Below are 72,089 nucleotides of genomic sequence, written 5' to 3'. Positions count from 1 at the left end.
CTAGGAATGATAAAGGTAAAAGAGACATGAAAAACTAGCACTGAAGGGACAATTATGTAAAATAAGGGCCCAAAACAAGTGCTCACTCCCCACTGATATTGAGATTACGAAATGTGAACAGATTAACATTACTTTGACAGAAATCTGTCTTGAGTATACGAATTAAATTTCCAAAATTAGTAAAAGTCTATTCAAACTGTGATTCAATGGTCTTTTTTTCATTTGCTCTTTCATTTAGCTAGGCAAGAATCTTCTAATACCCAGTCACACAAAAAAAGGCACTTAATTTGTCCCTAAATTTTGAAAATCCTTCCTACTCTTCAAAGAAAGCTTAAGTCGTAGGTATTTGTATCAATGAATTGTGAATCTTGTTTATTGAAACTGAAGTTGGGAATTGTAGCTCATAAAAACTAAATAGAATTCTAAATATTAGGTAAGTAATTACAGATTAAATTGTAGAGTGAAAAATTATCTTTCACATCTTGGAAGATTGGTATTGTAGCTGATGTACCTTTGACCTTTGACCCATACCTTTTCCCCTGCCCAAAGTCACTACCTGTTTTTCCCTATCATATTACCCACTGGTCTTTCCTTTTCAGAGCATTTTCTGATTCCCTAAGACAAGGTGAAGTTACCCTTCTTTGGCTTGTATCCCATTGGTGTTTGGTTCTACTGTAACATGTATTGCATTGTATTATAAATGCTTTTAACATTCACTTGTCAATCTCAATAAAGTGGATTTTTTTCCCCTTAAAACAAGTGGGTCTTTGCATACAGCACAGATTCCAAAAGTGTGGGTAAGACAAAACCGTGTTTTAATGCTCAGTTAACAACTGTGTTCCAGGCACAAGGAAGAAAATGTAGTTAAGCAGGACTTTACACTTTTTCACACCTCTGATACATTCTAAGTGAGAATGGTGGGGTGGAGGTGACCTAGCAATCTGAGGACCTCAAGAAACTAATCTGGTCTGTTCAATCAGGAAACCGATGGCTATCAGCCAGACTCATCAGATACCAATCTTGTTACATTAGATACCCTGGAAACAGATGTCCATTTTGATTCTTCTGGGCTACCTAGATGTAGTCCTGACATTTGAGGACAGTTTGCCAGACATGTGCTGACATGGCCACGCACAAGTCATATACACACATACATGTACATGCATATATATAAAAAGCTGCTTGACATACTTACATTTCCAAAATAGCACTGATGACTATACTCAGACCAATCTATAATAATCTTAATATTTTAGCTAGATTTATCTTTCAGTCAAGTGAGCTTCAGTGACTGGATGTTTGATTGAAGAGTCCCGGGTTTCAGTGAAAAATATCCCGGGCATCTCTTCCCAGAAAATATCTCCATCCCTTACTAAAGTATAAGATCTCTAGAGGTAACACTTACTTTGTGAATTGTTAATTCTTCAGTTTCTAGTACCTCATAGGTGCTCATCTAGTTTATTTGAATAATTAGTGGCAGAACAATAGGTATGGTATGTCTCATGCTTGTAGTCAGTTGCAAGATAGTGGTATTTGATGCCAGTTAACTAGAGATTTAATAAGGTGGCTTCCTGATTTAGTCTTTCGTATTAATATTTTTTCTTTGCACATAGAGTTAATTGGAAGCTTTAAGTAAGTACTGAGATTCATGCTCCTTAATCAGAATATATGACTTTATTCAAACAGATAAGCATTAGTAAACTTTTAGCAGCTATGCAATGATAAAATTGAAAATATGACTTTAGTATTTAGTTTTACTTAGACACCACTTAATTTAACCATGTTCAGTTTTATTAATAAACTGGGTTTCCATATCTAGGCCATTGCTTCATTTCACCCTTTTCCCCTGCTTAACTTTGACTTAGAGCTGCTGTCAAAATTTTAAGTGAGAACTCTAAGGCTAGAACTGTATCTAAATTCAGAATTCTTTTTTAAAATTAATGCCCTGGGGGCACTTGAGTGACTCAGTTAAGCTGAGTCATCAAAGGTGACTTTTGATCTCGGCTCAGGTCATGATCTCACAGTTCCTGAGATGAGCCCCACATTGGGCTCAGCACTGATAGCATAGAGCCTGCATGGGATTCTCTCTCTTTGTCTCTCTGCCCCTCCCCTCCTAAAAATAAATGAATACACATTTAAAACATTTTTTGGACTTTCGGCAAGATGGCGGCTTAGGAGGACGCTGGGCTCACCGCACGTCCTGCTGATCACTTAGATTCCATCTACACCTGCCTAAATAACCCAGAAAACCGCCAGAGGATTAGCAGAACGGAGTCGCCGGAGCCAAACGCAGACGAGAGGCCCACGGAAGAGGGTAGGAAGGGCGGCGAGGCGGTGCGCGCTCCACGGACTGGCGGGAGGGAGCCGGGGCGGAGGGGCGGCTCGCCGGCCAAGCAGAGCCCCCGAGTCTGGCTGGCAAAAGCGGAGGGGCCTGACGGACTGTGTTCCCACAACAAGCGCGACTTAGCGTCTGGGAGGTCATAAGTTAACAGCTCTGCTCGGAAAGCGGGAAGGCTGGAGGACAAAGGGAGGGAGAGCTGCTGAGCCCCCTGACGACAGAGCTCAGTTTGGTGCGGAACAAAGGCCCTCGCCAGCGCCATCTCCCCCGCCCATCCCCCAGCCGAAATCCCAAAGGGAACCGGTTCCTGCCAGGGAACTTGCTCGCTCCGCGCAAACACCCAACTCTGCGCTTCTGCGGAGCCAAACCTCCGGCAGCTGATCTGACTCCCTCCCGCTGCCACAGGGCCCCTCCTGAAGTGGATCACCTAAGGAGAAGCGAGCTAAGCCTGCCCCTCCTGCCCCCGTGCACCTTGCCTACCCACCCCAGCTAATACGCCAGATCCCCAGCATCACAAGCCTGGCAGGGTGCAAGTAGCCCAGACGAACCACACCACCCCACAGTGAATCCCGCCCCTAGGAGAGGGGAAAAGAAGGCACACACCAGTCTGACTGTGGCCCCAGCGGTGGGCTGGGGGCAGACATCAGGTCTGACTGCGGCCCCGCCCACCAACTCCAGTTATACACCACAGCACAGGGGAAGTGCCCTGCAGGTGCTCACCACGCCAGGGACTATCCAAAATGACCAAACGGAAGAATTCCCCTCAGAAGAATCTCCAGGAAATAACAACAGCTAATGAGCTGATCAAAAAGGATTTAAATAATATAACAGAAAGTGAATTTAGAATAATAGTCATAAAATTAATCGCTGGGCTTGAAAACAGTATACAGGACAGCAGAGAATCTCTTGCTACAGAGATCAAGGGACTCAGGAACAGTCACGAGGAGCTGAAAAACGCTTTAAACGAAATGCATAACAAAATGGAAACCACCACAGCTCGGCTTGAAGAGGCAGAGGAGAGAATAGGTGAACTAGAAGATAAAGTTATGGAAAAAGAGGAAGCTGAGAAAAAGAGAGATAAAAAAATCCAGGAGTATGAGGGGAAAATTAGAGAACTAAGTGATACACTAAAAAGAAATAATATACGCATAATTGGTATCCCAGAGGAGGAAGAGAGAGGGAAAGGTGCTGAAGGGATACTTGAAGAAATAATAGCTGAGAACTTCCCTGAACTGGGGAAGGAAAAAGGCATTGAAATCCAAGAGGCACAGAGAACTCCCTTCAGACGTAACTTGAATCGATCTTCTGCACGACATATCATAGTGAAACTGGCAAAATACAAGGATAAAGAGAAAATTCTGAAAGCAGCAAGGGGTAAACGTGCCCTCACATATAAAGGGAGACCTATAAGACTCGTGACTGATCTCTCTTTTGAAACTTGGCAGGCCAGAAAGAATTGGCACGAGATTTTCAGGGTGCTAGACAGAAAAAATATGCAGCCAAGAATCCTTTATCCAGCAAGTCTGTCATTTAGAATAGAAGGAGAGATTAAGGTCTTCCCAAACAAACAAAAACTGAAGGAATTTGTCACCACTAAACCAGCCCTACAAGAGATCCTAAGGGGGACCCTGTGAGACAAAGTCCCAGAGACATCACTACAAGCATAAAACATACAGACAACACAATGACTCTAAACCCGTATCTTTCTATAATAACACTGAATGTAAATGGATTAAATGCGCCAACCAAAAGACATAGGGTATCAGAATGGATAAAAAAACAATACCCATCTATTTGCTGTCTACAAGAGACTCATTTTAGACCTGAGGACACCTTTAGATTGAGAGTGAGGGGATGGAGAACTATTTATCATGCTACTGGAAGCCAAAAGAAAGCTGGAGTAGCCATACTTATATCAGACAAACTAGACTTTAAATTAAAGGCTGTAACAAGAGATGAAGAAGGACATTATATAATAGTTACAGGGTCTATTCATCAGGAAGAGCTAACAATTATAAATGTCTATGCGCCGAATACCGGAGCCCCCAAATATATAAAACAATTACTCATAAACATAAGCAACCTTATTGATAAGAATGTGGTAATTGCAGGGGACTTTAACACCCCACTTACAGAAATGGATAGATCATCTAGACACACGGTCAATAAAGAAACAAGGGCCCTGAATAAGACATTGGATCAGATGGACTTGACAGATATATTTAGAACTCTGCATCCCAAAGCAACAGAATATACTTTCTTCTCGAGTGCACATGGAACATTCTCCAAGATAGATCATATACTGGGTCACAAAACAGCCCTTCATAAGTTTACAAGAATTGAAATTATACCATGCTTACTTTCAGACCACAATGCTATGAAGCTTGAAATCAACCACAGAAAAAAGTCTGGAAAACCTCCAAAAGCATGGAGGTTAAAGAACACCCTACTAACGAATGAGTGGGTCAACCAGGCAATTAGAGAAGAAATTAAAAAATATATGGAAACAAACGAAAATGAAAATACAACAATCCAAACGCTTTGGGACGCAGCGAAGGCAGTCCTGAGAGGAAAATACATTGCCATCCAGGCCTATCTCAAGAAACAAGAAAAATCCCAAATACAAACTCTAACAGCACACCTAAAGGAACTAGAAGCAGAACAGCAAAGGCAGCCTAAACACAGCAGAAGAAGAGAAATAATAAAGATCAGAGCAGAAATAAACAATATAGAATCTAAAAAAACTGTAGAGCAGATCAACGAAACCAAGAGTTTGTTTTTTGAAAAAATAAACAAAATTGACAAACCTCTAGCCAGGCTTCTCAAAAAGAAAAGGGAGATGACCCAAATAGATAGAATCATGAATGAAAATGGAATTATGACAACCAATCCCTCAGAGATACAAACAACTATCAGGGAATACTATGAAAAATTATATGCCAACAAATTGGACAACCTGGAAGAAATGGACAAATTCCTGAACACCCACACTCTTCCAAAACTCAATCAGGAGGAAATAGAAAGCTTGAACAGGCCCATAACCAGCGAAGAAATTGAATCGGTTATCAAAAATCTCCCAACAAATAAGAGTCCAGGACCAGATGGCTTCCCAGGGGAGTTCTACCAGACATTTAAAGCAGAGATAATACCTATCCTTCTCAAGCTATTCCAATAAATAGAAAGGGAAGGAAAACTTCCAGACTCATTCTATGAAGCCAGTATTACTTTGATTCCTAAACCAGACAGAGACCCAGTAAAAAAAGAGAACTACAGGCCAATATCCCTGATAAATATGGATGCAAAAATTCTCAATAAGATACTAGCAAATCGAATTCAACGGCATATAAAAAGAATTATTCACCATGATCAAGTGGGATTCATTCCTGGGATGCAGGGCTGGTTCAACATTCGCAAATCAATCAACGTGATACATCACATTAACAAAAAAAAAGAGAAGAACCATATGATCCTGTCAATTGATGCAGAAAAGGCCTTCGACAAAATCCAGCACCCTTTCTTAATAAAAACCCTTGAGAAAGTCGGGATAGAAGGAACATACTTAAAGATCATAAAAGCCATTTATGAAAAGCCCACAGCTAACATCATCCTCAACGGGGAAAAACTGAGAGCTTTTTCCCTGAGATCAGGAACACGACAAGGATGCCCACTCTCACCGCTGCTGTTTAACATAGTGCTGGAAGTTCTAGCATCAGCAATCAGACAACAAAAGGAAATCAAAGGCATCAACATTGGCAAAGATGAAGTCAAGCTTTCGCTTTTTGCAGATGACATGATATTATACATGGAAAATCTGATAGACTCCACCAAAAGTCTGCTAGAACTGATACATGAATTCAGCAAAGTTGCAGGATACAAAATCAATGTACAGAAATCAGTTGCATTCTTTTTAAAAATTTTTTTTTCAACGTTTATTTATTTTTGGGACAGAGAGAGACAGAGCATGAACAGGTGAGGGGCAGAGAGAGAGGGAGACAGAATCGGAAACAGGCTCCAGGCTCCGAGCCATCAGCCCAGAGCCTGATGCGGGGCTCGAACTCACACACCGCGAGATCGTGACCTGGCTGAAGTCGGACGCTTAACCGACTGCGCCACCCAGGCGCCCCGAAATCAGTTGCATTCTTATACACTAACAATGAAGCAACAGAAAGACAAATAAAGAAACTGATCCCATTCACAATTGCACCAAGAAGCATAAAATACCTAGGAATAAATCTAACCAAAGATGTAAAGATCTGTATGCTGAAAACTATAGAAAGCTTATGAAGGAAATTGAAGAAGATTTAAAGAAATGGAAAGACATTCCCTGCTCATGGATTGGAAAAATAAATATTGTCAAAATGTCAATACTACCCAAAGCTATCTACACATTCAATGCAATCCCAATCAAAATTGCACCAGCATTCTTCTCGAAACTAGAACAAGCAATCCTAAAATTCATATGGAACCACAAAAGGCCCCGAATAGTCAAAGGAATTTTGAAGAAGAAGACCAAAGCAGGAGGCATCACAATCCCAGACTTTAGCCTCTACTACAAAGCTGTCATCATCAAGACAGCATGGTATTGGCACAAAAACAGACACATAGACCAATGGAATAGAATAGAAACCCCAGAACTAGACCCACAAAAGTATGGCCAACTCATCTTTGACAAAGCAGGAAAGAACATCCAATGGAAAAAAGACAGCCTCTTTAACAAATGGTGCTGGGAGAACTGGACAGCAACATGCAGAAGGTTGAAACTAGACCACTTTCTCACACCATTCACAAAAATAAACTCAAAATGGATAAAGGACCTAAATGTGAGACAAGAAACCATCAAAACCTTAGAGGAGAAAGCAGGAAAAGACCTCTCTGACCTCAGCCGTAGCAATCTCTTACTCGACACATCCCCAAAGGTAAGGGAATTAAAAGCAAAAGTGAATTACTGGGACCTTATGAAGATAAAAAGCTTCTGCACAGCAAAGGAAACAACCAACAAAACTAAAAGGCAACCAACGGAATGGGAAAAGATATTCGCAAATGACACATCGGACAAAGGGCTAGTATCTAAAATCTATAAAGAGCTCACCAAACTCCACACCCGAAAAACAAATAACCCAGTGAAGAAATGGGCAGAAAACATGAATAGACACTTCTCTAAAGAAGACATCCAGATGGCCAACAGGCACATGAAAAGATGTTCAGCGTTGCTCCTTATCAGGCAAATACAAATCAAAACCACACTCAGGTATCACCTCACGCCAGTCAGAGTGGCCAAAATGAACAAATCAGGCGACTATAGATGCTGGAGAGGATGTGGAGAAACGGGAACCCTCTTGCACTGTTGGTGGGAATGCAAATTGGTGCAGCCGCTCTGGAAAGCAGTGCGGAGTTTCCTCAGAAAATTAAAAATAGACCTACCCTATGACCCAGCAATAGCACTGCTAGGAATTTATCCAAGGGATACAGGAGTACTGATGCATAGGGCCACTTGTACCCCAATGTTCATAGCAGCACTCTCAACAATAGCCAAAGTATGGAAAGAGCCTAAATGTCCATCAACTGATGAATGGATAAAGAAATTGTGGTTTATATACACAATGGAATATTACGTGGCAATGAGAAAAAATGAAATATGGCCTTTTGTAGCAACGTGGATGGAACTGGAGAGTGTGATGCTAAGTGAAATAAGCCATACAGAGAAAGACAGATACCATATGGTTTCACTCTTATGTGGATCCTGAGAAACTTACCAGGAACCCATGGGGGAGGGGAAGGAAAAAAAAAAGAGGTTAGAATGGGAGAGAGCCAAAGCATAAGAGACTGTTAAAAACTGAGAACAAACTGAGGGTTGATGGGGGGTGGGAGGGAGGAGAGGGTGGGTGATGGGTATTGAGGAGGGCACCTTTTGGGATGAGCACTGGGTGTTGTATGGAAACCAATTTGTCAATAAATTTCATAAAAAATTAAAAAAAAGAAAAGAAAAGAAAATAAAATAAATAAATAAATAAATAAAACATTTTTTTAATAAAATTAATTTCCTGAGCTACAGTAGGTTACAAATAGTTCATCAAAATGAATGGGAAATTGAACAAGGAATTAAAAGAAAATAAATATTGAGGAGACAGCTCCCCTGAGTGGGAAATGAAGAGGCAGATGTGTTATGGTCCTTCATGAACTCTGCCAGTTTTATGGCCATAAATTTTCTCTCATTTTAAAATAAAAATGTTATTTATTTAAATAGTAGCTCTTAAGCAGCCTCTTCAAATAGAGTATTTTAGAGTCAGTCAAAATAAACTTGCATTTTAAGAGACTTACTCAGAGTAGCCATATCCCAGCTACCCAGAATGTAAGAAGAGGCAATCCAAAGGGAGGAAACATCCTATGCCAAGAAATGTGTCAAAAATAGAAAATATAAAAGTAAATTGGACATGGATCCTAATTCATTGAGAAGGTGATGTTTAAAGTGAATATTTGGAAAAATATCTTTGCCAATGCAAAACTCCTAAGGTGATACTTCTGGCATGTCTGAGAACACAGAAAAGGTTACTGTGCTGAATAAAAGGAGTAAGAGAGAGAGTTGAAGGAGAGGAGGGCCAACATGTAACATGGGGCAAGATCCTGAGGGAAGTTGTTGGTAATTGTGAAACTTGGGCTTTTACTAAGTGAAATGGAGTACAAGAAATTAAAACATTATACATAATATATGCATACACATATCATATAGACATAACTACCTCCTCATCTGTCACAACTATAGCACTACCACTCTGATTTGAGAAACATTTGTCTCGTACTAGCATTAATACAAAGCCCTCCTAATTAAATGCCTGCTTTCCTAAAAGCAACCAGGGTCATTTTTTTCTGGCAAAAGATACCTTAAGTGAATCAGTGGACCCAGTGTTCCTCCTCTCCTTTATCATGAGTTATGTTCTAAGCTATTTAGAGAGTTTATGATCTAACAAATATCAGAGACAAAACAAAGGTTTCCTATTAGTGGGTCATCAGTAGGACAGCCAATATCCAAATAGCTTGAATTCCAGATTACTGAACCTCTCTTTAAATAATGCATGTATTGTGACATTGTAGGACTTTCTAGGGCACATTGCTGAGTCCTATTTTCCAGAAGTGTAGTTGTTCATTGCCTTTACACATAGGATTTCCAGTCTTTTGATCTGTTTTTAATATATCATAACTTCTACTTGAAGCTTTATTATTTATGATCAGACTCTTCAGATGGGAGCCAGGATTGGTACAAGGATGTGCCTGAAGGGAGCCCAGTGTCTATTTATTAATAAGTAGTTGTGGAGTTTCTTAGCAAGATTTTAAACCTCAATTTATATAATTAATAGTCTTCTGTTTACCACATATCCTTTTCCAAAATTCTGCATATGAAATTTCCCTTTTCTTACCTAGTTTAGCTAGTCTGTTTCAAATTTTATACAATATAGTGGAAAGATTATAAACAAGAGATAGAAAGCTAAGAAGATGCTTCAAAGAAACAAAATTTAAATTTCAACAGGTATAACTTAATTTTGATCCATCAGATATTTAGTGACAAGTGATCTGTTCCATTTCTTTTAGGAGATGCTGTGGCAAAAAAAACAAAAACAAAAACAAGAACAAAAAAAAACAAAAACAAACAAAAAAATGAGACACACACACACACACACACACACACACACACACACACAAAACCAATCGAAAAAACCATAATTGTGTTAGCCCAAGTTGTTTTCTGTTTGGAGACTATTTTACACATTTGAAACATTCAGGGTGTCTGATGCTTTTTTTACCAATAAGAGGACCCTCTCATGGAGTTAAACTCTTCCTCCCCTCCCCTACCATATACATGTAAGTAATGTATGTATAAATATATACTTATATATGTATATTTTCCACACAAGCAAATACATATATGTTTATAACATGGGTTGAACACCCCAAGGCAACAGGGTTGATTTAAAGTTAAAACCGTAAATTCACTTAAAAAAATAAGTATTTTCTGAATTTAAATTGAAAAACATAATTCCTATTACAAATATCTTTCACAAGCTTTTTGTTTGTGGCAGATTACATTGATGCTTTCTCCAATCAATAGTCCTCCCTCCTCCAAGTATTCTTAATGCCAGAAACTTCCTTTTTTGATAGAGGCTGAAAATGGAAGATTCTCATTTTTATCAGTTTTCCTTGCAGCTAGGTTGGCCATGTGGCATAGCTACATGACTGAAGAGATGCAAAGAAAATAATCTCTTGAGACCTGGAGATGATTTACCTCATTCTATAGAGAGATATGGGAAAAGTTCTTTTGCCTTGTTGCTTGCTTTCTTCTTTGGATATATCGGTGTTTAGATGTGATTCTTGGAGCTGTAACAACCTTTTTGTGACCATGAGGTGACAAGCCTGAGAGTGAAAGTCAACAAACTGAGGACAGTGAAATGGAAGAGACTGAGTTCTTGATGAGAGTGATTTGTGGCTGAAACAAACCTAGGTTAATCTAGTCATAAGCTTATTGCTAGGTGAGAGAAACAAGCTCCTGTTTAAAATGAGTTATTAATTGAGCATTCTGTAACTTGAAGCTAGAAACTTTCTAACTAGTAACATAAGTTGAAGGTTACATTCCCAGGGTATTAAATAAAAAATATGTTACTTAAATAAATGAACATCTTTGCGAAACTCTTATGCCTTTTTGGGGAACATTGAAGAGAGAAACTGTCATTTATCATGATGAGAAGGTGAGGTTGTGCAGATTTAAAGTTAACTTTTAACTATTATTTTTGGTTCATCTGAATTGTGATATTTGTTCCCTATACCCTAATGGTATTTGAAATGTAAACATTCTCCAATATTTTTTCTTATATTTGTGAAAAGGTAAAAGTTTGTACAACACTTAATGTGTGCAGAATACTTAAATCAATCAAAATAGTTCTTTCAAATCTTCCTATAAAATATAACTCTGACTCAATTTCTTCTTTAATTTTATCCAAGATTGAATCATAATTTTGAGACTTTTACTTTTATTACAAAATTTCAGTTGCCCAATGGGTAATGGAAAACCACTGAAAGTTCTTTTTTTTTAATTTTTATTGATTTAAAAAAATGTTTTTAATGTTTATTTATTTTTGAGAGAGACAGAGACAGAATGCGAGTGGTTTAGTGGCAGAGAGAGAGGGAGACATAGAATCTGAAGCCAGCTCCCGGCTCTGGGCTGTCAGCACAGATCCTGATGCGGGGCTTGAACTCACAAGCTGTGAGATCATGACCTGAGCCGAAGTCGGACGCTCAACCGACTGAGCCACTCAGGTGCCCCAAAACCACTGAAAGTTCTTAAACTAAGGAGGGACAGAGTTTTGCTTTCAGTTTATTCTAGCAGCAGTGTGCATAGCTATATAAGAGGAATTACATGGGAAAAGGCCAGAATAATAAGAGTTGCTACAGGTCAACAGTACAGTTCAGTTAAAATCTAAGAGTTTGTGTGGTGGCTGAGGGACAAGGGTGGAGGTCATTGTGAGTGTATACACTATTGCTTAGCATGTGATAAATGTGGAATGTTTCCTGAAGGTTCACAGCCAAAGAACCACATGATTTTCAGAAATACTTATTGAATTTCTTCCATGTATTCTGTACTGATCTTAACCCTAGGAGCAAACAAGAGAACTTATGGTTTATAGGAGAACATGAGAGTTAAGTAAAAAAAAAAAGTCTGATGAATATTATGATGTGTTCATGAGAACATAAATAATGACAACTGACATTTTTTGATTATTATTATATTCCAAGCACTGTTATAACCATATTAATAAAGAGAGAGAGAGAGCTTTTGACTATTATTATATTCCAGGCATTGTTATAATCATATTAATAAAGACAGAGAGAAGGAGAGGCAAACCAAGAAACAGACTCATAACTATAGAGAACAAATTGATGGTCACCAGAGGGAAGGTGCGTGGGAGGATTTTTTTTTATTTAAGTAATCTCTACACCCCACATGGGGCTCATAATCATGACCCCAAGATCAAGAGTAGCTTGCTCCTCCACTCCTTCGACAGAGTCAACCAGGAGCCCCTTTTTGGGAGGGGATGGGTTAAATAGGTGATAGGGATTAAGGCATGCACTTGTCCTGAAGAGCACCAAGTGTTGTATGGAAATGTTAAATCACTATATTGTGCACCTGGAACTAATATTGCACTGGATGTTAACTGGAATTTAAATAAAAACTTTAAAAACATAAAATAAAAATTTCATTATTACCGTAACACAGTGAAAGAGATGCTGTTTTTATCATTCTTATTTTACAATGAACAGAAATTAAGTAACTTGCCCCAGGTATTATTGTTAGTAAGAGTGGAAGTAGGAAGATAGCATTCATACACATACCCTCTAACTCCATAGCTCCTACTCTTTTCTATGTTGCAAAGAAATTGATAACCCCAGTTACTTAAATATTGCATAGAATGGTGGTAAGCAGGATAGTCAAGTAGAAATTTTCAGTGGGCGATTACAGTATAAACTTCAGAAGGAATATGTGTTACCACAAATCATTTTAGAGATATTGCAGAAGAGAAGACAACTGAGTTATTGCAATATGAAAAATTTGAGATCAAGAAATAAGGAAGCCTAGAGGCAGAACCCTTGCAGAAAAAGTTTCCATTTAGGATATGGGGACAAAGGTGAAATGAAAACAACACAGTAGATTTCCCTTCAGAGATGAAGGTATGGGGGAGATGTACAATCCCTGGAGTGAAGTGCAAATGAGTGAAATATTGAGTCCCTAAGGAACTAAAGACATATCATGGCCCAGGGTGCACAATCTCCTTATTCCTTTACACATAAAATCTATTCTCTGAGGAAAAGACTGAGCAAGGTTCTACCCTGTTTATAACCAAGCGCATTATATCCTTAAACTCATTTTAACTCTATGTCCAATCAAGCAGCAAATGTGAGGATAATAATAAAGGCTTTATTTTTCTCTGCTTCTTAAGAGGACTCAAAGTCATAGTCAGAAATTAGGATCAGAAAGATTTTAAGGGTATATATGAATTTAAGTCTGGGCTGAATCCTCTTAGAACCAGAGCCTCAGAGCCTGAAATTGCCTTTCTAACGACCACGGGGGTAAATATAAAGGATAAGGGAACACTGAAGTTTTCTGGCCTAAGGAGTGTGAGTATCAGAATCCCATTTGTAATAACACATTCTTGCTTTGAGATGGAAGTTCAGAGACCTGAGATATATCACTGTCTTTCCCACTTTGTGCAGTATTGATATTCAGGTGAAGCTGGCAGGAGAATGTGTTCGAGGGAGATAAGACAATGTTCAGAGATCAGGGGATGTAGGGGATACAGTATCTCAGTAAGCTCCCTCTCTATAGATGGGACTCTCATTCTTCTGGATTTATGGCTTTTTCTCTGTGACATGGGGTAGTAACTCAGCCTCTCCTAGATGCTCGTCCCTTATTTAGATTAGAAACTCTTCTTAATTCTCACTCCATCAAGTACAGTCTGCATTTGAGGCCAATCTGCATTTGAGTTCCTAATGATTCTGTTTCTAATCTTACTGGTGAGGAGAGGGTCAAGTGAATGAAGAAATGGTGAGATCAGAGAAGGGCGATTCTGTCCTACTCTCAACTTCTCCTTTCACCCTTGGTTTTTCCAGCAGTTATGTTTCTAGGGGTCAAGTTCACTGTACTTGTCTCTCTAAGCTAAGTTTGTGATGCCCTTTGCTATATTTGGCTTATACAGGCTTTCATAAAGGGAGACTCAGTATCCCTCAGTATCATGATAGTGGCAAAGATAGATTGTATGGGTCCAGGTTGGGCTAGTCTCAGACTTTCCCATTGTACACACTCTCTTTAGTACAAGATCTTGCATGAAGAGCTCAGTTGTTTCCTAATGTAACCCTATTTTTCTGTGCTCACAGATCCCCTTAGGGAAAGAAGAATGGCTCCTGGAAACAGTTCTTTTGTGGCTGCATTCATTCTGGTGGGGCTAACAGACCTACCAGATCTCCAGCTCCACCTGTTCTGTCTGTTTCTAGTCATGTATGTGGTCACTGTGTTGGGAAATTTGGGCTTGATAACTCTAATTGGGCTGAATTCACACCTACATACTCCAATGTACTTTTTTCTCTTCAATTTGTCCTTCATAGATTTCTGTTATTCTTCTGTGTTTACACCCAAAATGCTGACTAACTTTGTATCAAAGAAAAATATTATCTCCTACAGGGGGTGCATGACCCAGCTTTACTTTTTCTGTTTTTTTGCTATTTCTGAATGCTATGTGTTGACATCAATGGCCTATGATCGCTATGTGGCCATCTGTAACCCACTTTTGTATAATGTTGTTCTGTCCCCTAAAGTGTGTTCCAGCCTTATGCTTGGTTCATATTTGATGGCATTTTCGGGTGCTGTGGCTCACACAGGAAGCATGCTGAGACTCACCTTCTGTGATGCAAACACCATCAACCATTATTTGTGTGACATCCTCCCCCTTCTCCAGCTCTCCTGCACAAGCACCTACGTGAATGAGCTGGTGGTTTTCATCGTGGTGGGCATCAACATCATTGTGCCCAGTGTCACCATCTTTGTGTCTTATGGTTGCATCCTCTCTAGCATCCTCCGCATCAGTTCCACTGAGGGCAGATCCAAAGCGTTCAGCACCTGCAGTTCCCATATAATTGCTGTTTCCTTGTTCTTTGGATCAGGTGCATTTATGTATCTTAAACCATCTTCTGCTGGGTCTATGGATGAGGGAAAAATATCATCTATCTTTTACACCAATACAGTTCCCATGATGAACCCTTTACTTTACAGCTTGAGAAACAAAGATGTTAAACTTGCTTTGAGAAAAACTCTAAGTAGAAGGTTTTGATCAGACAGTGTCTGTAGTTAGTCATGCAACAGGGAGTTTCTGTTTGTAATTACAATAATTTTATTGGCAACCTTCTTATCCTGTCTCTTTCTTATCACTTTGAAGGAGAGTTGAGTCTTCTCTCAATAATTTATTTTTACTTTTTGTGGGTTTCTCTTCACCATTTGCACACTTTCTTCCCGCCCCCCCCCCTTTTCCACCTAGCAGTACTATTAAGGAAGAAATATATTATCTGTTTTTTTCTTTATCATTTTGAACTTTTATTTTTCTTTCTGGAAACAGAAGGCTGGTCTACAAATGATCAAATCAAGGAAACATCAGGATGATATACTGTCATTAAGGATGTCTTATCTGTCACTTGAGATTGGCAGCATGAAATGGACAATGTATCTCTACTCCCATCTTCCCAGCATTAACTAAACAAGAATGTGTCTCCTTTAAACCTTAGATGGAAGGTTCTATATAGACTGTCAAATATAAATGACTTTGCATCTGTAATACTGTGTCTTGCTTCCTTCCACAAAGGGTTTTCTTACGTTGCATGCTCAACCCTGCACATAACAGATTCTCAAAATATTTGTATTGCATGGATTGGAAAGTAAAGCTTGGAGTGGCTAATGTGTTACAGTTCCCTCTTCTGAATGAAAAACTCTAGACTAAATTCTTAGCCTTCTGATTTCAAGTCTATTACTCTCTGTAGTATACTTTGCTTCTACTTTATTGTATTACTTTTTGTTTCCATAATCATGGAAAATAAGAAAGCATTTCTAATTTGAAAATTGATTGTTATTTGTTCCAGGACGATACATGAATTTCTCTCAAGGAAGATATTGCTTTGTTTCATTTGTTTAGAAAAACAGTTTGATGAGATTTTTTTTTTCATTGGGAAAGGGGAGGCTTTGCAGGCAGGTACAGTTGGGAAATGATTGGCTGACATGGAATGTTACTTCTGCAAAATTAAGTAAAATGAATTTGGTGATGGGGATTGGGGAGTGCACCTTTCGTGAGCACCGGGTATTGTATGGAAGTGATTAATCACAATATCGTGTACCTGAAATGAATATTATATTGTATGTTAACTAACTGGAATTTAAATAAAAACTTAAAAAAATGAAATGAATTTGGGATGTTAGCAAGAAATTGTAATTCACAGAGCAATGTATGGGAAAGAAAGGAGCCCAGAACATTAATTAGGCCAGGGCTCAACAAGAAACATAGCCAATAAATCAGAGCTCTCTGTGTGGAGAGTGGTCATCAGGACTTAAAAACCACATTTCAATTTCAATTTTAATCCTGCTTGATACAGTGCTGTAAAAATAAAGTCCATAAACCTTCCATAAAATTTATAATGCACAATGAGCATACATCAGTAGTGCTTGGGGAATGAAGGTGAAAAGGTATGGAACATTTGGGGAACCAAGGGAAGAGGGGGCATTTCAAAAGATAACGCAGTGAGTAGTAATTAAAACTCAAATTGGGGTAAAAGAATCCAGAAAGCAAAATGATACATGATACAATTCCATTCTTCTGATTCTCCTCTCCTTTCTGGAAGGCCCTAGCAACATTATGGAGAATACAGGATTTCTTTGGATAAGATAAAAGCTCAAGGTATTTGATATAAAAAAAAAGTTAACTTCCCCCACCCCTGGATTTGAGGAATGGGAACAACTAAATAACTCCCGGTTTTTGTTGGCTTCTATATACTACTTCTTATGAATTTAAGGTATAAAATTCTCAAGTTGTAGTTAGGAGAGCAGTGATAATTTGAAAGAAATATTTGGTCAATAGATCAAATTATGACAGTGTCTTTTCTGTAGTATGATGTTGAATTACTTTTCTTTTAAGAAAACAGGCAAAGAAGTTTTACTCTAAAACTCTGTGATCTTAACCAAGTGACAATATCAACGTTTTTAAAAAGATAACTTTAATAATATTTTCAATTTTACTTGTTTTCCAGTCTCCACTTAAGATTTAGACATTGTAAAAGTTGGCAAGACTGGCATGTTGTCTTGTTTGTTTGGTTTTAGATGTTTAGTGTTGCTAAACTTTAATATATGTTTTACGTGACCACTCATATCACATCTCCTGACTGCAATATTAATATGCTTAATTTTTACTTAAGTTCTATTTATATAAAATGGTTGATCCAGGTCGGTATTTTCTTTTCTTTTCTTTTTTTCATTTATTTGCTGTCCCTTTTGATAAAATTGTTCTCCTTGTTGAGATTGAAGTGTATCTACATAAGTAAATATCTGTGCTCTTTGGGGATTTCTGTAGACATTGCAGAGGTGTGTTCACTCTGTTACATATGTTATCATATTTGATAAATTGAAGTGGCCCCAATTACATGTTAAACCTGGTCCTAATCTTTCATTTGAGAAGTCTCAATATACAAATGAAATTTGTTTCATTTTAGAGAAAATAAACGTTCCTTCAAAATAGTTTCCAATTTTTTCAGATTATTTTTGAAAGATAACAAAAATTTAAATGAAGCTTGTAAAAGCTACGTTTGGCAAAGTTTCAAAGGTAGCAACTTAGCTGTAACTTTTAGCTAGCAACTCAAGCTCCATGTGTCTATTTGGACTTCTCTCAAAGGAAGGGAATCAAGTTAGGGTGTTTTTACATGTAAAACATGAAGTGTCATTAATAGTTTTAGCTCTTTTGGGGTTATCTGAAAGGCACTAATGAGAGGGCATATATATATATGTGTGTGTGTGTGTGTGTGTGTGTGTGTGTGTGTGTGTATACATATATATACCTGTGTTGAAATTATACAGCTAAGAATTAAACAGGTAAGCTATGGGATTCGCCTGTGCCTGTGAACTAGGACAGAGTTGCTTCTAAGTCAGTGTGCACACTTTGAATTTCTATGCTTAACGGAACATGGTCCTTCTAGTTAAAGAAAGTTCTCTGATTACATCTTAATTTTGTTTAGCGGACACTTTCTCTAAGCAAGCTGCTATTTCTGCTCAGGATCAAATTTGGAATGATCAGGGTGTACTGCAGTTGAGGGCTGATAAAACCCAGAAGTGAAAGGGGTTTTGAGTCTATATTCCTTTAATATCTGAACCCCAAATTTATAGATTTCCATCAGCCTTCTCTCTACACTGCCTTTCTACAAACACACACACACACACACAGTCTTCAAGTCTTGTATTTTATGAGATCACTGTGTAACAACTAAGGCATGGGATGCAACTCACTTTTTTTTTTAAGTTTTTTATTTGGGGTGCTTGGTAGCTCAGTTGGTTAAGCATCTGACTCTTAATTTCAGTTCAGGTCATGGATTGAGCCCCACATTGGGCTCTGCACTGAGTCTCTCTCTCTCTGTCTCTCTCTCTCTCTCTGTCTCTCTCTCTCCTTAAGATTTCTTTCTCTCTTGGGGTACTTGGGTGGCTCAGCCGGTTAAGCTTCTGACTTCGGCTCAGGTCATGATCTTCTAGTTCATGATTTCGAGCCCCACATTGGGCTCTGTGCTGACAGCTCAGAGCCTGGAGCCTACCTTAGATTCTGTGTCTCCCTCTCTCTCTGCCCCTCCCCTGCTCATGCTCTCTCTCTCACAAATAGAAAGAAACATTAAAAAAAAGATTTTCCCTCTCTGTTCTTCCTCCCCACTCATGCTCTTTTTCTCTCTTCCTCTAAAATAAAAAAAATAAAAATGAATAAATTTTTTATTTAAATTCCAGTTAGATACATACAACGTTATATTCGTTTCAGATATACACTACAGTGGTTCAACACTTCCTTGCAATAACTGATGCTCATCACAAGTGCACTTCCTAATCCCTATCACTTACTTAACACATCACTCCACCCAGCTCTCTGGTAGCCATCAGTTAATATGTTGTTGGATATGGTTTGCTAGTGTTTTATTGAGAAATTTTGCATCTATTTTCATCAGAGATATTGGCCTGTTGTTCTCTTTTTTAGTGGTGACTTTATCTGGTTTTGGTATCAGGGTAATGCTGGCCTCATAGAATGAATTTGAAAGTTTTCCTTCCTTTTCCATATTTTGGGATAGTTTAAGAAAGATAGTATTAACTCCTCTTTAAATGTTTGGTTGAATCTGTCCATGAAGCCACCTGGCCCAGGACTTTTGTTTGTCAGAAGTTTTTTGATTACTGATTCAATGTCTTTGATGGTTATGGGTCTGTTCAAGTTTTCAATTTCTACCTGTTTCAGTTTTGGTAGTTTTTATGTTTCTAGGAGTTTATTCATTTCTTCTAGGCTGTCAAATTTGTTGGCATATAATTTTTCATAATATTCTCTTATCATCCTTTGTATTTATTGGTTATTTCTCCTCTTTCATCTGTGATTTTATTTATTTGAGTCCTTTTGTTTTTCTCAATAAGTCTGGCTAGAGGTTTATCAATTTTATTGATTTGTTTTTTTTAAGAACCAACTTCCAGTTTCATTGAGTTATTGTTTTTCTTAGTTTTCATATTATTTATTTTGCTCTAATATTTATTATTTACTTGCTTCTGCTAGTTTTAGATCTTGTTTGTTATTCTTTTTCTAGCTCCTTTAGGTGTCATGTTAGGTTGTTTATTTGAGGTTTTCCGTGCTTCTTGAGGTAGGCTTGTACTGCTTTAAACTTCCCTCTTAAAACAAGTTTTGTTGCATCCAAAGGTTTTGGATCATTGTGTTTTCATTTGTTTCCATCTATTTTTAATTTCTTCTTTTATTTCCTGGTTGAGCCATTCATTGTTTAGTAGGATGTTCTTTATTTTTAATGCTTATTTACTTATTTTGAGAGAGAGCAAGAGCGTGCATGTACAAACGGGGTGTGGGGTGGGGCAGAAAGGGAGGGAAAGAATCCCAAGCAGGCCCCATGCTCAATGCAGAGCCCAATGAGGGACTCAATCTCATGAACTGTGAGATCATGACCTGAGCCAAAATCAAGAGTTGGACACTTAACCAACTGATCTATTGAGGACCCCCAGTAGGATGTTCTTTAAACTTCATGTATTTGTGGTCTTTCCAGATTTTTTTCTTGTGGTGGACTTCTAGTTTCATAGCATTGTGGTCAGAAAAGACACATAGTATGACTTTGATCTTGAATTTGTTGAAGATTGTTTTGTGGGCTAATATGTAATCTATTCTGGAGAATCTTTTGTGTGCACTTGAAAAGAAAGTGTATTCTGCTGTTTTAGGATGGAATGTTCTGAATATATCTGTTAAGTCCATTTGGTCCAGTGTGACATTCAAAGTGATTGTTTTCTTGTCGATTTTCAGTTTAGATGTTCTGTCCATTGATGTAAGTGGAGAAGAAAAGATCGTTTTAGACATTGCTTGCAGAGATGTGAATTATTACAGGTTTTGGGAAAAACCATCTGATATAATTAAAAGACAACATTCTGGGAATTTATCCCATTGAAATAAAAGTACTGGTATATAAAGATGAATGCACGATGATGATTATCTTACCATTGCTGTTGATGGTAAAAGAATAGAAAAATTATGGATTTCTATGAATGTGGTATGGTTGGATAAGTTATGACTTGCCCAAACACAGAACTTTGGAGCGATTTTGATGAAGTATTATTAAATGACAAAGGCAAGAGGTAAAAAAAAAACTATGTAGTTTGGAATCAGTTGTAAAGCCCCTATAAACCTATTTGAATACATCAGCAATTAGGAAAATAAGGGAAGATGTTCCAGTAAGTTACAAACATGAATAACTGGGTGTGATGGCTGAAGGAGTCTAAGACAAGAAAGAGAGTGCTAAGAAAAAGGAACAGGAAGTGATGTGTCTAAAAGCTACAAAGAATGCATTATATGATCATGAATGCCATAATGTTAATCCTACATATGTGTGGGAGGATATATATATATATATATATATATATATATACATATACATATATATATGTGTGTGTGTATGTGTGTGTGAAATTTTTATAGGTATTAAAATATTATTAGCTATGGGTTAGCAGGTGTACCTAATAGCCAAAGAAGCACTAAGAGAAAGAAGAGAGAAAAGGTCTCTACCTCATTTGTCCCAGAAGAATGTGCAATTTTGAGTAGAATATTGAGCTTCCAAAGACACCAGGGTATAAGCATCTTCATCTTTGTACAAACAGTTTCATAAATCTGTCTTTCCCAAAGGGTTTGAGCTATGGAGAGCCTCCTGGGAAAGCCTCTAAACCAAATCCCTGAGACCTCGAAGCTAGAATAAGATCACATATGTGATGTTTCCAGTTTATTATGTTGAAACAGAGAATGCTGTTTATATTACTTTTTTTGTAGTTTAATGATCACCTCTGGGCAAAATAATTATTAAAAATAGTGATCTTTATCTGAATAACTCTCAGAGTGAGTCAAAGACTGAGATTTATAAATGCTCTGAGCCCCTCCACACAAAAGGAGGAGGAAGTGTTTGGCTCAGCTCTATTACCCCCCAGAGCAGCAGAACTTTCCTATTAGAGATCAGTGTTGGAAAGGAAACCACAGGAAGTTCTGATGTCACTAGGCAAAGAACAGTGAGCATTGAATCCTTTATCTTTTTATGTCTTTCAAAATCCAGAACCATAGAAAGTAATACGCTTTTCTGCTTTTACCAGCTCTGGCCCTGGGTGCAGATGATTATAGGGTCTGCATAGGAAGAAAGTAAAGATTAGAAGTAGTGCTGAGATTATGGGGTTTGCAGTGCCTCCAATCCTTCTGCCTCTTAGAGAATTTCTTATGACGGAAACCCAGGTTCCATTCCTGACTTAATTACTTTCTTGCTGTGTGTGCTTGTGAAACCAAAGAGTCTCTGTGAGTCTGTTTTCCCAACTCTACTATGGGCATGTGCTCCTGATTTCTACCCAACACAGTGTCCAGTCTGGATCCGTGGCCAGCACAGGTAGCTGAAGTGTGGTGATTAAAGATTAACAAGGCCAAACTGGAATAAGTAAAGGGATAAAAAGTGTTAGTGACAAACTGAAGCAGAGAAAGGATGAGAAATTTCTGCACTTCTTCTCCTCTTGAAATATTTCTCCCAGTGTTACCTGAAACTATGTTGATGCCTCCCATACACTTGTCTTTCTTGCGTGAGCGAAGCCATATGCAACTCCCTCTAGAATAGTTAAATCTCAGCAGAATCTGTTGGCCCAGGGTAGACTGGGCATGGGATTGCATAGGAAATGTGGGTTCTGCCTCGAATACGATTCTACTTTCCTATCTTTCAGATCCTACCAGAAGAGAATGGATATGGGAAACAGTTCCTTAGTCACTGAGTTTTTCCTTGTGGGTTTAACCAAATATTCAGAGATCCAGCTGCCTCTGTTCTTTCTTTTCCTAGGAATCTACATTGTCACTGTGGCAGGAAACCTGGGCTTGGTCACTCTAATTGGACTGAATTCTCACCTTCACACCCCCATGTACTATTTCCTCTTTAATTTATCCTTTATTGACCTGTGTTACTCTTCTGTCATTACCCCAAAACTGCTGGTAAACTTTGTGTCAAAGCTGAACACCATCTCCTATGCAGGATGCATGACTCAGCTCTTTTTCTACTGTTTCTTTGTCAGTGCAGAGTGTTATGTGTTGACAGTAATGGCTTATGATCGCTATGTGGCCATTTGCAAGCCCTTGTTATACACGGTCACCATGTCCCCTCAGGTCTGTTCTCTGCTGGCTGTGATTGTATATGTGGGGGCGTTTATTGGTGCCTGGGCCCACACAGGATGCATGCTCAGGTTGACCTTCTGTGATGCCAACACCATCAACCACTACATGTGTGACATCCTCCCCCTTCTGGAGCTCTCTTGCACAAACACTCACATCAATGAACTGGTAGTTCTCATTGTTGTGGGCTTTGATGTGGGTGTGCCCAGCCTCACTATCATTATCTCTTACTCTTTGATCCTCACCAGCATCCTTCGCATGCATTCCACTGAAGGAAGGTCCAAAGCTTTTAGCACTTGTAGCTCACATATAATTGTTGTTTCTGTTTTCTTTGGGTCGGGGGCATTCATGTATCTTCATCCTTCTTCTGTTTTGTCCATGGACCAGGGGAAAGTGTCCACTGTGTTCTATACTATTGTGGTGCCTATGCTCAATCCTCTGATCTATAGCTTCAGGAACAAGGAGGTTAAGGTTGCCCTGAAAGAAAGCTTGAATAGAAAAACATTTTCCTGAGCTGAAGCAGTATTAAGTATTATAAGAGAATACAGCTTTATTTTAAAATTGTTTTTGTTCCTCTATAGAGTTTTTTTCCATTAGAAAGAAATGCGGTATAGTAGAAAGAGTGTTGGACTTGGAATTAGAATGCCCAAGTCAAAAATTCTGCAAAATAGGGGTATCTTATTACTTTATAGGGTTATTGGGATGAATAAGCTAATGCAAATGAACGTTTGTGGTGTAGTGTGAAGGGCTTAATACCATGTTCTCTCCTTTCCTTCTCCTTTCTGTTCTTCCTCCCTCTTCTTTTTCCTTCCCAGTGTTTTCCTCCTGTACTTTAGAGGGAACATTCACAGACTTTCTTCTCTTCCTGTGATCTCTGTCACCATGAATACTCAATTGCTCAAACCTCAAGCTAGTGTCCTCCTTGATTCCTCTCTCTTTGCTTTTCCTCCATCCCCAATTTATGAGGTGCTGACAATTCTTGTTCTCCTCATGGCACTATCATTTCTCATCTGGACACCAGCCTCCTGACTAGCCCCTTCCTCTCTTGTCTTTTAGCCTCGAAATTCATTCTCCCGATGACAACCAGCATGCTCTTTCCATACTTCCAAAAGATCTCATTTACCTTAGTTTACTCTTTTCACTGCAATTGTCTTCAGTATAAAACAAAGCTCCACATTATGTCAAACAAGGATCACCTCTCCAGCCTGATTTTCTGCCACTGTAACTCCCTCCTCCCTGCCTTTTTTCTGTTAGTCTACTGAAGTCACTCTTAACTCTCCCAAGTTTAATAAATTCTCATTCATTTACACACTTTCCCACAAGCCATTCTGTCACCCTGGAACACCCTCATGCACCCTCTGTGTTGCTCAGCCTGCCCATCCTTCAGGTATGAAGTTATCCAGAACCTCTAGGAAGTCTTTTCTGGACAGAAAGGCGGGGTTAGATGACTTTCAGATATACATTGGTACCATTCTGTGCCTACCCTTTTGAGGTACAGGTCCCGTTGTACTACATGTTTTTTTCCCCCCTTTACAATCTGATTCTATTTATTTAGTTATAAGAAAACTTTAAGAAACTCATTTGCAGGAAATTTTTCAGTTAACTACAAGGGAGTATGGTATGTAAGAAAGACATATATTTATCCAAGTTGAATTCATTAAAACGGTAAGAAAATCATTTGAGAAGGTATAGAGTATTTAGGGGATTTCTCTTGTTTTCCTTTGCTTACCTTTCCATGAAAATACACTTTTGCTCATGCTTCCTCCATGGTTGGTTGGTTGGTTGGTTATTTATTTATTTAGCACACTTTTATTACTTGTTTCCAATCCTCTTTGTTTTCTGTTCATGCTTCAGATATCAGCTGAAGGGAAACAGCCATCTCACCCTTCTTACAAAGTTTAAATTCTCTGTTTTGTATTTCCTAGAGTAGACTCGTCAGGCCTGCCACAATTTTCATATGCTTTTGTAATTGCCTGATTATATGTCATCCCTGTGAAGAAAGGCACCGTGTGTATTTATTCTCTGTTGCACCTCCAGTGCTCAGCAGAGTATCTAGCATACTTAGCAAAGGCTCAGCAAGTAATGGCGGAATAAATGAATGCTTGCTATATGCCTTTACATTTTGAGTGTTTGGGGAGAAGAGTCACTCAAAGAATGGTTAATACGTCTCTCTCCTAGAATGAGTTTTGTAATAATTTGCTTTCACATTGCCTTTCTTTTCCATCTTCTCTTAAAGCACAGTGATGGAAAACAGAGATTTATTTAGTTTTATATAGATGGTTGTGTGTATTCATGAATTGGGGGAAGGAACACATGAGTTGGGCAGATTTCTAAGAGCAAAGTAGAGTTAGCTAACAGTTTCTGGTGTCAGACTACCTGGGTTTTAATTTCAGCTCTGTTATTTGCTCATTGTGTTACTTTTACTAATAAAAGGAACTTTTTCAGAGTTTCCTCAACTCTAAAATGAGAAAAATAACAGTATTTACTTAAAAGAATTTTTGTGAAGATTGTTATCTATGTGCTTGGGATTCAAGCTATAGTAAATGGGATATAGTTCAGGATTTGCCACCATATGGTAATGCCATTTCACTTCAGAAACTCAGATTAGTAACCTGCAAAATAAGAGGCTTGGCTGGATTATGCTAAATGCTCCGGCTATTTAAAAAATCTTGTGATAATTATGTCTCAGTTATTGACTCATATACCAACAAGGTTGAACTGGATTAATGATTCACAACTTGGGTGGGTGTCAGAATCATTAAGGAAACATTTAAAATTATGATCTCCTGGTTCCATAAGACCTACCTACTCAATCAGAATATATCTGTGATCAGGGTTCAGGAATATGAACTTTTAAAATTCTTTTCAAGTGATTATGATATTGTGTAGATACATGGTGATTTGGAACTTTCCACTAGTAACATTTTGTGATTCTAAAACTGTCTCTGGACAGGGGAATATGTGGCACTTATCAACTTTACTGGACAGGAGATTTTGTGGTGTCAGGAAAGTTAATTAAATATTTCAAGAAGAAAAAAAGGTTCAGAAGTGTTCATTATTGTTCAGAGGTTGGGAGAAGTAAGAATCAGGTCATGTCCTTTGTGTTGAGAATTTACAAACTTGGCAAGAGAAGTTTATAGAAATGGTAGAAGCAGAAACCCAATTGCATTTGGTTAAAGAATAGAGGGAAAAAAGGAAGTAGAATATGCTTATCTTACTCACTTAAAACGTATTAGAATAATAGATCAGTGGGAAAACAGAAAACTCAGAAATAATCTCATGTACATATGAGTATTTAGAATATGATGAAAATAGTATTTCAAATCAGTAAGGAAATGTAGAGTTTTAATAAATAGTGGTAGAACAATGTATTTCCTATTTAGAAAAAAATAGACTTAGGTATATACATTAGTCCACATACCAAAATAAATTCTATGCGTCCTAAAAAATTGAAAGTAAAAAATTTTAACTATAAAAGATCTAAAGAAAATATATGTGAATAATCATGTAATCTTAGGGTAAAAGCAGAAGAAACCATAAAAAAAACTTTTTTAACCCAATAGTGAAAAGTCCTGTAAATATAACAATAACATGTAAAAGATATTAACTTTCACCTCCTGCTGTATGGTCAACTAGTTAGATATTCTGGAGGACCCCATTCCTACAAAGTGACTAGATCATGCATAAAATATAATACAACTTTTATATATGGTAGATATCGTATAAAACCATTATTAACCCCCTTTTGTAAGTGAGGAAAGGGTGGAACAGAGAGCTTAACTAACAGTGCATGATTAAGCATCTAGTAAGGAGTGCACTCAACTTTGAACCCAAGATGTCTGGCTCCAGACCCTGCTATTTACCACTTTCCTATACTGGAGATTTTATAAAACATGAAAGGAGAAAAAGTAAGCAATATATTTCATGGCTTAAATACCTAAAAAGTATAACCCTTAAGAATACTAGGACATTAAACATAAAATTCTCTGTAGCAGTGATCTCTAGGGAAGGCAGAGGGGTAAGAGAGGGTAAAAGAGCACAGACATTCACTGATATTTGGTTACATTTTAGTTATTTATATGGATTATAGTTTCAAGGTTTTTATTTCATTACTACACTTTATAATTTACATTTGTCTTATGTATTGGAACTTTAATGTCTAATACTGAAAAATAATAAAAAGCAGGTTTAAAATTAGGAGAATATTGCAAAATATGAGCCAATGATAAATATTCTTACAAATCAATAAGAAAGAGGTAAATGTTCTCAGAATATAAATAAATGGGCAATTTATAAGAAAAGGCAATTAAGATAAAAGTACAAATGGTTAATAAATACATGAAAAAATTCAGCCTTAGTAGACACAAAAAATATAAATTTAAAACAACACTGAGATGTCATTTTATTTTATCAGGTTGACAAAAGGTTTGAAAAATAGATCCAGTGCTGGCTGGGATTATAGACAAAAGGCACCTCGGACACTTGTGATAGTAATGAAATTTATGACTTATTTGGATGACAGTATTAAAAAGACCTACTCATCTTCACTCCTTTGACCCAGCAATTGAGCATTAGGAATTTATTCCAAGGAGATCATCAGAGATGCGGACGAAGATTTACTTACTAAATGTGGGGGAACTTGACAGAATGTTATCTTGAAATGATTTTAAGTATGCAAACCAGACTGGCATTCTAGCACTCATTTGTAAAGAATTCATTTGTAATAGATTTCCAATGATTAAAATAATAAAACACAACTGTGTACTCATGACATTCACTGTTGACATCAATTTATGATTTTTGTTTATTAATAGACATTTAAATATCTACTCACATAGATTTTATATTTTAACGAGACTTCTTTTCTTACTCTAGAACTTTCTTCAATTTTTCATTGGTCTGGCAATACACTAACCATTCCAAATTACTAGAAATATATTATAAAAGGAGGAAAGTGGAGGAAGGCATTTTTTTATTTAATATATATATGATAGCTAAAAGTTATTTCTACGTCTGTTCTTATTTATTTATTTATTTAAATTAAACTTAGTTAACATATATATAGTATTGGTTTCAGAAGTAGAATTTAGTGATTTATCATTTACATATAACACCCAGTACTCATCCCAACAACTGCCCTCCTTAATGCCCATCACCCATTTGGCCCATTCCCCCACCCATCCCCCCTCCAGCAGCTCTAAGTTTGTTTTCTGTATTTGAGAGTCTTTAATGGTTTGCCTCCCTCTCTGTTTTTATCTTATGTTTCCTTTGCTTCCCCTATGTTCATCTGTTTTGTTTCTTAAATTCCACATATGAGTGAAATCATGATATTTGTCTTTCTCTGACATATTTCATTAACATAATAACTTCTAGTTCCTCCCACATTGTGGCGAACGGCAAGATTTATTTCTTTTTGGATCACCTAGTAATATTCCATTATATATTTGTATATTTAATATATATACATATATATTATACACATATATTTAATACACACACATATATGTATATATACATATGTGTGTATATATATGTATATATATATACATATATATACATATATGTATATATATATCACATCTTCTTTATCCATTCAGCAGTCGATGAACATGTGGACATTTGGGCTTTTTCCATAACTTGACTATTGTTGATAGCACTGCTATAAACATTGGGGTGCATGTGTCCCTTTAAATCAGCATTTTTTAATGCTTTGGATAAATTCCTAGTAGTGCAATTGCTGAGTCATAGGTAGTTCTATTTTTAAATTTTTTGAGGAACCTCCATACTGTTTTCCAGAGTGGTTGCACCAGTCTGCATTCCCACCAACAGACCAAAAACAAAAACAAAAAAATTTTAATTAAAAAAAACCCATTGCCATTGTGTATATAAACCACAATTTCTTTATCCATTCATCAGTTGATGGACATTTTGGCTCTTTCCATAATTTGGCTATTGTTGAGAGTGCTGCTATAAACATTGGGGTACAAGTGCCCCTATGTATCAGTACTCCTGTATCCCTTGGGTAAATTCCTAGCAGTGCTATTGCTGGGTGAAATAAGCCATACAGAGAAAGACAGATACCATATGGTTTCACTCTTATGTGGATCTTGAGAAACTTAACAGAAACCCATGGGGGAGGGGAAGGAGAAAAAAAAAAAAAGAGGTTAGAGTGAGAGAGAGCCAAAGTATAAGAGACTGTTAAAAACTGAGAACAGGGGCGCCTGGGTGGCGCAGTCGGTTAAGCGTCCGACTTCAGCCAGGTCACGATCTTGCGGTCCGCAAGTTCGAGTTCGAGCCCCGCGTCGGGCTCTGGGCTGATGGCTCAGAGCCTGGAGACTGTTTCCGATTCTGTGTCTCCCTCTCTCTCTGCCCCTCCCCCGTTCATGCTCTGTCTCTCTCTGTCCCAAAAATAAATAAACGTTGAAAAAAAAAAAAAAGCCCTTAAAAAAAAACTGAGAACAAACTGAGGGTTGATGGGGGTGGGTGATGGGTATTGAGGAGGGCACCTTTTGGGATGAGCACTGGGTGTTGTATGGAAACCAATTTGACAATAAATTTCATATATTGAAGAAAAAAAATAAAAATCAATTGTAGAGAACAAGCTTCAACTAAATAAATAAATAAACAAATAAAATAAAAAAAACCCATTGCCAAAAAGACTAATATTTGGCAAAACACTTTGTAAATTCTATGGTGTTGTAGAGAACAAAGTATATTTTATTATTGATTTTTGCTAACAGAGACCAATCCCTTGGTTGATGAGATCTTTTTGAGATCATACAGAGCTCTAATTTATTTGTTTTGGTTTGGTTTGTTTTCACCTAATTATTTAATGGGCACAGAGCCAAATCTTGAGAGATTTGTAAACCTTTGGGAATTAGTTATATATTTCTAAGCCCCACCTCAACATTTGCGAATAATATCAGGGTCCAGTTTTTGAATGTCTTAAGGTAAGTGGATATCACCTTCTTGGTAGAGGAGAAAAAGGCTCTACATGTTTGGATTGGCTCTATTCAAATGCACTACTCATTTCTTCTTCAAGATCATAGATTAATAATATCAGTTACATGGCACGAAATATGTACCGTTTTTGTTTTTTTACATAACCCCCATTAACTGAAAAAAACATTTCTATGAGATAGGTTTTACAGATGAGGACATTGAGTCATAGGTGATATAATTTGCCCAAAGTTACACAACTCCCAGTGGCAAAGCCAAGATATGATCCTAGGTGGACTGGCTCCAGAGTGATATTAAAGCTGTAATCACTATGCTATTGGATTCACTTTTTTTTTTTTGAGGGTTATTCATTAACTTTTTAAATGACTGCCAAAAAAAATTTACATTGCAAGACAGATTAACCTCTTTGAAAAGGTTGCCTGGAGAAGGTAATCCTGAATTTTACATATACTCATTTATTTATGTTCTGCCCATAGGTGCACTGGATGACCTAATTCCTTTGATTTGATTTCCCATTATCTGCATTTTGGTTTCAGTATTTCCTATCAGAACCTCCAATGTGCCAGTTTCCACAGAGCCCAATATTTGAACACCCCTTTTCCTGAAATCTATTATGTTGTCTTAACTGTAAGATCTTTGTTATGAAGGTGGAGTTTGCTAGTTCAGTGGTGTCCAATCAAAGGCATAATTGGCAAATGCATTACTCAATTGTCTAACCTAAGTTGCTGGGTTGGTAGCCATTATTAACGTTTAAGAAATTGGTGAGAATATTTAGATGTGGAAAGATCTACAAGTTTGGTTGCATTGACAGCATTTAATGACCCCAAACTCGTGCTGCTCCCAGGGCTAATCTGGGCAGTTTACTTCCATAGCTGTTCCTAGGAGAGCAAAAAAAGAATTAGTATAATTGCCAGTATAGCTTCTTCTTAAATCTAAATCATAATGTTCTGTTATTCGTAGCCACTAATATGCACCCAGCTCTTGAGGGTTCTTCCAAAGTCACTGTAGGAACCCTAGGAATCTCCTGAACCCTTTGCTTCTTGAATCACAACTTTTAAAGTTTTCTGCTTTTCTAGTTGAAAAAGAGTACTCTTCTTGAGGAGACCCAAGAATACACACTGCATTTCTCATTGAATACACTCATTCACTCTGCCCCTCATCATGCTTCCTGGATAAGGGTGCCTGCTGCTTTGGGAATCTTGGGACTGATTCACACAAAGTAAACTCAGAAAGTGTTTTATAAATAATTTTAAGAAACAATTGAAAAATAGTAACTGATAATTAGATAGTGACTTAAGGTTTTTTTGAGCTCAGTGCAGATCCTTTTATCTTCATAATTAATTTTTTTTTGTAGAAGAGAGAAGAAAGATTCAGAGAGGGTAAATGACTTGCTCTAGTAACACAGACTCTACACCAAGTGCTTTAAAACCCTTTCTTCTGCCTCCAACTAAGATGCCTTTCTATTTATGTCACCATAGGATCATAGGGTATAAGATTTGAAATTAACAAAGATTATGTTCTGATGAAAGTCATACAGATATTTTGTAACAGTTGCTTTGGATAAAGTAATAACTCCAGGAATGTCTCCTTTCCAGTGTTTGATTCCGATGAAAAATTAAACTTTATTCTCTATCCAGAAGACTGAACTTTACGAATTCTATTGTCTTGATGAAAACATCCACTTTATCAGAGCCCAAAAGGATAGCTACATTCATTCCCAATAATATTTGAGGTTCTGATATCTAGCCAATTTAATTATTGTCTCTTGAATGAAGTTACATTGTAGAAAGGAAACTTAACAGTGGGATTTCTCCGATAATATAACACTGTATTCTAGATCCTACAAAAAGTTATTTCGGTAAATGTTATTAAATGTTACCTTTCTAGTATGAGAAAACAACAAATTCACATCTGCCCTAGATAGTTCTGTGTAAAAAGTAGGAGTATGGGGGCGCCTGGGTGGCTCAGTCCATTGTTTTCTGCTCAGGTCATGATTTTGTGGTTTCGTAGGTTTAGGCCCCAGGTTGGGCTCTGCGTTGAAAGCATGGAGGCTGCTCTCCCTTTGTCTCTCTCTCCCTCTCTCTCTCTCTCTCTCTGCCCCTCCCCTGCTTGCTCTCTCTCTCTCTCTGCCCCTCCCCTGCTTGCTCTCTCTCTCAAAATAAATAAACTTTTAAAATAATAAATAAATAAATAAGTAGGAGTGTGCAGGAGGGACTGTCTTAGATTTAACATCTCTGTTAAATAAAAGAAACAAAGTTTTATTTGATTTATTTATTTTAATTAGGCACACACTTGTATTTATAGTTATTTATGTTATATTATATTTACTTAATATATATTTATATTTCAATTCTGGATATTTTATGAGTAGCTTGATGAAGGATTTGTTGAGTAATATTCTTATATCTTTGGACCACCAGCTACTTTCCTTAGATATCCATTTATGCTTCCCAAAGATGGCAGCTGGCACCTGTCTACACATGGTTGTCTTATAAAACTTCAAAAACAGTAGCATTGGAGGCTGCTAGCCCCAGGGGAGAAAAATTGGGAGGGAAACAAAGTAGTGTCTTCCTTTCTCTTTCATTTTGGTGCAATAACCTCTCATTTTCATTGAAATCTCACATACATAAATACCTTATTATTCTTGCCAAACTCTAAAGTGCTTCATTTATTGAAATACTTTGATAGAAAATGTAAATATTGCATTTCATGCTCCCTTGCCTTTTTTAGTTGGTGATATTGAAAATAAATAAATGTTCTCTTGGTGATTTAGGGCAATTGTTTTTATGCACAGGGGCTATTTTGTGTTTTTATATGTTCATGTTTTCTGGAGTCTGCATAGATAACTATGAAGTTTGAGGAATGTTTTTTACTTTTATTTTTAAAAATAGTTTTCTGGAGGCTTCTGTTCCTGCTGTTAAACTGTTCTTCTTGCTATCCTCAGCTTTCTTTAACAGCTTTCTCACATTTCCCTTGTCCTTTTAAATTTGATGCCTTCTTTCTGATCTTGTCCAGGTTTGTTAAAATTATTTTTTTTATTAAAAAATTTTTTTAACATTTATTTATTCTTGAAAGAGAGAGAGAGAGTGAGTGGGGGAGAGAGAGGGAGGGAAACAGAATCCCTCCAGGGGTTCTGAGCCAGGCTCTGAGCCGTCAGCACAGAGCCCGATACAGGGCTTGAACCCACAAATCATGAAATCATGACCTGAGCCGAAGTTGGATGCTTAACCAACTGAGCCACCCAGGTACCCCTTGTTAAAATTATTTCTTAAGAAAAAGAATGATGTGGCACTAAGAGAGGACCAATGTGGACTTGTAAGTGAATGAACTTTAATAAATGGATATCATGACATTTATATTGATGTCTTCAATGTGCTTTTACTTACATTCAGTTCTTCAGCAACATTGAAGATTTTAAGTCACTAGAAAAGTATTTCCAGGTAAGTGAAATATTACTGCACATCAGTGAATTTCCTCCATCTGTTGAGCTACATCAAATCTATCATAGTAGGCTTTGTTTACCCTGACAGATCAGTCTCCAGATCAGCCGGGAATACCTCTACAGTCACAGAGAGATACATCTGTCCTGGCTCTGAATCTCTAAACAACCCTCCCTGGTGGTAATAATTTCAGTATTATTTTGGATTATAGAAGGAATTTTAGTCAATTTATGTGTGAGCCTATTAAAACACTGTGGTATCCATTAAGTGAATCTCAACCCAAAATACCCCACCTCTCCCCTGGCTCATTTTCTTAGAGTGTTGGCTTCTGTATGAATAATGAAAATGTCAGTCTTATTCCCATGGATTGTTGGATAAGTTCAGGGCATTTATCTGGTGATGGTTGAATCTCAGCGTCATCGCTAATTGGGCTGCTTAGGGATGTATTCTGGCAACTCTGCCTCTGTTTGTTTGAGGTTATTATCTAATTTTCTGAATTCAGAAACATGGCTCTCTTCTCATGTGTTCTTGGAGATAATAACACCCTATACAATTAAGCCTTTAAGTCAACATATATTGGGGTGCCTGGGTGGCCCAGTCAGTTGAGTGTCTGACTTTGGCTCAGGTCACGATCTCGTGGGTCATGGGTTCAAGTCCCGCGTTGGGCTCTGTGCTGACAGCTTGGGGCTCCGAGCCTGGAGCCTGCTTTGGATTCTGTGTCTCCCTCTTTCTCTGCCCTTCCCCTGACTACTCTCTGTCTCTCTGTCTCTGTCTCTGTCTCTCTCTCTCTCAAAAATAAACATTAAAAAATAAATAAATAAACACATACTGAGCACCCTTAATATGTTGTGGAAGGCATAGAGAGAAAAATTGAGTGCAGCAGAGTTTCATAATTTTTTGTTTGTGATCATGGAAAATGATCACATGTTGTCTATTTTCCAGGTAAAATAAAAAGCAAGCTATGTATCACTCTGGAGTTTTTCCTCCATTGATATTTTTTCTCATTTTGGAAAAAGGAATTTAAAATCATATCAAGGTCTAGATACTGCATGTGTTCTCTCTTGAATATCATGAATTAAAGGAACACTTTGTACCATGCAACATAAGTCGGTGAAAAATTATCCTCAGATAATAAAAATGTATCAAGTGAAAGCAGGAAATCTTTTTCCCTGAATCTTTTGGTTGGATTTAAGGGGAAACTAAGTCAGGAGAGGAGAAATCTTCCAGTTCTGAGGTATAACTGTAAGAGAAAGGCCAGTGAGAGTTTGGCCTCTAATTATGGACAACAGGGAAGAGTCAAGAGGGAAACACTGCTTTGTTGATTGCTCAGGTACTACAGGTGAAAGCCAGTCTTCTTTGCTATTTCCTGAACAGGAAAAGTTTAAAATATAGTCTAATAGCCTTTGGCCGCACATTTCTGTCAACCTTATCTACATTAAAAAGAATTTCCTGGCCTACTGAAGTTTTCTATTCACAGGATGGAGTGGGAGAATGATTAGAGCCATTTCTATAATTTTGTTTTTTGTATTCACAGTCTCTTTATAAAAGCCTTTTCCATTTCTAAGTTCTCAGTTTCAGAGAATATTCATTATGTTGACTCATATAGATGGGCTGGAAAATTGAAACAGACTGCTTTAAATCATCAGAGCTAGACTCAAAGCCATGTTGCAACCAAATCTGAAGGTTCTATCGGTATATTCCCAAAGAAAGTATGAACCATATTCTATTAATGATATTAATGAAAAATGAATTAGGTTTTGAAAGTTTGTGTTTTCTTTGCAAGTGAGGTCATTTAGGGGCGTAAGCCTGGGAGCAAAATGAAAGAGTTCTGACTTAAAGGGGTGCATTTGAGTATTTGGTGGAAACAAGTCTCTGGGTTACACTTGTGGTCTTTGTTCTTGACCTCTTAAATCCATGGAAAGGATCAAGTCATGAAACAGGTGAGGGAGGGAACCAATCAACACATAGCATGTCATTCTGCCTTGGGAATCATAAAAAACAAAAAACAACAACTCTAATTCACCTGTTTTCTCTTATTTCTGTCTGCAGATAATATCTTGTAAGAAATGGCTACTTCAAATCATTCCTCCATGACTGACTTTATCCTTGAAGGGTTAACAAAACACCCAGAGCTTCAGTTGCCACTCTTTTTACTATTCCTTGGAATATACGTGGTCACAGTGGTGGGGAACCTGGGCATGATCCTCTTAATTGCTATCAGTTCTCAACTTCACTCTCCAATGTATTATTTTCTCAGTCATCTGTCATTCATTGATCTCTGCTACTCCTCAGTCATTACCCCAAAAATGCTGGTGAACTTCATATCTGAGAAGAACATTATCTCCTTTTTGGCATGCATGACTCAGCTTTATTTCTTCCTTGTTTTTGTAATTGCAGAAGGCTACCTTCTGACTGCCATGGCATATGACCGTTATGTAGCCATCTGTAGCCCACTGCTTTACAATATTATCATGTCCCATAGGGTCTGCTCCATAATGATGGCTGTGGTATATTCACTGGGTTTGTTTGGGGCTACAGTCCATACTACCCACATGTCAGTATTGTCCTTCTGTGGGTCTCATGTTGTTAGGCATTATTTTTGTGATATTCTCCACTTGTTGACTCTCTCTTGCTCCAGTACCCATATCAATGAGATACTGCTGTTTATTATTGGAGGAGTTAATACCTTAGTACCTACAGTGGCTGTACTCATCTCTTATGCTTTCATCCTTTCGAGCATCCTCCATATTCACTCTGCTGAGGGACGGTCCAAAGCCTTTGGCACCTGTAGCTCTCATCTCATGGCTGTGGGTATCTTTTTTGGATCTATCACATTCATGTATTTCAAACCCCCTTCTAGCAATACTATGGAACAGAAGAAGGTGTCCTCAGTGTTTTACACCACGGTGATCCCCATGCTGAATCCCATGATCTACAGCCTGAGGAACAAAGATGTGAAGGATGCACTGAGAAAGGTGGTTGGGGGAAGGTGGTAATGCTGACTAAAGGCATTCTCTGAGGGAGCAAGAAAAAAATGAACCAGATGAAAAGTCATGGGCTCTGTGTAATTTCTTTCTCTCTGCCAGAGATAAAATTCGCCATTACTTACAAAATATGCGTTTCATACTTGAGAACGATTGAGGCATTTTGGAGATTTTTCAGACAATAAGATTTTCTGATAGTCAATATAATCTTTGGAAATTTTACATGTATTTGAGGAACAGGAGATGGAAGAAGAGGAAGAACAAATAAACATAAAAAAGAATATCTTGAAGATAGTAATTAATAATATGCTAGATTAAATATTAATTTTGAAAGTGCTTGATAACTAGAGAGTGAGTTAAGGGTTGTGTTTGAAGAAGGGTGATGTTAATTGATTGAGAACTACTGGAGGACAGGAAGAAAGGTGTCTTTAAACTTTCTGAGAGAGTTGTTTTCAATCCATAAGGCTTTACAATGAGATGCTGAGAACATCAAGACAGAGCTGTGGGGCGGTAGTACTTAGAGTGAAGAACAATTTGTAGGTGGATTGTGGCCTATGTGGAGGGTGTCAGAGAGAGAGACAGAGGGAGAGAGAGAGAAGAGTAAGTTCAGCGTGAAGGTTAGGGGAAGAGATGACATTAGCTTAGTCTCATCAACAACTTACAAACATTCAGTACATATCAATAATAGCTACCCTGAAGTCCTACCTTGCCTCCCTTGGAGGCCATCCCTTAGGCTATGACTATAGCATGGCTCCAATTTAGAGAGTTGAATTAATTTTTAATTTTGTATTAGAATAATAATTTTAATGACAACGATCTTTCTTTCTGACTAAATTCTATAGTTCTTTCCTACCTTCTGTATCTCATATAGAGGTTTTGATCTTGTGATTTTGGGTGTATCTACCATTTCTCTTTGGTTCAGGGACTTTGCTTCAGGGACCTCCTCAGAGAACAGAAACAGTCTCCCTGGTGATTTCTTGCATTGGAACAGCATTCCAGACAACAATGCATAACCTCCAGCTCACTCTATTCTTTTTTTTTTCTTATTTATTTTTTTAAAATTTTTTTCTTAACGTTTATTTATTTTTGAGACAGAGAGAGACAGAGCATGAACAGGGGAGGGGCAGAGAGAGAGGGAGACACAGAATCGGAAACAGGCTCCAGGCTCTGAGCCATCAGCCCAGAGCCCGATGCAGGGCTCGAACTCACGGACCGTGAGATCGTGACCTGGCTGAAGTTGGACGCTTAACCGACTGCGCCACCCAGGTGCCCCCAGCTCACTCTACTCTTAAGTGTAGAGCTCCTTTTTGGAAGTTATATGCTTGAGGTGGCTGGGAATCAAGCTATTAATATTTTGCAGCTTTGGTTTTGTCCCTGACTTAAATGTGAATCTCAAAGAAGTTTTAACCAGACTTTCAGATGCTGTGAAGTTGTGAGAACAGTTAATGTAATGGACAACAAAACCATGATTCTTAAAGACCTCTAGAAGCTGGAGTGATGGATATATTCAATGAGCTTAAAAAGCAAATGCATAATGTAAGATTCATTACTTCTGCAGAAATGAAGACAGTGGGAGAGAATTAAGGATTTTGGGGGACAATAGAGTCAATATAAGTACACAGTATAGCTGCCTAAAAAGTTAATGTTATCTTGTTTGCATTAGATGCACTTCAGTATTTAAAATGGGAAAAGTTCCAGTCCTCATGAGCACCATAGTGATCAGACAACTTGCATTTGAACGCAGTTTATTCAGTGGCTACCAGTTTTCAAGGGCCACTGGCTTCTTGTATATTCTGATGAATATGGCCATGATTAAAGACTTGAAATAATACATTCATTGATTTAGTCTCTCTTGCTCATTCATTTAATAAATATTTCTGAAAGCCCAGTACATGCCTGAGAATGTCCTCTCTTACCGGGCGATAAAAGAATGAACAAAAAACACAAATTCCTTTCCTTCCTTAGATTAAGGTTTTCATTTCAAAGAAAGACAGTAAACAAGGAGACAAATGTATAATATCATGGAATACTTTCTAAAAATATAAAGTACAATAAGAGGATAGAGGTGTAAAATAGATATGGGGGTGGTTAGCCTACAAATAGAAGGACTGAGGTTTTTAGCTGTGGAACTTATTCTTGCCACAGGGCATAACTAGGTTAAATGGGAGTAAGTTACAGAGAGGCACACTTTTTGTCAGATTGAGGGGCTTTTTCTCACATTTCACATTTGCATACCACCACCATTGGTATGCGGGACGAGATGATATACTGCCTTTAGTCTGTTTGCTAAGTTCTTGGTCTGCATACAGCTTTTAGCTAGGGATGTGAAATGTGTGAGAAAATCCTCACAAGGGGCTATTGACAGATCTTTGTGTTGGGCCCTGTATTCATTTCCTGTGGCTACTGCAAAAAAAAAACAAAATCACAACAGAAGTCTATTGTCTCACAGTTCTGGAGATCTTACATCAAATTAGTGTTGTCAGATCAAATCAAAGTGGATGGCAGAGCCTAGTTCCTTCTGAAAGCTCTAGGGGACAATCTGTTCTTTGCCTCCTCTGCCTTCTGGTGAAATGCCTTGGATTGTGGCTGCAGCACTTCGATCTCTACTTCTGTGGTCACATTGCCTCCTCTTCTAGTGCTTTCTCTTATAAGCATACATTTGATTGCATTTAGAGCCTGCCTGGATAATCCAGAATACTCCCCCTCTCTGAAGATCTTTAACTGAGTCACATCTGCAAAGTCTTTTTTGACATAAAAGGTAGTATTCACAAGCTTCAGGAATTAGGAGGTAAATATCCTTTGGGAGCCATTTTTCAGCCTCCTGCAGACCCCTGGGAAACAAGGACCTATGAGATTAGTTAAAAATTACATGTTTTAGGGTTCTGCATCAGGCTCCATGCTGAGCTGGGAGCCTGCTTGGGATTCTCTCTCTCTACCCTCTCTTCCTGCCCCTCCCTCTCTCCACCCCTGCTCTCTCTCAAAATAAAAAACATAAATTTTAAGTACGTAAAAAATTAAAAATGTTTAAACATAAAAAAATAAAATTGTATGTGCTATCTGGGATTCTTAGAGGACTGGTTGAAGCAAGAGTGTGGAAAAAAAAATGACTCAAACTCTACTAGTCATAAAACCACAAAATTTGAACTGTAAGTCTTTTGAGGTACATGTCTGAATGCCTAGAAAAAGGTTATTCATTGAGCACCATTACTGGAGCCAGTCATGATGATCTCACTTCATCTCACTCATGGAACCATTTGATTCCTTTGATTGTTTAAGAGTAGAGTCTCTTCTGGGGTGCCTGGGTGGCTCAGTACATTAAATATCTGATGCTTGATTTTGGCTCAGGTCATGATCTCATTGTCATGAGACTGAGCCCTGCATCAAGCTCCGGGCTCCAGGCTAGGCATGGAGTCTGCTAAAGGCTCTCTCTCTCTGTCTCTGTCTCTGTCTGTCTGTCTGTCTCTCTCTCTCTCAAAAAAAAAAAAAAAAAGTAGAGCCTCTTCCATTTTATTTGCCCTTCTTGATTTTAGTCTGATAGTTTCTAAGACAGCAGGAATAGGTCCTATCTTCCATACTTGGCCAGCAATCCACCTCCACCACTGCTTCCGTACAGAATAATTTTGTCCAGGAAGATATCTGCATGGGTGAGAAGAGAGAAATTATATGGCTAAACAAAATATGGTACATACATACAATGGAAAATTATTCAGCCTTAAAAAAAATTCTGACAATGGCTACAACCTGGATGAATCTCGAAGACATTATGCTAAGTGAAATAAGCCAAACACAAAAAAAGAAATATTGCATGATTCCACTCATATGCAGTACCTAGAGTAATCAAATCCAAGGAGTCAAAAAGTAGAAAATTGGTTGCCAGGGGTGAGGGAGAGAGAGGATGGGGAATTATTGTTTAAGGAGTGCAGAGTCTCAGTTGAGGGAGATTAAAATGTTCTGGAGATAGATGGGGATGATGACTTCATTACAATGTGAATGTACTTAGTGCCATAAAACTAGACACTTAAAATGATTAAAATAGTAAATTTTATGTCATATATATGTTTGCTACAATAAAAAAAGAAAAACAAAGGACAGGGTTTAGATTTAAGAAAGATTTTACATTTCATCATTTTTCTCCTTTTTTTTTAAACTGACTGATGAAATAGTATTGAAGAACCAGCACCTGACTGCAGACTTTTGGGAATCATTGATCTAATTTCTTTGTGTTTCTGAATCTCCACTGGTAACATGAAAATATAAAATAAGAAACTTCTTTCAGGAAATGTACTACTCTTGGGAAATATAGCAATGGGAAGGGGAAAGAGGATGATGTTATTTTTGCAAAGCCTTATTAAATACTGAAAACACCAGTAATCTCTAGGCTCAATAGGTCTTTGGGGACCTATGGATGCAGGGGAGTTAAGTATTTCTAATGATATGCTTATGCTTGATAAACCTCAAATAAAATTGCATGTCAGGTTACTCTCTTGCTTTTAAGACTAGGGAAACTAAGTATGATTTGCTGCAAGATCCAGAGAGTTAGTACTCCAGATGGATTTTAATGCTTTGCTTTTAGCCAACTAAATAATTCGATCTTTGACATATAAACGTGCACATTAGGCAACAGAAGAGGCTTTGCTCTTTCTTGGCTATAGCAAGACTCTGTATATAAGCAAAGTAAACAATTCCTGAGAACTTCAGTCTCTGTTCGGTACCAGGTAAGTGTTCAGTTTCATTTATGGCAGTTGTACTCCCATCTAATAGAAGCCTGGTTGGCGACTGGCAACAACACTAACCATGTGCAATTCTTTGGCTTTACCAGGGGCACTTGCCCCACTATCCTTTCCACTTGGTTATGTCCTCCATTCTCCTTTTCCATTAATGCTGCCTTATCACTTCTTCATAAATTGGGTCAGAGCCTCCTGCAGCTGTGCTCATCCAGCTCTTGTGCAGAGAATGTCACTGGACTTTCCATATGACTCCAAAGCTTTTGCTTCCTGAAGTGCATCCTGTTTATGCATTTATTAATTTTCCTCATCTTCTTGTACACCAGCCTACACAACAAGTCTCTAAGAGTTATAGATACAAGGGCAGACACAATTGCAGGTAGAGTATTAATTACTGGACAGAATATTAAACATAAATCCCTACCTCTCATCTACTTGAAGGAATATTCTCAGGCCACTAGGAGATAGAGTAAGAGTCCTTTCATCTTGTTTAGTTAATGCATTGTTTCCTTCTGGCTTCAGAAGCACTTGCCAAAAGGATTTACCCCTTTGAGATAAAGAAACTTCTGTGCCCCAGCTCCTCCCAAATGGCTCAACACTTCCACCCCCTTTCGAAATTTCCAAATATAGAGACAAAAGTTTGAAACCCTAACCACCCCAAATGCTTAAAATATTTTCATCATTCATACCAAGGTGAAGAATCTAGAATGAATAAGAAACATACATGTTTTTCTGCATACAAAGGGTATATTTCTGTTTCTTCATATTGTATTCCTTTCTATAGTGAATTTATTTCTTTTTAACATTATATTTTAATTAGTGTTTTTAGATCATGAATCTTTAAATATTGTTATCACAATGTTTCTTTGAAGCAGATATTATCATTCTTGCTTCATAGGTTATAACACTGAGGTTTATGTTAAATGACTTGCCCCATGTTGCAAAGTGGTCTGCAGGGAAGTTTGCTTAGAAATAAGCCTCCTTTGATATCAAAGCTTTTTCATTGGTTTTCTGAGTTGGCTCTAAGTTCACTCTTGTTAAGCTCCTTTAACATTTTTGTTATCAAATAAATATAAGAAGTACTGAGTTCACAGAGTTGGATGGATTTCTTTCTTGTTGTACAATTCAGAGCTTTTAATGAACAAGTGTTTACAGCAGACTTACAAGAGAGGCATATGGAAATACCTGGGAGGGGAAACACATCTGTTGGGTTTTTTGTTTGTTTATTTGTGTGGTTTTTTTTTCCTTCACAGAACATTATGAGCATTGTCTGGGAAATGCATAGCTGTAGGCTATGAACACACAGTGCTTCAGTGTGCCCATTTAAAGGTGCTGTGGAAATGTTATTTAAGCAATTTTGAGTATATTCAATATTCTATTGGATAATAGGTTCTTTAAATGCCAAAAATATATACTTTTCCTTTCTGTATTCCTCCAAGCCACAGTCAGCATTAGGTAAAATTCTGAGATCAACTATTAAGCCTGGATCTCTATTAAGCCTGTTTTAAACCACTTCAGGGGGTGCAGTGTCCCCATGTTGTTCACAAACCATGAACCCCCATCCCTGTCATGGCACATCATCAAGGTTTGTCCTTTCCTTGAAACATTTTGAAATCTGAACCATTCTACAACATCTCATAATTCCAAATTTCCTTGCAGTCTATCTCTTAGGGTTTTATAATGAGTTAGAAGACAAAAGATGTTAATAATAGATTTAATAATAGATGTTAATAATAGATTTAAGTAAAAGAAGAAGAGCTTAGTGGAAAAGAACATGGACTCTGGCACTAGATTCTCTAAATTTAAATCCTGATTTTACTCCTAAATTTTATGTGCCACAGTATCATCATCTGTAAAATAGGAATTAAAATAGTACCTACTATTTCAAGGGTTTTTGAAGACTTCAGTAAGATAATATATGTAAAGCACTTAGAAGGAATATTAAATCAATAAGGAAGAGGAAGCATCATCATTTCTAGTCTCCTTTTCTATAGGTAGACCACCTCCTCTAGGTATTATAAATTCCTTAAAAAATTCAAACATGTATCCTCAGTGGGTTTCAGCAGGAAGTCTATTTCATTCCCCTTGAAGAAGTGACAGCAAAGCATTTCAGGAGAGTCATCTCCTATCTGTATTTGCTGTTCAGTGATGACTAATGAACATCAGCCTGGGCTCATTTCAAGAGTTCCTCTTTGAAATTTCCCACCAATAATCCTTTGACCCCAAGCCTGGTCTCTTTCCCTACTCTTCCTATTGAATTATTCACATTCTTTGGTTCTCAGTTGATTTTGGATTGTTCTCACTTCATCCAAGGCTCTCTCTTTCTTTGACCCCCCCCCCTCCCAAAAAGGAATTTGTGGCTCTCACACTGGGGAGGGAAATCAATAGGATAATATTTTGAACAAACTTTTTTTTTATGCAGAACAATTGCACTTAGTGCCTTCCACTTTCCAGGGACAATATTAGCATGGTAATATTTCTTACCTAAGTTCATGGATTTGTTTTTCAAACCATACAAAAAATGATATAATATGTGATGTTGGTGGTTTCTCTAAGAGGACTAAAATATGTATGATTTCATGCATATAATCAAGCTCTGACCATCCCATACCTCATGTTCTTATCCACATCTGCACATTCTGAAGCCACCATTGGAGCTTAATTTTAATCTTCAAGGGTTCTCTAAATTTCACTTATAGAAACATTTTTTAATCAAGACTGAAAATCTAGAATCTATAAATTAAAAACACCAAATATATGTGGTCATTTAAAGATTTTAAAATGTATATAGCAATGATACCCACAAATAAAATTAATTCATAAACAATACATTTGAAAAGAATATCACAATTCAGAGGACAGGTTAATTTCTCTAATAGACAAATTATGAAGAAAGTGATAATACGAAAGGAAATTTATAGAATAAATTCAAATGGCCAGTATCCTATGATACATTCATTAGAAGACAGAAAAGGACAAGTTAATGCAATAATGACTTACCATGGAACACTCAACACACTGGCAAAAACAGATAATACATATTGCTAGTGGGTATGCAGTAAAAAGGGCATTCATGTATTGCTATCAAAAATGTGTATTATTATAGTTTTCTGGAAATCGATGTTGTACCATTTATACGAAGTAAAAATGTATAAAACTTCTTGACCCATAAATATCTCTCCTGGGAAATTATTCTATGGAAATAAAATACTAATATGTGTATGTGTGTGTACACAAATTTTCATGTGTACACTTTTAAATGACAATGTATTTGATGGTAGCAATTTTTTAATCCAGAAAAAACGTTAACACATCAATAAGAAGATATAATATATAGCGGTATATCTACATCACTGAATATTACACCACTATTTATAATCATCAGTTGCCTTGGAAGAATATTCTAAAAGTTTTTTTCTGAATGAGAAGGGAAGACTCAAAGATGAATTGTGTGTAATAATATTATCCTGCATTCTAAACAAATGACAAAACGTGTGTGCGTGCGTGTGTGTAAAATTATACAAGCACATAGCAAGTTAACTGGGGAGACGTTCATTAAAGTCTCTGTGAACGGAAGAGGGAAACAAAGGAAAAGGAAAAGTGTGTACTAGTATAAAAATAGCACAGGGTGCTTTAGGGAGACGGGACCAACGATAATGAGAGCTACGATTCAGTCTGTGTTCCTGTTAACTTTCCTTTTGCAAGTCTGGTTTTGTTTAGACCGGAAGTAAAAATCCGCATTAATGGACTTCTGATTTTCCATTTCCACAGACATCTCTGGAGAAGAATGGTTGCAGGAAATCATTCCACGGCAACTAAGTTTGTGTTAGTGGGTTTAACACAGCGGCCAGAGCTCCAGCTGCCTCTCTTCCTCCTGTTCCTGGGAATCTATATAGTGACAGTGGTGGCGAACTTGGGCTTGATTCTCCTGATTACAGTAAGCCCTTGGCTTCACACCCCCATGTACTACTTCCTCAGCAGCTTGTCCTTCATCGATCTCTGCTATTCCTCTGTCATTACGCCCAAAATGCTGGTGAACTTCTTAGGGAAGAAGAATATGATCCTTTATTCTGAATGCATGGCACAGCTGTTTTTCTTTGTAGTTTTTGTAGTGGCTGAGGGTTACCTCCTGACTGTGATGGCATATGATCGCTACGTTGCTATCTGTAGCCCCCTGCTTTACAGTGTGATCATGTCCTCTCCGGTTTGCTCACTGCTGGTGCTGGTTGCCTTCATCCTGGGCTTTCTCTCTGCCATGGCCCATACAAGTGCCATGATGAAACTGTCTTTCTGCAGATCCCACATCATCAGCCATTACTTCTGTGATGTCCTTCCTCTCCTCAATCTCTCCTGCTCCAATACATACCTCAATGAGCAGCTGCTTTTTATCATTGCGGGACTTAACACCTTGGTGCCCACGCTAGCTGTCTTCATTTCCTACGCCTTCATCTTCCATAGCATCCTTCACATCCAATCCTCAGGGGGCCGGTCCAAAGCTTTTGGAACTTGCAGCTCTCATCTCATGGCTGTGGGGATCTTCTTTGGGTCAATCACATTCATGTATTTCAAGCCCCCTTCCAGTAACTCCCTGGAACAGGAGAAGGTGTCCTCGGTGTTTTACACCACAGTGATCCCCATGCTGAACCCTTTAATATACAGTCTGAGAAACAAGGATGTAAAGAAAGCATTAAGGAAGGTTTTGGTGAGGAAATGAGTCTTGCTTTTGGAGATTTATAGATGGGAGAAATGAAGGTTCTAGTGACGCATGTTATTTTTGTTCATTTTGCCCTGCTATTCTGTTATAATATGCATCCTATCTGGATTGTTAAAATAATTCCCCATCTGTAATTGATTCCATTTTCTCAATGAAATAAAAAGGCATTTAGTAAAATGGGTATTAGTATTCTTATTTTTGGACAAGAAAACTGAAGTTTAGATAGTTTTATTTTTTCTCACTTACTGTGGTAGAAGAGGAATAGAATTCATATTTTCTCCAGTGTTATTCTTTTATTCCTAACATCCTGTGTTTGCTTATTGAATACCTGCTGTGTAGAAGGTGGTAACTTGTCCCCTGATAAGAATGCTAAGAGGTATGTAACTCCATCCCAGATATCCATTATTCTTTTTTTGTTTGTTTCAAGTTTGTATTTAAATTCTAGTTAGTTAACTTATAGGGCAATATTGGTTTCAGGAGTAGAATTTAGGGATCTCCATTAATTCTTTGTTTAAAATTTTTTTAATGTTTATTTATTTCTGAGAGACAGAGAGAGAGAGAGAGAGAGAGAGAGAGAGAGCATGACTGGGGGAGGGGCAGAGAGAGAGAGGGAGACACAGAATCCAAAGCAGGCTCCAGGCTCTGAGCTGTCAGCACAAAGCCCGACACGGGGCTCGAACTCACAGACTGTGAGATCATGACCTGAGCTGAAGTCAGAAGCTTAACTGAGTGAGCCACCCAGGTGCCCCATGGATCTCCATTAATTCTTGAGGGAATGAGGCAAATACACAAGAAAAAGAAAGACAAAAGAAGAAAGAAAGAAAGAAAGAAAGAAAGAAAGAAAGAAAGAAAGAAGAAAGAAAAGGAGGGAAGAAAGAAAGAAAAAAGAAAGAAAAAAAGAAAGAAGAAAAGAAAGAAAGAAAGAAAGAAAGAAGAAAGAAAAAGAAGGAAGGAAGAAAGAAAGAAAGAAAGAAAGAAAGAAAGAAAGAAAGAAAAAGAAGAAAGAAAAAGAGGGAAGAAAGAAAGAAAGAAAGAAAGAAAGAAAGGAGAAAAAAAGTTTCAGAGCGAGAATGGCAAAATGCTTTTGCTCTTTTTTTTTATTCAGCATACTCAAAATCTCTTCATTTCTGTTCCATTTCTTTGTTGACTCTCTTTCTCCCTTTTCTCTCCCCCCCCCCCCCACTGTCTTTCTGTCTCTCTCTCATGACACAATGGTTCTGTACTAAGAGACCTCTGAGCAGACATTTTCAGGACTGTGTGGGGTTTACACTACTCATTACAATAATTTTGTGAAACCTGTCTCACAGGGAGGGTATAACCCCCACATTTGTTTCAGTTGAGATTGCTCTCAGTGAATTCCTGAACTGAGGCTGTGGTCGATGTTTCCAAGCTTGTGCTCTTAATGTATGAATAAGTACCACACACTCTAGACAATGTTTCCCCGGGTTTCCCCACATCTTGAGTCTCATGTACCATTTCTTCTGTGTTTGTTTGTTTGTTTGTTTGTTGTTGTGGAGGGAGGTTGAAATGAGATATGCCTCTGATGTTTTGCATCCCTCAGCTGTTTACCTCTACTTCCAAAGAATGTTCTGTGGAATTTCTAGAGTTTTAACCTTCATCTCACATTGCTTCTTTTCACCATTATATATTAAACCAGCAGTTGAAATGAGGTGGCCTTCTCCAATTACTTTTTTCTTTTTTTGCCTTTGCCAGTATGGTTTTTATGTTTTATTTTTTTAATATGAAACTTATTGTCAAATTGGTTTCCATACAACACCCAGTGCTCATCCCAACAGGTGCCCTCCTCAATGCCCATCACCCACTTCTCTAGATTTTGTCTTGGGAAATTATTCTACTCAAGAAATATGAAATCAGTAGGTCTGGATCTGCCAAAATCCCATTGTTCTAACAAAGTTTATCTATCTTTAGCTCCATCCTTTTTGATAATCCCACCAAGAACACATCTTCCCACTGGTTTGTTTCACGAGGTCTTAGGCTTTCGTCATGGCCTTGACCACCTGCCCCTTAATGTGGCTTTTCTTCTCTATGTCTTGCTCCATATATTTCTTTCATATGTTTTCTCATGGTCCACGTAATATCTGTATCTTCTCAGGCCTTCCATTCCCTGAAGATCTTTCGTGTGCTATTTACTGTTTTTCAGTGGCTTCAATATTGCAATGAGTAATTTCCTGGATCAAAGCTCCTGGCTTTCAAATTATTTTCCACCACATATTTATAGTGTCTTCCATTCCCTTCCCCACCCCACCCCCCATTCCCTCCCTGTCTCTTATTCTAGTTTAATTAACTTATTATACTTTATTTTTCTTCCTTTTTTAATACTACTCCTGTTATGTAGGAGCAGCCTTTAGAAATCACTGATTTCCTGAGCAGACTTGATTCCTAGAAATAGAATGTTTCAGGGGCACCTGGGTGGTTCAATTAGCTAAGCATCCAACTTTAGCTCAGGTCATGATCTTGCAGTTGCGAGTTTGAGCCCCACATCAGGCTCTCTGCTATCAGTGCAGAACCTGCTTTGGATCTTCTGTCTCCCTCTCTCTGCCTCTCCTCTGCCTTGCACATGCGCTCTCTCTCTCTCAAAAATAAATAAACATTAAAAAATTTTTTTGAATGTTTCAAGTGCAGATCTTTAGACTACCTTCTTAGTCTTTAGGTTTGCAATAATTTCATTGAGCTGTTTTTCTTTCTCAATAGAAGATGGCATATTCTTTTTACAGTAAGTGCCCCCCCCCATTTTTATTGGTTCATTAATGAAATCTACCACCCATTTAAAGGGAAGCTCCTGATTAGACGATGGGAAACTAAAGCCCTGGTCAGAGCTTATGTATTTAAGAAACTTAGGGACAAGTTGAGCCCACTCAGTGGAATCTAACTCTTGAACCTATGCATTAGCCACAAGAATTCGAGGTCAGGCTCTCCACAGTTCCATGTCTGAGTCACAAAGGCAGATTAAAGCAACATAAAAGAGTGAAAAAATTGAAAGCAGCCTAACAACCCTGTCATATAAGTCTTGGAACTTAGTATTTCTTGAGGTCATGGTTGAAAAATAGAATGGAAACAATAACAATTGTCTCACCCCCCGCTGTTGTCTAACAAAAGTTTGTATGGAAAGGTTCTCTTTTCCCTATAGTGAAATCATTATGTGTTTGAAAAAGTCCCTTCTTTTACGTACTGTATGCCCAAATTTAAACTGCAGCAATATTTTCTCATGCAATTATGAGACTAGCTCAGTTTACCAACCTATGTTTTCTGAGAATCATAGGACACATGGCTTTATGGAGGCTCACTTAGCTCAGTTTTCGAGGGACGTTACCTCTACTGAGACATTTGCCTTTGCTTAAGGCTCAGAACTAGCAGTGTGGCCTCTGGAGAAGTGAATGTACACCCGCATAAAATTATTCATTCACCTTTGAACAAATCTGCTGTGTATTGCATCTATGAAGGTTAGAATTCTACCTTGTGCAACCTTAGACTCAGCCATTTTCTGGGGTCTTATTAGTTAAAAGTTATGCATAAACTATAAACTATAAAAATATTGCAAAATAAGTGTGAATTCATGCCACTGAGTCAAAATTCCCCTCTTTATCAAAACCCCAAAATTCCTAGGTACACTTTTTCTCCTAAATCTACTTCTCCTCTTAACTTCCTCATAGCTCTGGTTCAATATACAAGGTACAGTAGTTTGAGAAAGTAAAATACAGACCCCTTGTTCTGCACTAATAGAAAAGGTGAATAAACAATCTATTCAGTGAAGACCAAAATATATTTATTAAATCTTTATTATTGGGTAATGGTTTACTTTGGGGCAAACAAACCTTTTAAAGCTAAGCTATAGAATTGGGCAAGCAGGCACACTTACTACTGTAATCACAGAGAATTTTGGATTTTTTCAGGTCTCTGCCTAAAGGTAGGATTGCATGGGAAAGAGTAGCCAATTATATTTTCTTTCTGAAAGTATGCTAACTTTCAGAAAGCAAGTGAAAAAGAAAGGAATAGTTTGTCCTTTGAAACTCACCACTCAGATAAGTCATTCCACGTCCCCAGGAGGAGTGAATTAGGGGGTAGGAAGTGGGTCTGGAGGGGTAGGGTAATAGATGTTCCTCCCCCTGGATGTGAACATCAGGAATGGGGGAGGGGTGTCTCAGTCCCCTTTCATGAACTCCTAGAATTTAGAAAAACAGATTCCTGTCAATTCAGGAAAAAGAAAAAGGCAAGTCTATGCTGAGTAACAATAGAATCAAGAAAGACAGAAGATTCAAAATTAAATTATGACAAATTCTAAATAAGTCTTGTGGAAAATGACAGAAGACCTTTTTTATGCTTAAAAACCTTTATTTGTAAAATTCATTAGGATGATTCTTACTCCAGAAGGAAAAGTCAGAGCCAATGGAAAAGAGCAAAAGAATTTTAGCTGGTCAAAATAAGAATATATAAACTCTCATTATAAATTCATATATAAAAGATTAGTACCCCATAGAAAAGTAGCCAAAAATTGTTCAGTGAACAAATATAAAAAATAATATAGGGGCGCCTGGGTGGCGCAGTCGGTTAAGCGTCCGACTTCAGCCAGGTCACGATCTCGCGGTCCGGGAGTTCGAGCCCCGCGTCAGGCTCTGGGTTGATGGTTCAGAGCCTGGAGCCTGTTTCCGATTCTGTGTCTCCCTCTCTCTCTGCCCCTCCCCCGTTCATGCTCTGTCTCTCTCTGTCCCAAAAATAAATAAACGTTGAAAAAAAATTAAAAAAAAATAATATAAATGCAAATCAGCACATTAAACTTGTCCAAATCTATTAGAAATAAAAATTCAAATATGCATACTTAAATATCCATATTAATATTTGTAAGGTGGTTTGATAGTATATATTAAATATATTAAACTGTAAATTCTTGTGAGCTTTTACCAAGTTATTGAATTTTTAGTCATGTATGCTTAAAAAATAAAAGTGATATTGACAAAAATAGAGCTACAATGATATTTATTGCTGTGCTATTGAAATTGAACAAAATGGATTGAATTAATTAACCCTCAGAGATATCGGCTTAAATAAAATATGGTATAAATATAACAATAGGAAAAAAACGCAGGGGCACCTGGGTGACTCAGTCGGTTGGGCATCTGACTTCGGCTCAGGTCATGAACTCAGGGATTGTGAGTTTGAGCCCTGCATCAGGCTCTGTGCTGACAGCTCAGAGCCTGGAGCCTGCTTTGGATTCTGTGTCTCCCTCTCTGTTGCCCCCCGCTTGCACTCTGTCTCTCTCTCCCTCTCTCTCTCTCTCTCTCTCAAAAATAAATAAAGATTAAAAAACATTTTTTAAAAGAAAAAAAGCAGGAATAGAACATTACTTTGTGATAGGGAATATATCCAATGTGTATTGAAATTTAAAAAGACATGCATGAAGAAATAAATAAATAATAAATAAATAAATAAAAACAAAAAGACGTGCATGGCAAATGGCATGCACATACATGAATCACTAGGATAAAAAAATCCCCAATGCATTAAGATTCTTTCTTTTTCCAGCTACAATAATCATAGAGCATCCAAATTAATAAGGATAATGTTATAGGTATGGTTTAAAGTTCTTTTTGTGTGTGAAGAGGTATTGTTGAGGGCAGAGGTATTGAAGTAGTCTTATCTTCTACCAGAAACATTTGGAAGACATTTTTCCACTGCATCTCGTGAATTTTTATATATGTGTATACACAAAATGTTTAAGAATACAGGTCTTTGAATTTTTAATTATGTTTATACCCCTTTAGTGACTATCCAGATAAAGATATAAATAGAACATTAGCTTCACACTCAAGGCTTTCTCATGCTTCTTCCCAGTCAGTGCCCACTCCCTACCAAGAGTACAATTAAATAGTTTTCCTTTATTTTGAACTTCGTATGAATGGAAACATACAGTATATACTCATATGTGTCTAGCTTATATTACTCAAGAATTTTTCTATACGACTTAGCCATGTTGTAGCATGTTCGTATAGTCTCCCTTGTATAAATAGTAAGCACATTTATTTATCCATTCTCCTGTTTAATGGATATTTGGAAATGTGTTCAGTTTGGAGCCATTATGATTGATGCTTCTATTAATATACTTTCATTTGTCTTTTGGTTGATATATATAATCATTTCTCTGCGGTATATACCCACTCCTGGGTATATGTCTATTGGGTTTATATAGTAGGTTACTTAGCTTTAGAAAATATTTACCCTTAAAAAATAATGTCAAACTATTTTCCAAGGTGGTTGGTAATGCCATACAGCCACCAGCCATGTATGAGAGTTCCAGCTACCCAAGATCCTTATCAGCACATAGTATTGTGAGTCTTTTCAACTTTGACTATTTGGCTATACTTTTTTCATTGCAAAGTATTTTGTCCAGAACTTTGGGGTAGCTGAGGTAATGATGTATTTTCTTGTCCATAGAATACGTATGAAGATCTACCACAGGCAAAACTGACCTATGGTCAGAGAAATAAGAACAGTAGCAATTTGGTGGTTGTAATTCAACAGAAAATAATAATACTTGCTTAAATTTAAATCTCTCCATATGTCCTCCTAAAAGGTATATAGCTCAACTAGAAGAACAGGTAAAACGACATAAACCCTACACCTTCAGCATAGCTAGATAATAGAGAACACTACCAACTTCAAATTACCTAGATTCTAGCAAAGATATTGGTCCATGAAAACTAAAATGTCCATCTTAAATACAAAAAAAAATACTGAAAACGTAGACCTGGTAAACCAGAACATTGACTATAGGGAGGAAATCTAACAGGTGCACACAGTATTCAAGGATGTGATGTTAGAGAGGCAACACTTCCAGGAGAGAAGAGGATTAGATAAAAGAAGAGAAAGCTTCTGGAGTCTGGAAGGAAAGGGGAAAAGAAAAGCAAGCAGAGAAAGGTAAAGTCCTGAAATAAAATAAATATTAAAGAAAGCTTAAAGAAGGACACTCAATCTCTTTTCCTTTGCCTCTCCTGAAGAAAATAGAAACTACGTGTCTCTACACCTACAGAAGACAGCATGGATGAACTAAGATTACAGGAAATTATCTCAAAGAGTAAATCTTGTCCATAAAATACATATGAAGATCTATCATAGGCCAAACTCACCTAACGTAAGAGAAATAAGAACCGTAGCGATTTGGTGGGTGTAATTCAACAGAAAAGACGCACCAAAGGCACGTAAAAAGAAGAAATTATTAGAGGGCAGAAAAACCATGATTTGAACATCAAAATCCTATTGATTTTAGAAAAAAAAATTTAAAAATATAAATCTATGACTGAATTAATCAAGATGAAAGAGAATAAATATGTGAAATAAGAAATGAGAAACAATAATAAACCCTTAAAACAGAAGCAATAAAAGCAAACCATGAGAAAAAATTTTGAGATTCTGCAAACAAACTTCAAAACTTAGTTAAAAGGGCTAGTTTTCTAGAAAAACACAGTTTACCAAAATTGTATTATGAGCAATGGTGATAGAGATCAATTTCCATTAACAATTAAAGTTATCAATAAACTACTTCAGAGAAAAACACCAGACCCAGATTGTTTCAAAGGACAATTCTAGAAAAACTTCAAAAGTAAATAGTCCCAATGCTTTAAAAAATTTGGAGAATACAAATAAGGAAAATTTCCAAACTTTTTTATGAAAAAAGTAACACATGATACCTAAAACTAATAAGAACAAAAAAAATTATGAAGAAATAACATTTAAGAATATCAAAGCAAAACTACTAAACTATATTTCTCTTTTGTGAGAGCAAAAGAGAGAGAGAGAGTGCATGCTGATGCGTGCAGGTGAGTGGCAGAGAGAGGTGGGGAGAGACTCTTAAACTGGCTCCACACACAGCATGGAGCCCAACGTGGGGCTTGATCCCATGACCATGAGATCACCACCTGAGCTGAAATCAAGAGTCGGATGCTTAACAGACTAAGCCACCCAGGAGCCCCCTAAATATTATATTTCTAAACAGAATCTAGCACAATTAAGAAGATAATGTACCCAGACCAAAGAGGATTTATTACAAAAATGACAGGTTTTTCAATAATAGGATTCTGTAATATAATACCTAATAAATGTCAGAATTGTTTAAGGCTTCCCCATGTTATATCAGGGGCAAGGACTTGCATTTGTGGAGTGGCTTCAGAATGAAAAGTCAATGGAGATGTTTCTTCCATCTTGAAAAATGGGAGTGGTGGCTGCTCATTCAGAGTCCTGGTTGATTGAAAGGTATCTGGGGTCTCCACCATGTCATGATACAGCTTCACCAACTGAGGGAATCCACAGAGGTCAGGAATCTGAAAGAACACAAGCACATAGAGGTTTTATCTGATTTTAAAGAATGTAGCTCGGCTGTGGTTAGTACCTGAGGGTCAAGATTTAAAAAGTTAAGAATGATCACAGCACAATTGAGAAGTTGTGGTTGTAATGAAGACAGCCATGGGTAATTCCCCCTTTTTTGTTTTTTTAACACATTTTTAAGTTTATTATGTGCTCATTCTACAATTGCATGGCCTTGTGGATTATAAGGAAATTTAATTTTATCTGCCATTTCCTTCTGCCTTTGTTTCCCATATCATCCCCCCTCTTAACAGTTTTGACCCTTAAAATATTTAAGGTTTCTGAGGGTGGATGGTGTTCTCTTCTGTAACTTCTTCCTGCTGAATAGTAGCATAGAGAGATCCCTACCTATGGGCCAACATTGCTCAGTTGGGGTTGGTATAGAGGAGTTACAAAAGGGAAAGACAGAGTTCAGGGGAAACAGAGCATCCCTGAGTAGAAAGGATCACCTGTCTACTGAGAGGTATAGCAGTGAAGAAGTCTTCCAACAAGACTCACAGAACTATGGCAAAAAGAGTAAAAAATGGACATAATTAAAAGATCTAATGCAACTGACAAGGAAATTCAGTCATTTCTATGGCACATAACACTTCAGAATATCAACTGATGACCTTATACCAAAAAAATATTAAAACTAGGAATTGCATATAATCTCTAGAACAGTTAGAGCATTTACTCAATGTAACCTAAGACTTACTATTTGTTTGACAATACTTCTGAAGTAACTTAACATACCAAAGAAGCTTAATTGGTCAAAAAGACTTCATTTACAATTTAAATCTTGGAAAATCTGTTTTAAAAAAAATTCAGAAAGATATAAAACACCAAGCTACTTTACCACCAGACCCAAATATCCTTAGTTTCTCTGCAATAAGGAGCCAAAAGCAGATAAGCCTTGTTTAGTAATCAATGCTTTAGCATCCCATCCCATTTAGAAAAGGCCTAGATGTCCAATGAATTCAATCCCAATTTGTCATGCAAGCAAAACTTTTTAGGTTACTAAAGCTATCTTAACAATTACCCATGAAAACTATGAGACAAAGTTAACCATTACTTTAAGTCATCCTTTTGCTAATGAATCAGAATAGAGATAACATGAACTTATTTGACCTTTGATAAACAGGTCTATTTCAAACCAACAAACTTACGTTTGTGTCCACCTGACAATTTGTTCCCCATGGTTAACTTTTACCTGGAATACTGATGGGAAAATCTGAAGTGGGTGGTCTTTGCTCCTTGACATCTCAGAGCCGATAAGGGTAGGGAAAAGATTTCTATAGCTAATAATATGGCTCACAGTTCTGAATGTTGGGTAGAACCCAGTCCAGTGTATAATACATGTTCTCAGTTTTTTCCAGTTTTCCAAAGGCAAGAAGCCCTGTGAGTTTTCCCCAAGGCATCTGTAAACACCGTAAGGGCATTCTTAATAGGCTGTAGCATCGTGGTAAGGACATCATCAAAGGGAATCTTTTGTTCCTTTAAAAGGTTAGATTTTCCCCAATGACATAGGGGGAGCCAGCGTTCTCTGGGTGTAGGGGTGCCGAAGGGGCTGGCTGACAATAAGGAGGTTTAAGTTCCTTGGAAAATTTTTTATTTACTTTGAGTGGGCCTATATCTTCATAAACATCATCTGCACTCAGGGGGAGAATAGCCAAATGGACAAGAGACCATGTAATAATAACTTCAAGCAGCACATTGGTGCTTTCTGTATGGCATGCCTTTATTGTTTTACCTATTTGTTCCCAAATGTCTAGGATGAAGGTTCCTTGCTCAGGAAACCAAGGGTAATGTTGCTGGATAATTATCAATACATTTTTTTTTCAACGTTTATTTATTTTTGAGACAGAGAGAGACAGAGCATGAACGGGGGAGGGGCAGAGAGAGAGGGAGACACAGAATCGGAAACAGGCTCCAGGCTCCGAGCCATCAGCCCAGAGCCCGACGCGGGGCTCGAACTCCCGGACCGCGAGATCGTGACCTGGCTGAAGTCGGACGCTTAACCGACTGCGCCACCCAGGCGCCCCTAATTATTAATAATTTAAGGAGTGCTATATGAATGTATTGTTCTTGTTCTAGAGATGGGGAGTCTCCCATAATGATTCTTTCAAAAGTTCCATGGCAGCGAATCCTAATATAGTTTTGTTTTTCTCTTACCTGGTCAGGAGAGATTGTAGTCCGGTGCACTTTTTCTTTTTTTACAGGCTCTAGTCATTCCACAGTGTTCTGCAGTCCTTGAGTTACATGGGCTTCTTAGCCACATCCACTTCTAATCATGTAGGCTTCTTTAGCCACGTTGGCTCCTAGTCACATTGGCCTCTAGCCACGTCACCTTCTCAGCCACGTCGGCTTCTAATCACAACCCCTTCTGTCACATCAACTTCTTAGTCACGTTGGCATTTCTTCTAGCCACCTCACCTTCTATCATATCTGCTTCACGTTGCCTTCTATCACATTGGCTTTTCTTCTAATCACATTGGCTTGACGTTGCCTTCTGTCATGTTGCCTTCAATCACATTGGGGTCACCATCTGGCACAGACTATGAGTCTGGACTTCTCTCTTGTCCAGCAAGAGAACAGATGCAGAATTGAATATGAGAGAGGCTAATGTCAGGGATGAGACAAGAGTCCCAAACAAGGGTTTTGTGTCCGTATTTATTGAGCTCACAAGATATTACCCACGTGGTGAACGTGAAGAAAACAAGATCTTACACACATGAATGTGGAGAAAACAATCAGACAGTAATCATTAACTTGTGTATGCAAGAAGCAAAGGGTCTAGGGAGCAAGTGGAGTTTGTACTCAAAGCACATTGGTATCAGATGGAAAGTGATTTTACTCATGAACCCATTACCTCACTACCAATATCTCGCTACCTAGCATGGGGCGCTTTTGCCCCGTGGTGGTAGCTTTCTGCCCTAAGCTTTTTTCTAACCCATTTATGTAAGTAGAATCTACTTACCCACAATAGGTATTTGGGTTGTTTCTAGTTTGGGACTATTACAGATAAAGCTTGTGTGAATTTTTTTGTGTCATGTCTTTATCCAGGCATATATTTCATTTATTTTGAATAAATACCTTCTAGTGGAATTGCTGGGTAGTATGACAGTCATATGCTTAATTTTTTTAAGTTTATTTATTTATTGAGAGAGAGAGAGAGATAGAATGATTGGGGGTGGGGCAGAGAGAGGGAGAGAGATCATCTCAAGCACACTCCACCCTGTCAGCACAGAGACCACACGAGGGGCTCAATCCCACTAACCAGAGATCATGGCCCAAGCTGAGATCCAGAGTCGGGTGTTTAACAGACTAGCCACCCAGGCACTCCAGTTGTATTTAATTTTTAAGGACCTGCCAAACTGGGGTGCCTGGGTAGCTCACTCGGTTAAGTGTCCAACTCTTGATTTGAGCTCCGGTAATAGTCTCACAGGCATGAGACAGGGCCCCACAACCACTCTGTGCTGATAATGGAGCCTGCTTGGGACTCTTTCTCTCTTTCTCTCTCTCTGCCCCTTCTCTGCTCTCTCTCTCTCTTAATAAATAAATAAACATTAGAAAAAAAGGAAACTGCCAAGCTGTTTTCTAATATGGTTGTACGTCTTACATTTTCAACAACTACCTATGCATAAGACTCACAGCTGGTCCACATTTTAGCCAACACTTGGTTTCATACATTTTTGTTTTGTTTAAATTTTAGCTAGTTTCATTTGCTTTCTTTGGTGACTGATGATGTTAAACATGTCTTCATGTGTTTACTGGTCATTCCTCTATCTTGTTTGTGAAGTGTCTGGTTAAAGCTTTTGCCATTTTTTTTATTTGGGTTTTGAGTTTTTATTATTAAACTGTACTTATATATTTATTCTTGATATAATCTTGTCAAATCAGCCAAGTATACAATTATTGTAATAACTCAAGGAAAAATATTCTACCCCAGTTTTTCTCAATAGATAAGGAGGACAATGAAAATTCACCTGAGAAGAATTTCAAAATAAACTTCATCAAGCCTCATCATGAGCCCACTGAATCATATCATGTAATAGTTTGCTCAAGGGATGGGTGTGTGTGTGTGTGTTTTCATAGACTCCAACAAAAGGGTAACATCTGCCAGTTATAGTGGAAGGGATGAGAACAGAATGTTTATTTTTTTTTAAAATGTTTATTTATTTATTTTGAGGGAGAGAGAGAAAGCATGCACATGTGTGTGCGGAGCCTGATGTGGGGCTCAGTCCCATGTACCATGATATCATGACCTCAGCCAAAACAAAGAGTCAAACACTCAACCAACTGAGCCATCCCAGTGCCCCCCCCCCCAGGATGTTACTTTTAAGAAACTGAGAAGAAAGTTTCAGAGAAACAAAGAAACATACTATGACCATAACTAGTACCCTGCGATGCTACATACCTCTTCCCCATGACTTTTCTCAGCATATTCTTTACATCCTTACTTCTCAAGCTATAGATCAAGGGATTCAGCAATAGATCAATAAGGATCACAGAGATGTAAAATACAGAGGCCACCTTCCCCTGAACCATGTTGCTGCTACTGGAGATTGGCTTAAAATGCACAAATATGATGGATCCATAAATTTCCAGCAGCTGTAAATGAAAGCTGCAGGTACTAAAAGCTTTGGACTTGCCTGCAGCTGAGGATTTTCGAAGAATGTTGGAGAATATGAAGGGGTAAGAGATGATGATGATAGCTGTTGCCAACAGATTGAATTTACCTACAGGTATCTTGAGGAGCTCATTTAAGTAGATGCTGGGGCAGAAGAGCTTTAAGAGAGGCAATATGACACAGAAGTAATGGTAGATGTTATTTTCCCCCACAGAAGGAAAGCCTGATCATGGAGATCATGTGGGCTATAGGTCCTAACGCTGTCACCATATAGACCTTAGTCACCAACACATTGCATACCTTTTGGTACATGGTGGCACTGTAAAGCAATGGACTACAGATAGCTATGTATCTGTCACATGCTATGGCAGACAACATAAGGAGCTCAGCAAACAAAATGAAACAAAAGGAAAAAACACTATGCCATACAACCAGGATAGGAGATAACATTTTGCTCCCATACAGAATTTCCCAGGAGTTTGGCGTGGGGGGGGGGGGGTGGTCACAAGTGAGTAATGAAAGAGATCTAAGAATGACAAATTATGGAGAAATAAGTACTTGGGATATTGAAGTTTGAAATAGCGATTTCAGGATCATATACTGAAATTCCCCATCACAGGGACCCCATAGATCCCCAGAAAGTATCTAAGGAGGAAGAAAGGCAGCTTGATTTTTGGTTCAATCTGTGACTCCTTCAAAGGCAAACTCAATCATCCTGGAATAATTGCACCTGGTCATTTTGTTCAGAAAGCAGGGGATATGAAACTCAAAAAAGAAAAATCACAGGATTTAAAAAATCTATGTTTCTATGATTGGTAATTGCTTTGTGATTGTTGTGACAGGAAATACAACTCATCATCGAATTTAAATAGGTTGTCAAATATAAGCTGGTGAATTATTATAACTACATTTTAACTTAATCATGTTCAGAATTATGACTGTACTTTCCATGTCAGGATTGTGTTACATTTAGGTAAAGAGGATCATAACGTTTGCAGAAACAAACAAAAAAAAACCCAATACAATCTGATCTTTAATATTATTGGCAAGTATCTGAGTAGGTCAAAGCTGTCAATAATTTTTATACCTTCAAAGATTCCTCAGTGTCTGGAACAAATAGGTTCTCAGCAATTATGGATTGAGCGGAGACAGCATCTTCCAGTGCTGGAGCCCTCAGTGCTGGGACATCACGTTTTATTAAGTGTTAGGAAAGCAGTCTCAATAATAACTACTCTCTCCCTCAATTTATCTACTGGTTGTTTTAATACCATCAATTCTGTTTTAATGCTGCACTTACTCTTCAGTTTAGCAAAAGTTAAGGAGACAATATATAGTGGTATTCTGTTGCATTTTTCAGCACAAACCTTTCCCGGCTCAACAATCTAAAACACACACACACACACACACACACACACACACACACCAAACAACAGCAACAATTATTGAAAAATGAAACAAAAATTTCTGGCATATTGCACAGGGAACAGATGACAGTTTTTATTTTATCTGGTCAAACCTATAGATATTTTATTTTCTAGAATCACTTAAATATTTTTCAAAATGATTTATGCTAATTTCAAAGATGTTCAAATAAGATAAAGGTAAAATGGGAAAGGAGTAAAAGTCATCTCACACTTGCTTATACACACATACTAAGCAAAATACCAGTAAGTAATCATATATACAGAGACAAATGCACACCCAGATAGTTACACAGAAGTAACAGGTCAAAATCATTTTATTAAAATGGTTTTACACAATGCAAGCTTTCGTAAACAAAATATTTTATAAATTTTCATCATCATAGAAGAAACAAAGTAACCCAATTTTAAATGGAAGAAATTGCTTAGCTTCTGATTAGTATAACCCATAAGATATATATCTATGGGGTTATGGGAGTTTCTTGTCTCCACTGAACAGGTACCTGCTGTCTCTTTAGAAAGAGAAGGGGTGTTCTTGGGTATGTGCAGTGGTCCTTCACAAAAACTTGTGTTTTCGCCTGTTTTGTTCACTTTTCTTATTTCCTTCCTTCCTTTATTTTCTGTGCAGTCACCGTTTGTGATCTTTTTCATTTGCTCACTTCTAATGCAGTCAGTTCTGTATATCTCGGATATATGTAGTGTGTGAATTCACATGGAATCCTCTTCCAGATTATCTGAGAACTATGCCTTCTCCCCTTTGAGGTATAATTTAAGGACTTATTATGTTTTTTGCACTTTTGTTTAACCTGGGAGTATGGGGGCAGATGGGGGAAAGAATTTTGTGTGTATCTCATCTTTGATGAACTGGGTGTTTTGCTTTTTCCTGAGATTTTGTTTCATGCGTTGAATCCAAATTCACTCCACCTACGCAGGAGAGGAAGGTATGCCCACTGGGATAGTCTTAGGATTCTCAGTCTCAGGTTTTATCACTAAGATAATTTAGTTACTAAAACTGAGTATGGAGCCCTGGAGACTTTGCTTCCAGTAGAGAAACACTTCTTAAATTGGAGTGTACAGGTATGAAAACTTCAATAGGAAGTTTATTTTCACTAATCTCTAATTAAATTTTAACATTACCATCAAGTCAGCATCTTAGTAACTGATCATGTTAAAATATGTAATTATCTATGACTTTGTCACCAACAGAATCACATCTATTTTTCTATCACATTGAGGTTGCTGTACGTATGTTATAGGGATGTTATAGGGGTCCTTAGGATGAAATGGAGTACTGATCATGACCATTTGTACCCACTGCTACCTCAAATTATAGTAATTATTTGATCTGCTACCAGCTCTTGTGATTTATTTCACTAATAAAGAAGCCACAAATTTATTTCAAATATTGTGATATCAGTGGTATAATTTTTTAACAAATGTATATTATACAGTTAAAAACATTATTCTAAGAAAGAACCTGATTCTTCATCTGACCACCTAAATGGTCTTTGATCCCCCAAAGGAATTCGGAACCTCTATATTAGAGAGTCAGCACTGGTTTGATGTTGTATCTCTTCCTAATCTCATCCATATGTAATATCTCTTCCTAATGGTGATTAGGAAAGAGGAAAAGGAATATGGGTTTGTCCTCAGCATCAGTCTGTTTCTCTCTAAAATGATGGCATTAGTAAGAATTCTCACAATTTTGTGAGAACACCAATTTCCCTCACTGCCATATTTTGACTTCATTTCATGGATTTTTTAACTAGTTTTTTTTTTTGTATTTCACTTTATATATGTCAGATTAGTATTCTGTAATTTGTGTTTATTTCATCATTCTTACTGGTAAGTCAGGTTCACATTTTTGTTTCTTTCAATATTATGTAAATGGATACTATGGAACTTAAACAGAAAGCGAACTCATTCATACGTGTGGGGCTGGGAAGAGATGGGGGGAATTATAAGAGAGTGAATATACAGAGTTCAAGAGACACAAATAGGAATAAAACAGAAGGGAAAATGGAGAGAAAAGAAGAACTTATCTCAGTCTCAGGTTTTATCACTAAGATAAGTTCAATTAGACATGCTTCACTGCCATTTGAGACCTGTGTTATTTTTCTAGAATTTTCTGCATTTTGCTAATATCAAGCTTATTTAATGAACAAGGTAGGACATTCTAAAGTGTTTAGGCATAAAGTAGAAACTTAGAAAACTTCATCTCCTTTATCCTCATAGAATCTAAGTGAAGAAAAATTTTAAAATCCCTTCAATTATTTACTAATACAAAAATAACCAAGACTTGACATAGAGTTTCTATTGATGATTCTTACCTAATTCAGTTATTAGCATGGTCGCTGTAATAGTCTGTGTTTCTAATTATATAATTTCTTCTGAATTTATTAACTGGTGTTTTCAGTAAAGAGCTTTACTTTTTCTAATACTTTTTATTTTATTGTCAGTAAGTTTGTATCAGTAAGGAACCATAGATTCTCAGAAGCAATTCATTTTGATGGTCAAATTCTCCTAAATTTGTCCAGTAAATTTGTCTTCCCTTTTGACACATCTGTATAAACTTGGGGGCACTTATTTATTCTGTGCAATACTAAGATGTTCTAGGCTCATCTTGAATTTTAGGTACCCCACCCTGGAATTTATCATTTCTCCATGAAGTCCTTGTTTCTTTCAGTGGGTTGTGATAGAAACCAAATTATCACTGGATGATAGGCATGAACTTTGTTACTTGGATTTCATTGCTTCTAGGTCCATTCAATGGAAAGAGCAAGAATGATTTATTGATCAGATCAGATCATTCTTCTGTTGAAACCCATCAGTGGCTTCCCATTTCACTTAGAGGAACAGTCAAACCTTTCAAACTTGTGTTCAGGCTCTACAGATTTTGTCTCCCTCCTCCACCATCCTTCTGATATTACTTTTCATGACTCTGCCCCCCATTCACTCTCTTTAAAGCACATTCTCCAAACTACAGTTACTTAAAAGTGCCCCAACATGCTTCTCTTTCAGAGATTATATTTGATGTTCTCTTTGCCTGAAGTTTTCTTCTCTCAGTCACATAGGTTGATTCCCTACTTCCTTCAGGCTCCTAGGAAATACCATATTTCTCAGAGTCTGACCTCCGGGATTGAAAGAGCAAGCTTCTTCTCCTCCCAGTGCCCATCCCCCCTCTCTGCTTTAGTTTATCCTATAGCACTGATCATCACTGGATAATACATGTTTTCTTGTTCATGGGTTCGTTATTTGCTTCCAACAAGGATAGAAATTTTTGTTTGTCTGACACATAGTTGTGCAGAAAATATTATTGATTTACTGAATGAATTTTAATGGTGTGTAGAGGCTCTGGGATTATTCTTAATAGTGGGAGAATAAATAGTGAATAATTAAGGGAGTCATCCAGAGGGAAGTCATCTTGAGATCTAACAGAAAGGAGTCAAAGTATGGAATAATTTGGAAATAAAATATGTAAATTAAAATTATAGTGAAAATTGGGGCACCTGTGTGGCTCAGTCAGTTGAGCATCCCAACTTTGGCTCAGGTCATGATCTCATGGTCTGTGGGTCGAGCCCTGCATCAGGCTCTGTGCTGACAGCTCAGAGCCTGGAGCCTGCTTCAGATTCTGTGTCTCCTTCTCTCTTCCCCATTCATGCTCTGTCTCTCTCTGTCTCTCAAAAATAAATGTTAAAAATAAGTAAAATAAAATAAAATAAAATAAAATAAAATAAAATAAAATAAAATTTTAGTGAAAGTTAAGGGTGCCTGGGTGGCTGAGTCAGTTAAGTGACCAACTCTTGATTTTGGCTCAGGACATGATCTCACCATTCAGGAGATCTCTCGGTTCATGAGATTGAGTTCCATGTCAGTCTCTGTGCTGACAGTGGGAGCCTGCTTGGAATTCTCTCTCTCCCTCTCTCTCCATTCCCTTCTCTTTCTCTCTCTCTCTCTCTCTCTCTCTCTCTCTCTCTCTCTCATTTTCTCTCTCAAAATAAATAAACATTAAAGTTATAGTGAAAATTTAAAAATAACAAATCATTTTGTCCCTTTCTGCCATCCCCTCCCCAACCTTCACCTCATTTGACCCCTCCACAAGACAGATCCTATTTTCAGGGGTTATAACAACAGCTAGAAATCTTATGAAATTCCTATTTCTTCTTGTTTACTAGCAACTATATTCCCTTAAAATTCTACTAACAAATGTCCATTGCTTCTGTAACCCTCTTGTGTATTAAAATTCCAGTTCCTGAGGGGATTTACACATTCAGCCATCATTAGACATTACAACTTTACAACAGGTTTGATTAGGTGTTTGCTGTTTAGCAAGGACAATTACACAAAGGAAGGTTTCTGATGTATATATATTTAGAGTGAGTAAGAACGTAGGCTAGGATGTCTGTTTCTTGAGTGGCTTGACTAGAGAGAGTAAAGGGATCATTGGGTATTGGGAGTAGGGGCACCTAAAGAGAAAGTGAGTGTCACGAAAATAAATCATTAGGACATTTTAGTTTAAGACAGCCCTTGATTTGCAACTAATCAGTTACTCTTAAAAAGAGAAGGAATAAAACATAAGGTAAGATCTATGTTCAAAGGTGCTTTTTCTTTTAAAAAGTGCTCTTTTCTACACAGATCCAGAAAGTTACCCACCATTAAGAACTCTTTTAAGGGATTCTTTGACATCCTTGTTCCTAAGGCTGTAGATAAGGGGATTAAGCATGGGAATCACTGTGGTATAGAACACAGAGGCCACCTTCTCCTGTATTATGTCACTGGTATATGGTTTAAAATACATGAAAATGATGGAGCCATAGAAAACCCCAACAGCTGCAAGGTGCGAGCTGCAGGTACTGAAAGCTTTGGACCTGCCTTCAGCTGAGCAGATGCATAAGATACTGGAAAGAATGAAGGCATAAGAGATGAAGATGGCTACAGCACATGCAAATACATTGACGCCAACCAAAATCATCACCAAGAGTTCCTTGGTGTAGTCTCTTGAGCAAGATATATTCAGAAGAGGGAGGATGTCACAGAAGTAATGGTGGATGATGTTCATTCCACAGAAGGATCGACTAGATATGTAGCTGGTGTGGACCAAGGCTCCAATGATCCCCACTGTATACACACTGGTGGCCAGTAGAAAACAGATTCTTGGGGACATTATGACATTGTAGAGCAAGGGGTTACAGATGGCAACATAACGATCATATGCCATTGCTGTCAGCATGTAGGAGTCATCAATACCAAAGAAGCAGAAGCAAAAGAGCTGGGTCATACACTCAGGAAAGGAGGTGAAATTCTTCTCTGACACAAAGTTCACCAACATCTTGGGAATTATGACAGTGGAGTAGCAGAGATCTATGAAGGACAAATTACTGAGAAAATAATACATGGGCGTGTGAAGCTGAGAACTGATCCTGATTAAAAAGATCAAACCCAAATTTCCCACCATGCAGACCATATAGATCAATAGAAACAGGAAAAAGAGAGGGAGCTGGAGTCCTGGCTGGTCTGTTAACCCCTCAAGGATAAACTCAGTTACTGAAGAATGGTTTCCTGTATCCATTCTTATCCCAGTTGTGATAGACTGAGTAGCTCAGGAAAGAGGCTTTTATTAGACAAACACTGTCATCTGACAGAATTTAGTGATCCCAGATCTGATGAATTACATAATTTCTGACTGGCACAGAATTTCTGAAAAACAAGGCTAAAATCTTAGTTGAAGCCCTTATCAAGACGTCGGTGGTGCATTTGGCTTCAGTTTTTATTGCTCCCATGTGACATAGTGAAGTAAAAATCCTTTTGTCTCCATAAATTGAATCTTAGATTCTCCTACAAATGAAAAATAATCCTTGTGTTATTCAGTAACCTTTAGAGAAACCGTACAGTGAGTTGCCAGGTTTTGCTGCTTTTTAATCTGCAGCAGCCTGTGTCCTCTTCTCATGTCTCAGAGCTTAACCTCTCCCTTATTGGTATCCCTAGGATTCCCCTTTGGCTTTGGCATCTTCATTTTGCTCATTCAGTGTCTGACCCTGATCTCACAGAGCTTTGGTTCCCTCCAAGCTTTTCATCTCTTCTGTGAGTTGCTGGTTTTGACTTTCCTTTCTTTTGTGATATATATACATATTCAGTGGAATATTATTCAGCCATAAAAAAGAATGAAATCTTGCCATTTGCAATGATATGGGTGAAGGTAGAGATTATGATGTAAAGTGAAATAAATCAGTCAAAAAAAGACACAGACCATATGATTTCACTCATATGTGAAATTTAAGAAACAAAACAAACAAGTAAATGGAAAAAAGAGAGAGAGATAGGCAAACCAAGAAATAGACTCTTAACTACAGAGAACAAACTGGTGGTTTCCAGAGGGGATGCAGGCAGGGGGATGGCTGAAATAGGTCATAGGTATTAAGGAGTGCCCTTGTCATGATGAGCACTGGGTGCTGCATGGAAATGTTAAATTACAATATTGTACACCTGAAACTAAAATAACACTGTATATTAACTATACTAGAATTAAAGCTATACTATATTTAATTTAATTTAAAAATTTTAAAAATATTTGGTCTTATCAACTCATGTATTTTAAAGTGTTATCATACAATTCATTAAGCCTCACTTTACTACTTAAAAAAAGTATATTCCTCCATGAAACTGTTTCTAATTCCTCCATGAAACTTCTGCTGCTCCAACTTCTTTCTCCCCAAAGGCACTCTGTGACTCTTTCAGAGAAAACAATGTAATTTCTTATAGTATAGTTGTGGTTTAGTCATTGGGAGGTGCTGAGGAGCTGAGTGTATCACATCATATCAAACTAGATTAATTTTTACCCATGATTATCTCTTAGTTTTGTGACTCTAAGTTCCTTCTCCTAAATAAACTCCAGTTTATTCATCTTAAAACAGAGAAAATTCCTACTATATATGTTTTTTTGAAATGGTTTATTCTTCATTCACTCAACAGCTATATTGAGAGACTTCTGTGCATTGAATACAGCAAATTCCCACTCTCGTGAAGTTTACGTTCCAATGAGGGAGGTCAACAAACGAACAAAGAAGTTGATGTAGAATTTAGTCAAGTTATGAGAAATACTATGAAGAAAATAAAGTAGTGTAAGAGCAGAGGCTGTAAATTTAGAGAGCTATTCAAGGGAGGAATTTCTGAAGTGGTGACGTTTAAACTAAGTCCTGAATGAACTGAGAAACTGTTAGAGGAGATCATTGAAAGGATGTGACCACTGGTGGACACACAGTTGGACCCAGGTAATTGGTTGCCCCTCACCCCTTCCCATGTCCTTGGAATGTATTCTTTGCCCATCATTCCCACATTAGAAGCCATTTTTAAGGATGCAGTCTTGTTATTGGGACCATCTGGAATGTATATGTAACTAAACCCAGTTAAGGTCCCTATATAAACTTAATTCTGCCAAGCAGGTGCAGAAATCTAGTGTCTTGAGGCTGCCCAAGACAAGCCCATTAGTAGGCTCCTTTGCTTATTAAATTGCCATCTACCTATCTGGAATGGACTACCTCTTTCTACCATCCCTCCATGCCCTCTGTGTAAGGGGCCAATTTGTGAACTGACAGGGGGACAGCCATGTCAGTATCTGCAGAAAAGCTTTTTTCTGGGTGGAATGGGTGAAAATTGTCTAAAGGTACAAACTTTCAGTTATAAGATAAATAAGTCCTCAGCATGTAAACTACAGCACAGAGGACCCTAGTTAATAATACTGTATTGTAAATTTCAAAGTTGTTGAGAGTAGATATTAAAAGTTCTCATAACACACAATTTTTTTAACTATGTGAGTTGATGAGTGCTATTCCAAATTTACACTTCAGATAAATATTAAAAACATACTTGTGTGGCCTGTGACATTAACAGAAATGATTTGACCTCTCTTTCCTTGACAAAGTATTAGACACACACACACACACACACACACACACACACACCAGAAATAGTCTCATAAATAACAAACTGGTCATTACCAGAGGGGAGGGTGAGGGAATGAGCAAACTAGGTGAAGGGGACCAAGAAGTAGATTCAATTATTCTTCAAACGACTCCTGGTACAATAAGAACTCTGGGTGATGATGTCTCTAAGGAGTATGGGCATTTGAAGAAGTTTGAGGATTAGGATGGTTAAGCCTCAAAAGAAATTTTAATAATTTTTGTTAGAAATGTGTAATTTAATTAAAGTTCTGGAATAGGTTTCTCATGCTAGAATTATAACCAGTAGAGAAAAGTGGGCAGAATAAATAAAGTATCAGAGAAAATGCCAGGAGTTTCTTCCTTTCATTTTTAAGGTTAGACTTAGGGACTCTTGTGAATCCACTAGTGAAAAAGCATTAAGTGGGGAAGGACATCATTTTTAACCCTGAGTATAGCACTTTATGAGGGGGGCTAAGAGTCAGGAGCTTGGGTTTTTATTCATAGGTTGGCCCATTGCTGGCTCAGAGATGTGGGATAGTAAGTCAAGTAATGGCAGTGTCCTTTTAATAAAAGAGGTATTCCTGAGTAAGCCCTGTAATACTACATTATTAATGCATGTGCAAATGCTCTGTAAGCTTCAAAATTCAATATGAATGAGAAATATTAATATGACTGGACTTGTCATTGGGGACAAAAAGTGAGTTTGAGGTCAGGAGAGCAAGCAAAGAATTATGGAGGAGAAATGATTTCCACGCATTGCACTCTTTGAGCTCATCTGCCTTGAAGGAGACAGTTTATGCCTGTGCATTCTTGTCCAAATAGCATGGGTAATAAGAATTTTTAACTGTCTTCCAAACTTCAGTTTCAATCATAATATCTTATCAAATGAAGATAGAATTAGGGGTGCCTGAGTGGCTCAGTTGGTTAAGTGTCTAACTTCAGTTCAGGTCATGATCTCACGGCTCGTGAGTTGGAGCCCCGCGTTGGGCTCTGTGCTGACATCTCAGACTGGAGCCTCCTTCGGATTCTGTGTCTCCCTCTGTCTCTGCTCCCCACCTGCTCACACTCTTTCTCTCTCTCTTAAAAATATAGAAACATTTAAAAAAAGTTTTAGGGGCACCTGGGTGGCTCAGTCGGTTATAGGTCATGTCCTCATGGTTGTGGTTCGAGCCCCACTTCGGGCTCTGTGCTGACAGCTCAGAGCCTGGAATCTGTGTCTCCCTCTCTCTCTCTCTCGCCCTCCCTCACTCACACTCTGTCTCACTCTCTCTTTCAAAAATAAATAAACATCAAAAATTTTTTTTTTATTTTAAAAGGTAGATAGAATTTAATGACTTACCTGAATATTACCACCAGGTAAAATGATGCTGGGCCTACATGAGTTTTTTTGTTTGGTCTCACAGAGTGCACGCATGTGCGCACACACACATTTGTAAGATATCAAACATTAATGGCCCAGAATCTCACTTATTCTGGCAAAATCATGGAGTTGATTTTGCATAAGAATCAAGAAGTGTTGATGAAGGGTAGTAGCTTGACACCCGCTAAGCACAGCAAGAAAATAATCCCATTGACCCTCAGTCCTCTATTATTGAAGGAAAGTTTCGTTTGGATCTATTTGGATCTGAAAGAGGGATTTGAAGTGAAATTCCCCCTTAGGGGCTTGTCATCCACATGGTTGGACTCTACAGGGAAGGAACAATTACAAAATACATATTTGTTGGCAGTGTAGTTGATCCCTGGGGTGTTTCAAATAAACATCAAACTTTTTTTCCCAAGTGTTAAGAAGATTAATAATGATTCCATAGCATCAGAGAATGACATCTCTGATAAAGGGTTAGTATCCAAATATATATAAAGAAATTATAAAATTCAACACCCAAAAAACAAATCATCCAGTTAAAAAACTGGCAGAAGACATGAATAGACATTTTTCTGAAGAAGACATCCAGGTGGCTAACAGACTCATGAAAAGATGCTCAAAATCACCCATCACCAGGGAAATACAAATTAAAACTACCGTGAGATATCACCTCACACTTGTCAGAATGGATAAAGTTAATAACATAGGAAAAAACAGATGTTGGTGAGGATGCAGAAAAAGGGGAACCCTCTTACACTGTTGGTGGGAATGCAACCTGGTGCAGCCAGTCTGAAAAACAGTATGGAGGTTCCTCAAAAAATTTTAAATAGAACCACCCTACAATCCAGCAATTACACTGCTAGATATTTATCCAAAGGACACAAAAATACTGACTAGAAGGGATATATGCACCCTGATGTTTGTAGCAGCATTTTCAACAATAGCCAAATTATGGGGAAAACCCCCCACAAATATCCATCAACTGATGAATAGATAAAGAAGAGATTGGTATATACATATAATGGAACACCACTCGGCCATAAAAAAAGAATGAAATATTTCCATTTGTCACAATGTGGATGGAGCTAGAGTGTATTATGTTAAATTAGAAGAGTCAGTCAGAGTAAGAAAAATGCCATATGATTTTACTCATATGTGGAATTTAAGAAACAAAACATATGAATATAGGGGAAGGAAAAGAGAGAGAGAGGCAAACCAAGAAACAAACTCTTACCTACAGAGAGTAAACTGAGGGTTACTGGAGTGGAGGTGGGGGATGGGCTAAGTGGGTGATGGGTACTAAGGAGCCCACTTGTTTAAAAATTTTTTTTTTTTTTTCAACGTTTATTTATTTTTGGGACAGAGAGAGACAGAGCATGAACGGGGGAGGGGCAGAGAGAGAGGGAGACACAGAATCGGAAACAGGCTCCAGGCTCTGAGCCATCAGCCCAGAGCCCGACGCGGGGCCGAACCCACGGACCGCGGAATCGTGACCTGGCTGAAGTCGGACGCTTAACCGACTGCGCCACCCAGGCGCCCCCTAAGGAGCCCACTTGTGATGAGCACTGGGTGTTGTATGTAAGTGATGAATCACTAAATTCTAGGCCTGAAACTAATATTACACTGTATGTTGACTAAATGGAATTTAAATTAAAACATGGAAGAAAAATGGTAATAATTCCATAGCAAATATTAACAATTAAATTGCTTTATCAAAACCACAAAGTTATTCCATTTTCCTTAGCATTTTTGATCTATAATCCATCCAAACCCATTTCATCATCTGCAAACACAGAAGAACTTTTTACTCTTATCTAAACATTTTAGAGGATTATAAGTGGAGAAAAAGAATAAGTGGCCAGTTTTCTTTCTGTGATTTCAAAAGGTATAACCTGGGCTTCAAAGATGTGGGAAGCATGTGCCCATGCAATTTTCCAGGTCAGTCCTAATTTCAATTATGTGACATTTTTGCCCATCTGAACTGTCATGAATGGTCTGTTCATTTCTTTATCAAAATGTTCACAGCTTTATTGGGGTAAAAATGACATACAATAAATTGCACATATTTAAAGCGTACAATTACAGGGGCGCCTGGGTGGCGCAGTCGGTTAAGTGTCCGACTTCAGCCAGGTCACGATCTCGCGGTCCGGGAGTTCGAGCCCCGCGTCAGGCTCTGGGCTGATGGCTCGGAGCCTGGAGCCTGTTTCCGATTCTGTGTCTCCCTCTCTCTCTGCCCCTCCCCCGTTCATGCTCTGTCTCTCTCTGTCCCAAAAATAAATAAACGTTGAAAAAAATAAATAAATAAATAAAGCGTACAATTACATAAATTCGGTATATATAACTATGAAAACATCACCAAAATTACAAAAATGAACACAGTCACCCCCTTTGTCATCCTTCCCTCTCAACCTTCTTCCACCCCTTCTCAAGGCAACTGGGAATCTATTTTCTGTCACTGGAGTTTGCATTTTTTAAAAATATTTTATTTACAAAACCATACAATATATACTCTTTGCTTGACGTCTTTTTTTTTTTAATTTTTTTTTCAACGTTTATTTATTTTTGGGACAGAGAGAGACAGAGCATGAACGGGGGAGGGGCAGAGAGAGAGGGAGACACAGAATCAGAAACAGGCTCCAGGCTCTGAGCCATCAGCCCAGAGCCCGACGCGGGGCTCAAACTCACGGACCGCGAGATCGTGACCTGAGCTGAAGTCGGACGCTCAACCGACTGCGCCACCCAGGCG

At 37.8% G+C, this 72,089-nt stretch overlaps 5 protein-coding genes across 6 annotated transcripts; 4 read left to right on the top strand and 1 right to left on the bottom strand.

The window, feature by feature from the left end:
* The first annotated feature begins 14,265 nt into the window (after positions 1-14,265).
* LOC125176644 (olfactory receptor 145-like) lies at positions 14,266-15,204 on the top strand. The gene has a single exon (XM_047878405.1). The coding sequence runs from the start codon at positions 14,275-14,277 to the stop codon at positions 15,202-15,204; it is 930 nt and encodes a 309-aa protein (XP_047734361.1). The 5' UTR covers positions 14,266-14,274.
* Positions 15,205-22,389: 7,185 nt separating this feature from the next.
* LOC125176636 (olfactory receptor 145-like) lies at positions 22,390-28,035 on the top strand. Of its 2 annotated transcripts, XM_047878393.1 has the most exons (3): positions 22,393-23,297; positions 27,736-27,769; positions 28,018-28,035. In XM_047878393.1, the coding sequence occupies exons 1-3, from the start codon at positions 22,393-22,395 to the stop codon at positions 28,033-28,035; spliced, it is 957 nt and encodes a 318-aa protein (XP_047734349.1). The 2 variants fall into 2 exon arrangements, with proteins under 2 accessions (XP_047734350.1, XP_047734349.1); XM_047878394.1 differs by lacking the exons at positions 27,736-27,769; positions 28,018-28,035 and having other exon boundaries at positions 22,390-23,328.
* Positions 28,036-35,251: 7,216 nt separating this feature from the next.
* On the top strand, positions 35,252-36,211 carry LOC125176540 (olfactory receptor 8D2-like). The gene has a single exon (XM_047878152.1). The coding sequence runs from the start codon at positions 35,282-35,284 to the stop codon at positions 36,209-36,211; it is 930 nt and encodes a 309-aa protein (XP_047734108.1). The 5' UTR covers positions 35,252-35,281.
* Positions 36,212-44,704: 8,493 nt separating this feature from the next.
* LOC125176541 (olfactory receptor 8D1) lies at positions 44,705-45,637 on the top strand. The gene has a single exon (XM_047878153.1). The coding sequence runs from the start codon at positions 44,711-44,713 to the stop codon at positions 45,635-45,637; it is 927 nt and encodes a 308-aa protein (XP_047734109.1). The 5' UTR covers positions 44,705-44,710.
* Positions 45,638-64,688: 19,051 nt separating this feature from the next.
* Positions 64,689-65,624, bottom strand: LOC125176781 (olfactory receptor 8D2-like). The gene has a single exon (XM_047878612.1). The coding sequence runs from the start codon at positions 65,610-65,612 to the stop codon at positions 64,689-64,691; it is 924 nt and encodes a 307-aa protein (XP_047734568.1). The 5' UTR covers positions 65,613-65,624.
* Positions 65,625-72,089: the final 6,465 nt, after the last annotated feature.

Source organism: Prionailurus viverrinus, chromosome D1 (assembly GCF_022837055.1).
Source record: "Prionailurus viverrinus isolate Anna chromosome D1, UM_Priviv_1.0, whole genome shotgun sequence".
NCBI lineage: Eukaryota > Metazoa > Chordata > Mammalia > Carnivora > Felidae > Prionailurus > Prionailurus viverrinus.
This window is presented reverse-complemented; position numbering and strand designations above follow the sequence as displayed.

Excerpts from the sequence above, each read along its gene's own strand:
- LOC125176644 (XM_047878405.1), top strand. The coding sequence starts at position 14,275 with ATGGCTCCTGGAAACAGTTCTTTTGTGGCTGCATTCATTCTGGTGGGG.
- LOC125176636 (XM_047878393.1), top strand. The coding sequence starts at position 22,393 with ATGGATATGGGAAACAGTTCCTTAGTCACTGAGTTTTTCCTTGTGGGT. Across the intron at positions 23,298-27,735 it reads GAGGTTAAGGTTGCCCTGAA|CAAATTACTAGAAATATATT; the intron begins AGAAAGCTTGAA and ends CACTAACCATTC.
- LOC125176540 (XM_047878152.1), top strand. The coding sequence starts at position 35,282 with ATGGCTACTTCAAATCATTCCTCCATGACTGACTTTATCCTTGAAGGG.
- LOC125176541 (XM_047878153.1), top strand. The coding sequence starts at position 44,711 with ATGGTTGCAGGAAATCATTCCACGGCAACTAAGTTTGTGTTAGTGGGT.
- LOC125176781 (XM_047878612.1), bottom strand. The coding sequence starts at position 65,612 with ATGGATACAGGAAACCATTCTTCAGTAACTGAGTTTATCCTTGAGGGG.